Genomic DNA, 72089 nt, shown 5'->3' with positions numbered 1-72089 from the left:
GGAAGTTGAATGATGAATGCCTTGCTTTGTGGAATTTGCAAATTGTTTTTCTATTTTAACGCCTTAATTACTAGGGACTAGTAATAAGCTGGTTGGGGGGTGTGATTAGTACTTAAAAGTGCATTTTTATCAAGGTTTTATATCATCATTTTGCACTTAAAGTATCAATAACTCCTTAACTAAAGCATGTTTTATAATAACATATCTAATTATATAAGATACCTTTAATTTATGGTAAATGATGATCTTAAATGCAGGCCTATCACATAAATGAAAGAATTGATTGATGAGTTGAAGTACAGAAATTGAAAGGACAAAAAGATGGCCAAAGAGATGCTGGTGCAGTCCAAACTGGAACATAGTTCGGTAATTGGGTCATATCTGGAGCTGTAGATCTTGGATTTAGGTTCATTTTATATGGATGGAAAGCTAAGACATAGGCCTACAACTTTCATGAGGAGCCTAAGATTTAACAAGGCCGTTTTCAAGTCCAAATTGTAGCAACAAGGAAGAAGTCCGAATCTGTCCTGCAGCCGAGACACTGTTCAGTGTTCAGCCCATATCTCGAGTTCTAGAAGTCCAAATGATCTCAAATTTTTATCCTAGAAAGATGAGACAATTTCCTAGAACTTTCATGATTCAAGTTTGTTCAAATTATGACGTCATCAATGACGTTTTTGGCAGACAAGAAGATAAGAATTGTCACCAAGTCAAGATGTGGCCACCCACTCATCAATTAGTCAACAAATCAATAGTTCCGAATTTTGGCCTATAAAAGGAGGCATTTGCCATGTATTTAGGCATCTTGGTTTTTAGATCAAGATCATGCTCTTGCTTTCTCTCTTTATATTTTGTAATGCTTAAGTTTTGCTTATATTAATTTCTTGCTTATGCTTTTCATTTCCTTTCCTTGTTTATTTATGTTTCTTTCTTTCATTATGTTTAACTAAGTTTATTATGTCAAGGTGAAAAGGGTACACTAATGGTGTAAGAATAAGTATAATATAAACTTAACATGGACCTTAATGTTGGATACTAACATGCTTTATATTTGCTATCTTGTTCACTTATAATACTTTGCTTGTTAAATGGTTAATCTAGATTTATGTTGTATAACACTTGGTACAACAAATACTTGGCACTTTCATAGCCCATACTGTATGGTATAACCGACACCTGAGCTATGAAAGGAACTTGATTTGTTGTTAACATAAGTTATAATCATGAATGCCTGACAACATTTACAAGTATTAGCATTATTCGAATAAGATAACTAATGTAATCATGTTAACAATTTATAATCCGATTGGAACCTCCTTTGTGTGTGGTTTCCAGTTGAATAATAAGAGTTTATACTATACTTGTTTGATGTACCATTAGTGGATCCTCTAACCTTGACATTTGTTGTTATCATTGTTTAATCCTACGTTAATCTTCCATCTCAAAAGTTCTCATCAACTTCTTCCTCTTCTTCTTCACTATTATTATTAACACTATTATTATTGTTGTTGTTGTTGTTACTTTTGTATTATTGTTATCTATAATTTATACAATTAACCTCCCTGTGGTTCGACCCCGGTCTTGCCGGGTTATTTATTACTTCGACACTCCTGCACTTGGGAAAAGACATCAATCTTTTGGTCGTGTCATGAATCAAGGCTAATATCAAGGAAGCAATATGTCAAGGAGATAATTATGAATCATATATAATTACTGCAATATAAAATACCATATATATATATATATATATATATATATATGATTTGATTCGTGCTTGGTTATGGAAAATAATCATACCATAGATATATGATTTGATTCGTGCTGGTTATGGAAAATAATCACTGCAATATAAAATACCATATATATAGGATTTGTTGGTGCTGGTTATAGAAAACAATCTCTACAATAATTATTGTAATATTTCCTTGAATAGCACTTGTAGAGATTTTCTATATAAATAAACCTCCAGCCATAATAATGGGGGGGGGGGGAATATTGAGAATGGGGTAATTTTTCAGAAAAGAGAGAAAACACAAAGAAAAACCTAAACCTATCCTCTCTAGCAAAGAAGCCGTAGCCCTCCCCCCTTCTCATCTTTTTTAAAAAACGAAGCAGCCACCCCCCTGATTTTAAAAAGAAAACAGAGATCTCTCTCTCTGGCCGGACACTGTCCCCTCTCCCTCTCATCAACATAGACCTTTTGCCCTGCTGGTCTCCGCTCACTCTGCTCTTTTGAGGACACGGCGTCCCTGAGCCGCATCCGTAAGGCTGCAAGAATGTTTCTCACCCTGGATGAGAAGAACCAACGCTGAATTTTCGAAGGTGAAGCCTTTCTCCGCAGGATGAACAGGTTTGACTCCCAGAAACACATTGATTTTTCTCTCATAAGTCCACTTGGAGGTGGCGGTCCTGGAAGAGTGAAGAGAAAGAATCAGAAGGCTACTGCCTAGTGGATGCTTGAGGCGAGAAGGCAGAAGCTCTGTCCATCAGCTTGCACATCATCTTCTACATTTAAAACATGCCATATCAGCAGGTATGAGCCTCAGTTTTTTTTTCTTCTTTGTCGTATGTATATTTGGTGTTTGTTGTTCGTTCTTTTCAAGAACTTGTTTCTGTTTTCTTTAAAATGAGGTAGCTGCCATTTATTTCTTTAGTCTTAGTCTTTAACATACGGGGAATAGAGCATGCTGCCCAGGTTCTTCTCCTTTCGCATGGAATTAGTATGGCTGCACTGCATCAGTTTTTTTTAGCTCAAACTTTGTTGTCAGAACCTTGGCCCCCTTTGCGCATACAGAAGTATTCATTTTCCAGTTATAGCATTTTAAGTTAGTTGGCTTTTGAATGGGTTTTTATGAGTTGTTTTAAGTTTTTTTGTAAATCTTATAATATATATGATGGCTTGTTAATTTTTTTTTATCGTAATGTTTGCGTTAAATTGCGATGCTTGTGATTTGGACCGAATACAAAAAATGTTTTTTTTGTGTGTTGCATACGGCCAATACGCTAACATGTTTTGAACGCTCTTTTTATATAAAAAATATTGGAAGTTTTGAAAATGTGTTTTCGCATGGATTTCTTAAACACAACAAAAAATTATTTTCTTGCATTTCTGGATTTTACAACATGTTTGTAAAACTCCAAAGGGTATTGGCCAATATTCCAAAAAATATAAAAATCTTATTTTTAGGGGGAATTAATCTATTATTCACCGTTAATGTTTGGATAAAGAAACCCCAAAGGGATGAATATCCAAAATATTATTGGGAATAACTTGTTATTATTCACCGTTAATGTTTGGATAAAGAAACCCCAAATGGATGAATATCCAAAATATTATTGGGAATAATTTGTTATTATTCGTTGTTAATGTTTGGATAAAGAAACCCAAAGTGGTTAATATCCAAAATATTTTTCTAGGAATAATAAGTCATTACACATCCTTGAAAGAAGCCTTGATTGTAATCGAGGACATTTCAATTTTTTTTACTCCGCGGTTTACGAGCCGTAAGAGTATGAAATACTAAGGGAAAAATGAGCTTTTAAAGCACATGGAATCTCCTTGGATTTCTATCTTAGTAAATTTAGTTTGAATCAAACCTAGGAAAATTGATGGGATTAGAAAACACCAACACCATAGCAATTATAAGACAAACCAAATTAACACCAAGCAGCTTACCTTAGGTAGGACGTACTAGGGGTGCTAATACCTTCCCTTTACGCAACCAGTCCCTTGCCTTAGAATCTCTGAAAGACCAGTTAGGTTTCCTAGTGACCATAATACTAGGTGGCGACTCCCTTTATCCATAATAAACAAACAAAGATCCCGAAATCAATCGATGGTCGCCGCGATGCCGCGCTCCGCTCGCGAGGGTGCGACAGGATGGCGACTCCACTAGGGACCCTTGGACTAAGCTTGGTAATTGTTTTTTTTTATGCTATATGTTGTTGTTTTTTTTCTCTGAATGATACTTGGTTTAAAAGCTTTAGCATGCATCTTTACATTCTGTCACACATGGTATTATTCATCCATCACTTTATTATTATTTTCTTTTTGAGAGCATACATATTAAATTTTAAGTTAAGTGGGGGACTAGCAGCTTGCCTTATGACTTGAGTCAAGGTTTAAGTTTGTGTAAACCTCAACTCTTTGCTGAGTGTTTAGACTGATAGTGATTGGTACATGTACCATCCCACTATCTGCTGAACCCCCATATTGCCTTTACGAGGGTGATCACTAGGACAACAAGAGACCCTTTTTAGAGACCGAGTAGTAAACCTACCCGATGTCTCACATAAAGGAACTAGAACCTATCATTAGGATGTATGCTCCATAATATCGTTTTGCATCTAAACAAGCCTAAGCTCAAAGCATCTTGAATCTTAAGACCTTCATTCAAAAGCTAGCTAAGGGAGAGATGTTCCAGAGTTGGGAGACCTAAGAAGCTCCATAGGTGTTCAAATTTAATCAACAACGCTTGTTTGATCATGATATTGTGTTGTTTTCTTTTTTCACTTTTTTAAATCGAGGTTCCAAATGTCAATGGAATTTTATCCTTTTTTTTTAGCCAAACTTTTCCTTTTAATGAGATCATGCATTTTCAAAAGTTCATCTTTATATTTTTACTATGCATTTTCACATCACTTTCCGCTTTTAAAAACCCTAAAAGCAGATCTTCCATAACAAAACTTGCACTTCACACTGAGAATGAATGGCCGAACTTTAAAGAATACATATTAGTTGAAGAAGAAGAAGAATAAGAGAAATAACATTTGAGGATTCACAAAATTAATAAAGCAGCATGGACAAGCTTGGAAACCTGCTAGAGAGGAAACTTGAAACCATAGATGTGGGCAATGAAAATTAAGAGAAAAAACTAAGGATAGGGATTGTGATCACCCCTAAAGAAAGAGAAGAGTTGATTGCACTACTCCAAGATTATGTAGATTTTTTTTCCTAGTCCTACAAGGATATGCCTGGTTTGTATAGGGTACCACTAGTAGAAGGATGCAAATCGGTTAAGCGAAGGTTGAGAAGGACCAATCTGAATGTCTTGATCAAGGTAAAGACATAAATTGAAAAGTAGTGGAATGCTGGTTTTCTAGAAATAGTTAAGTATCCGCAATATGTGTCCAACATAGTGGTAGTACCCGAAGAGGAAGATAAAATCAGAGTTTGTGTGGACTTTAGGAACTTAAACCGAACTAGCCCTAAAGACAATTTTCCTCTATCACACCTAGATTTGCTAGTTGACAATGCAGCACGTAACTCCATATATTCCTTCATGGATGGATTTTCTGGCTACAATAAGATAAAAATGGTGCAAGAGGATAAGGAGAAGAAACCTTTGTAACACTATGGGGAACCTTTTGCTACAAGGTCATGTCATTTAGGTTAAAGAATGTCGGGGCCACCTACCAAAGGGCCATGGTGGCTCTATTTCACGACATGATGCAAAAAGAGATTAAAGTATACGTGGATGATATGATTGCTAAATCTAGAGAGGGAGCGAATCATGTCCAAATATTGAAGGAATTATTTGAAAGACTAAGGAAGTACAAGTTGAGGCTTAACCATGCAAGGTGTTCATTCGGGGTGAAATCTAGGAAGTTGTTAGGATTTATGATGAGTGACAAAGGGATAGAAGTGGACCCTGGTTAAGTAAAGGCTATTCAATCTATGCCAACTCCCAAGGTTGAGAAGGATGTAAGAAAGTTCTTGGGAAGGTTGAATTACATTGCTCGGCTTATATCCCAATTAACCATGACTTGTGACCCAATCTTCGATTGTTAAGGAAGAAGAATCTTGGAATTTGGAATAAGAGTGTGAAGAAGCTTTCGTGAAAATCAAGCAGTACCTACTGAATCCACCCTTATCTATCAAGCCAAATGGCAAGTTCTACTGGCTGAGTATGACATAGTATATATGACAAGGAAAGCCATGAATGTCATCGCCGATCACCTAGCTAACCATGCTATGGAATATTATGAGCTGTTAAACTTTGATTTTCCTGATGAAGATGTGTTTTCAGTCGAGGAAGGGAAATTAGTTTGGTGGATTATGTACTTTGATGGTGCTATGGTAACGAAGTGGGGGCAGTGCTAATCTCTCCTGATAAGAAACATTATCCGGGTTCATTTAAGTCGTAGTTTGGGTGCACTAACAACATAGGAGTATGAAGCTTGCATTCTCGTTTTAGAGGTGGCATTAAATATTAGAAAGATAGATATGTATAAAGACTCTATTTTTTATTATTTGCCAAGTGAAAGGAAAAGGGCAAACCAAGGACAAGAAGTTGAGACCTTACCAAGAACACCTGTTTGAATTGGCTAGAAAATTTGAGGAAATAAAGTTCACCCATCTAGGAAGGGAAGGAAACCATTTTGCTGATGCTTTGGTCACGCTAGCTTTTATGACTAGAATAGACTTTGGGCACAAGGTGCGGCCGGTACACATTGATACCAGAAATAACTCAGCTCATTGTTGCTCAGTTGAAAGAGGAATAGATGGAAACCCTTGGTACTATGATATCAAGAATTTCATCCAAAACCAAACATATCCCATGGGGGCATCCAAAATCAACAAGAAGACTTTGAGGAGGTTGGCAATGGATTTCTATCTTGATAGGGAAATTTTGTATAAGAAATCATCCGACAGAACTTTGTTGAGATGTTTGGATGACGTGGAGGCAAAAGGTGGTAAAGAAATTTATGGAAAGAGATTTGATCTGTCGATATGGTCCATTAGAAAATATTATAACAAATAATGTCCAAAACTTCAATAGCAAGATGATAATAGAACTCTGCGCTAAATGGAAAATCAAGCATTCCAATTCCTCGCTATATAGGCCAAAGATGAATGGTCCAGTAGAAGCTGCTAACGAAAATGTCAAGATTATGTAGAAGATGGTGGTCACCTACAAGGATTGGCATGAGATGTTGCCATTTGCCCTTCACGTGTACCACACCACAATTAAAACTTCAACAGGAGCCACCCCGTACACTTTGGTATATGAAATGGAGGCGGTGATGCCTTTAGAAGTGAAAACCCCCTCATTAAGAGTATTGGTAGACTTTGAGTTTAGAAGAGGTGGAATGGGTAAAAGTTAGATATGAATAGATGAATCTGATCGGTGAAAAGAGGATAGCTGCAATTTGTCATCATCACGAGTGGCCAAATCATATGATAAGAAGGTTTAACCTCGAGGATTCCATAAAGGAGATCTTGTACTGACAAAAAATATAGCCTTTACCAGGAGAAGATCAGAGTAAATGGGAAGCAAACAATAAAGGCCCTTACATGGTAAAGAAAGCGTTCTCGGGAGGAGTTTTATTGTTATCTAGAATGGATGGAGAAGATCTAGTTAGACCTGTGAATGCTGACTCTATAAAGAAATACTATGCTTCTCGATCCATAAAATAAAGTTCGACCATGAATTCTCTCTGTAAGGAACCTTTTCTTCATAAAACGCATGATCTCATAGCATTCAAAATCTTTTACTGTTTTTACACATGACTAAGGAGATGACTCCATCAATTCTCAAATTCGAGGGATCCAAACCAAATTTAAACCTGATAGGTATTGCACACCACACTGGGGGCAAAAAGTGCACGTAGGGGTCTATAGTGAACCAAAGCCCAAAGTGGTATCATCATAGAACTTCTAAAACACCTTTTATGAGAGTTACTTAAAACAAAATATGATGATTGCATTGAAAGTTTTAGTTTTCATGAACGAAACCAATTTTTTTGAGTTTTCCTTTTAAAAATAATTTCTCAAAAACATGGAAAAGACAATTAAAACATCGGTAAAAGTATAACACAAAGCAACGTTTAATGGAGCAAGAAAGGGCCCCATGAGGAACTGGAGATCTCTTCATCAAGCATGAAAAGGATAGGAAATATAGCGCGTGGAGCATATTCCAGTTCAAGAGAATAGGTCGAACAAACAAATGGAAACAGGAGCTCGAAGAAGTCCACAACGGAAAGGAGGGACCTATATTTCCGAAAATAGGTCAACGGAACTACGGAAAAGGATAGTAATTGTGAAGCGGCACTGCTTCATTCCTCGAGGTAAGATGATTTCTTTTGAAGTTCAAAACGGGCAGGTCACCCGATATTGAGACCATTTTTTTTTTTTGAAAAAAAAACAACGCGAGTTTTTCTAAAATTTTTGAAATAGGAAGGTCATCCGATTTTGAGACCATTCCCTAGCAAAAGAGTGGAGTTTTTTTTAATAAATATAAAAATAAAAATAAAAATAAAACGAGCAGGTCTCCAGATATTGAGACCCCTTTCTAAAATCCTTTTCTCTTACATCTAGGTAGGTCACCCATCATAATGAGACCATCATTTTCCACTTGGGTAGGTCACCCATCACAATGAGACCATTTTTTCTGGGTAGGTCACCCATTAGAATGAGACCATTCTCCATTTTTTTTTTACTTGGGTAGGTCACCCATTATAATGAGGCCATTCTTCCCCCTGGGTAGGTCACCCATAAGAATGAGACCACTCTTCCCCCTTTCCACTTTGATAGGTCACCCATCATAATGAGACCATTTTTCCTGGGTAGGTCACCCATTAGAATGAGACCATTCTCCATCTTTTTTTTACCTGGGTAGGTCACCCATTATAATGAGGCCATTCTTCCCCCTGGGTAGGTCACCCATAAGAATGAGACCACTCTTCCTCTTTTCCACCTGGGTAGGTCACCCATCACAATGAGACCATTTTTTGGGTAGGTCACCCATTAGAATGAGACCATTCTCCATCTTTTTTTACCTGGGTAGGTCACCCATAAGAATGAGACCACTCTTCCCTTCTCTCCACTTGGGTAGGTCACCCATCACAATGAGACCATCTTGTATTTGGGTAGGTCACCCGTTAAAATGAGACCATCTTGTATTTGGGTAGGTCACCTGTCATAATAAGATCATCTTTCGGTTGGGTAGGTCACCCGTCATAATAAGACCACACACACATTTTTGTATTGGTTTTGGTTAAAGGAGATCGCCAGATGGGATCTCAGGTTAACCCAACCACACACAGAGTTTAGCTTTGGTTAAAGGGAATCACCAGATGGGATTTCAGGTTGACCGAGCTACACACCGACTTTACTTCGGGGTAAAGGAGATCGCCAAATGGGATCTTAGGTTAACCCCCTCAAAAGGGCAGGTCGCCCGTGAAAATAGACCAGCGTGAGTATGTGAGTAGGTCGCCCCTGAAAATAGACCAGGTTAGAGTGTGCGTGGGCAAGTCGCCCGTAAAAATAGACCAATTTTCTTTTTTAAAAAAAAGGGGGCAGGTCACCCATGATAACGAGACCATTTTCTTTTAAAAAGTGAAGTCCTTGGTTGAGTGGATCACTCAGCAAGCAAGGAAGATTTTTTTTCTTTCTTTACAAAGCTTACTATGCAAAACATTGAGGAATTTTGCTTCGTAAGCATTGTAAAGAGGGGGCATCTGTTGCTACCCAATTTTTGACCCATATTTTGATAAATTTTCAAATAAAATAATAAATAAAAAAATAATAATAAGGGTTTACATGTGGCGATAACATAAAGCATCAAGGCTAATATCAAGGAAGCAATATGTCAAGGAGATAATTACTGAATCATATATAATTATTGCAATATAAAATACCATAGATATATGATTTGATTCGTGCTGGTTATGGAAAATAATCAATGCAATATAAAATACTATATATATGGGATTTGTTGGTGATGGTTATAGAAGACAATCTCTGCAATAATTATTGCAGTATTTCCTTAAATAACACACATGTAGAGATTTTCTATATAAATGAATCAAGGCTAATATCAAGGAAGCAATATGTCAAGGAGATAATTATGAATCATATATAATTACTGCAATATAAAATACCATATATATATATATATATATATATATGATTTGATTCGTGCTTGGTTATGGAAAATAATCATACCATAGATATATGATTTGATTTGTGCTGGTTATGGAAAATAATCACTGCAATATAAAATACCATATATATAGGATTTGTTGGTGATGGTTATAGAAAACAATCTCTGCAATAATTATTGTAATATTTCCTTGAATAGCACGTGTAGAGATTTTCTATATAAATAAACCTCCAGCCATAATAATTGGGGGGGGGGGAAATATTGAGAATGGGGTAATTTTTCAGAAAAGAGAAAAAACACAAAGAAAAACCTAAACCTATCCTCTCTAGCAAAGAAGTCGTAGCCCTCCCCCCTTCTCATCTTTTTAAAAAAACGAAGCAGCCACCCCCCTGATTTTAAAAAGAAAACAGAGATCTCTCTCTCTGGCCGGACACTGTCCCCTCTCCCTCTCATCAACATAGACCTTTTGCCCTGCTGGTCTCCGCTCACTCTGCTCTTTTGAGGACACGGCGTCCCTGAGCCGCATCCGTAAGGCTGCAAGAATGTTTCTCACCCTGGATGAGAAGAACCAACGCTGAATTTTCGAAGGTGAAGCCTTTCTCCGCAGGATGAACAGGTTTGACTCCCAGAAACACATTGATTTTTCTCTCATAAGTCCACTTGGAGGTGGCGGTCCTGGAAGAGTGAAGAGAAAGAATCAGAAGGCTACTGCCTAGTGGATGCTTGAGGCGAGAAGGCAGAAGCTCTGTCCATCAGCTTGCACATCATCTTCTACATTTAAAACATGCCATATCAGCAGGTATGAGCCTCAGTTTTTTTTTCTTCTTTGTCGTATGTATATTTGGGGTTTGTTGTTCGTTCTTTTCAAGAACTTGTTTCTGTTTTCTTTAAAACGAGGTAGCTGCCATTTATTTCTTTAGTCTTAGTCTTTAACATACGGGGAATAGAGCATGCTGCCCAGGTTCTTCTCCTTTCGCATGAAATTAGTATGGCTGCACTGCATCAGTTTTTTTTAGCTCAAACTTTGGTGTCAGAACCTTGGCCCCTTTGCGCATACAGAAGTATTCATTTTCCAGTTATAGCATTTTAAGTTAGTTGGCTTTTGAATGGGTTTTTATGAGTTGTTTTAAGTTTTTTTGTAAATCTTATAATATATATGATGGCTTGCTATTTTTTTTATCGTAATGTTTGCGTTAAATTGCGATGCTTGTGATTTGGACCGAATACAAAAAATGTTTTTTTGTGTGTTGCATACGGTCAATACTCTAATATGTTTTGAACGCTCTTTTTATATAAAAAATATTGGAAGTTTCGAAAATGTGTTTTCGCATGGATTTCTTAAACACAACAAAAAATTATTTTCTTGCATTTCTGGATTTTACAACATGTTTGTAAAACTCCAAAGGGTATTGGCCAATATTCCAAAAAATATAAAAATCTTATTTTTGGGGGGAATTAATCTATTATTCACCGTTAATGTTTGGATAAAGAAACCCCAAAGGGATGAATATCCAAAATATTATTGGGAATAACTTGTTATTATTCACCGTTAATGTTTGGATAAAGAAACCCCAAAGGGATGAATATCCAAAATATTATTGGGAATAACTTGTTATTATTCACCGTTAATGTTTGGATAAAGAAACCCCAAATGGATGAATATCCAAAATATTATTGGGAATAATTTGTTATTATTCGCTGTTAATGTTTGGATAAAGAAACCCAAAGTGGTTAATATCCAAAATATTTTTCTAGGAATAATAAGTCATTACACATCCTTGAAAGAAGCCTTGATCGTAATCGAGGACATTTCAAATTTTTTTACTCCGCGGTTTACGAGCCGTAAGAGTATGAAATACTAAGGAAAAAATGAGCTTTTAAAGCACATGGAATCTCCTTGGATTTCTATCTTAATAAATTTAGTTTGAATCAAACCTAGGAAAATTGATGGGATTAGAAAACACCAACACCATAGCAATTATAAGACAAACCAAATTAACACCAAGCAGCTTACCTCAGGTAGGATGTACTAGGGGTGCTAATACCTTCCCTTTACGCAACCAGTCCCTTGCCTTAGAATCTCTGAAAGACCAGTTAGGTTTCCTAGTGACCATAATACTAGGTGGCGACTCCCTTTATCCACAATAAACAAACAAAGATCCCGAAATCAATCGATGGTCGCCGCGATGCCGCGCTCCGCTCGCGAGGGTGCGACAAACACTATTATTATTATTGTTGTTGTTATTGTTACTTTTGTATTATTGTTATCTATAATTTATACAATTAACCTCCCTGTGGTTCGACCCCGGTCTTGCTGGGTTATTTATTACTTCGACACTCCTGCACTTGGGAAAAGACATCAATCTTTTGGTCGTGTCATACTCTTTATAAAATTTTCTTTTTTTTTAAAAGGAAAAAAAATTTCTTTTTTTTTAAATTATTTTTCAAAAAAAAAGGTTTTGGGTTGTAAACAAGCAAGAATTAATTTGCAATTGGTTTAATTAAACAAATTTGAAAAAAGGGATGGAATTTGTCATAATTGGAAGAATTGAAAGATCAAGGGTCAAAATGAAAAGATGGAAAAGTTTGAAAGTTAATTCATTCAATTAGGGTTTAGTTGCGGAGAAAAAATTAAATTAAGAGAAAATTTGGATAAATAAGCCAAAGAATAAAATGAAAGGGATAGAAAAGTTTAAAATTCCAAATAATTCAATTTTAGGTGTAGTTGAAGAAAATTGTTGAAATTTGAAGTCAATTCAACCAAAAATAAAAGAATTAAAGGTTCATGGACTAAAGTGAAAAGGTGTTGGAATAAGAAAGGCATTTTTTGTTTTAATTAGGGACTTAATTGAATAGTATTTTAGAGATAAAATGTAACTTTGGTTGAAATTACATAATTTGAGGAACTAAAGAACATCTATTAACGCTAATATACAAGGACAAATTAAGAGTGACCGAGGGCCAAATTAAAAGGGTTTCTAAAATAAAACCAATATTGGGCTGAATTGCGAGTTTCTAAAGGCAGGCTGAAATGGAAAAGAAACCAAAGTGACAGACCTAAAATAGATTAATGGAATTGATGTCATTTCAGGTAATTAAGAATCTTAATCCCAAAAACAAGTGACACGTCGTTCAGTAAGAAGAAAGCTGACACGTCATCCAGATTCTTCTCCCCTGCATCCCTAATTTTCTAGTTTGTCTCTAGCCAATAAATGCCATGTCAAGCCAACCAAAAACCCTATAAGACCTGTAAACAAGCCTTCAAAATATTACAATGTTCCAGTACCCTTTAAGCCAGATTTGTAGTAGGAAATGAGACAAGTTCTAAAGAGATGAAGGGCTAGGATGTCTTCCTGAATATCAAGGGTGTTGATATAGCTAATAAAATAAAACGTTGTGCGTGATTGGGGAAATATAAGAAATTTAAGTTTGAAGCTACAATATTAAAATATAATTTTGATCAATTATGAGAAATAAGAAGAAAAAAAGAGTTGGAGGATTTAATTTATTCAAATTAAATTGAAAATTAAATTAAGGCAAATTTTAAGTAAGGAAATAAAAATAAAGGCTAAATTATCAAGAAATACCCTGCAATTGGTTAAATTAAACATGGCAGTTGAACTTAAATATTTTTTATCTGAGTATTTTGTTTTTTTTATCTGTTAATTTTAACCACAAATGATAATTTAGAAATGCATCACCCATTGTGAAAACATGCAATTTTAAATATAAAAAAAAGGAAGGAAAAAAACCTGGAAAAAGTTGCATTAGTTGGGTACATTTACGACGAATGAATGTAGATCTGGAGTGTAAAACCTAGGTCGCTAGTATCATGATAGAAAGCCAAATCATCCTTCCCTTTAGAGTTGCCAATCTCAAGTAGACAAGCTCTTCTTTTGGTTCCAATCGAAATCTAGGTCCATTATTGTCTGTCTTTTCTCGGTGGGACCAAGGATCGATCTTCTTGGTAATGAATATTCTTGATGTGTGCAGACCAACGAGCCCACCAGGAGGGTCCTTGTCTGGTTTGGTCTCTTATTAAGTTCATGCACCTGCTAACTTTAGAAAAAAAGGTTCGGACCACCTGGTTTGGTCTACTAAGACATAAATCCAATGACGCTCCCTATCATCATAGTAAAAGATCAAAAGGTTTATTATGGCCGCTAGCTAGCTCTCTAATGGAGAGAGGAAGGAATGAAACAAAAGTTAATGATAAGTAATAAAGTACTCAATTGCAAAATAAGTTTTCAATCGATAAAAACTATATTCAATTAGCCATGTAATAGAAATTGTTTTGTTATGTTTATTATTTGCAGATATAAAAGACTTCCTATTTTATCTCATTTTATTATTATTATGTATTGTGACAGTTAGAATTATATTTAGATTATTCACAACTTGGTTTTTCATGAACAAATTAAACATGTTGAGATCGATTTGGACAAGCTAATTTACATGTGTGCTCTAACCTTATATAATCTCATACATAAGAAAATTATATTTTCTTGGTACATCATATGTTAAAGCTCCGGCTAACCATAAGTGATTTAACTCATCAATTAACAGTAAAAAACAAACAATTATATTCTCACATCAAATGTAAGGACTAGGTATGACCATATACAAGAACACGAATTCTAGTTTTATACAAATCTCTGGGGCAAATTATATATTGTTAGCATGACTAACCAACAAGAATAAAGTGTAGCAAATGATCTAAGTAGATTAAATTCATTTATACACAAGCTAATATGTATGTTCTGTGATTCCATTAAAAACTGAAGATGCATCTCATTAAATTGCTTCCAAGCTTCACCATTGAAAATGTATCTCATGACTCCATCCACCTCATCATGTGATTGGTGTCATATCATCTGCTCAATAGTTTTTGGAGACGTAAATAACCTTTGCAGTCTAGGAATGATTGAGAAGTATCTTATTTTTTTTGTATATAATAAGTGTCCTTCCTCTACCATTATTAGATTTATACTGAGCATGTTGACAAGTTTTGCACTCGATAAAAGTTGCATATTCACCATGGTACAACACTCAAAAGTTTGGATACATATTAATTTTTTGGTATCCTAGGCCAAGAGGTTTCATCATGGATTTTATAGTATAAAAGTTATCTTGCATCTTATTCCTTTTAGGTAACATGCTTTTATTCCAGAATCCTATCATAAGTAGCCTTATTCAGCCTATAATTTGACTTGATGGTAAATATTTGTGCAATGATTGACAATTTATTATGAGTTGTATATCTATCTTATAATGGTTTGTTAGAATATTTCAAAAGTTCAAAAAAATATAGATTGCATCTATATTTGTTTCTTCATCTAAAGAGATGTTAAATGAACCTTCACCTAAATAATCATAATTCATTCTCATTTCATCCATCATCATACTCTTATAATAATTACTATTATCATCCGTAAACCATATATGTTGCTAGAACTAGAAGTTGAGTTAATCATTCTTTCTAACATGGTTTTGTAAGAAACATAGGGTTGTTTGTTTGCAAGCCAACATAAGTATTTCTCAACAAACTTTTTTTTTAATTAGATGTATCATCACAATATTTTTATAGTGAAACTTTTTATTCATACACTTCACACATAGACATCTAATTTCACTTTCATTAATATTCTTTAGATTAGAAAGTAAGAAATTAATAAAACCTTCAACCCCTTTAAGATAATCTTGTCTATACAACCTTTTAGAAAAATCTCAATACATTCAAGAATGATCATCCATTACTTATAAAACCTATTTAGAATAACGATGACCAAATGAATTAATAATATAACTATCAATTCAAAATTCATCATTTAATTCAAAATAAATTCACAATCCAATAATTAATTATCATTTCTACACAAATTCAATTTTGCATCAAATTATAAACTAAACAATAAAATTAACAAGAAATAATTGGTACCCAACTAATTATCCATTATCTATAAAGTTCAATTCAAACTTATTTAACATAAATTATTACCTTTTAATTATTTTTAATTTCATAAAAAAAATCAATTTCCCTAAATTTTCAACTTGGTCCCTTTTAAATAACTCATCTTTTCTTCAATTAAAACATATCTAAGTTATAAAATAAAACTCAATTTCATCAAATGAAAAATGAAATCAATTTCTCCTAAATTTTGAACAAACCCTAACATACAAATCATACATTAAAGCTATAAAACACTTAATTATAAAAACAAACTACAAATGGTACAAAGAAAACTCAATAAATCACCCTACAACATAAATGGGTTACAAAAAAAATTGGTAGGTTTGCTGACTAGGTATAGCAAATCTTTACAAGAAATTAAACCAAAAGAAGAATGTTGACATTGTTAATAGATTTAGATCGACACCAACAACTTAGGGTGGATGAATTTGTGAAGATGGTGGCTGGATTTACGAGCAAATAGTTAGAGGGGTTGAAATGTTTTTAGATAGGAAGAATAAAAAGAAAGTCGAGGGGAATAGAGAACTATCAATAAGAAGAAAAAAGAATGTCTATCGACAATTTTGTTAGAAAATACAAACGTGTCATATTTTCAATAAAAATTTTTATTTTTATTTTTTATTTTCTCCATTCCATTGAAATTTATGTCTAAACATATTATGTCACAATTTACATATTTCTTCACAATTTACATCGCTAATTACTGACAAAAAGTTTTCATCATTATTTATATTAGAAAGTGTTGATGAAATGTTTTTCATCATCATTTCTATTGCTATTTGCTAATTTTCTGATAGTGCTACTTTACCACTTTAATAAGGTAGATTTCATCATCATATATATGTGAAGAAGAGTAAGGCTTTTGCATGAAAACAAATTAAAGTTTTTTTCGAGTTTGATGGCTTATACTATATCATACACTTTCATAATGTCGTTTTAAAATATAGTATATCATTATGTTTGAGGATAAACAACCCTTTGTGTAAGGAAAAGACTTGTCTAAGTATCTTGGGCATACCGCCCTAACTAGTCACGTAGGCAAGAAGGCTACATTAGTAGAGAAAAAAAAGGTAGGAGTGGAGTATACAAAGTGAAAACTAGATCACCTAAAAAGGCATCCTTGACTAGTAGCCCTTGTTTCAGTATGAAAAGAAAATTAGAATGCATAAAAGTGAGAAAAATCAATGCATGTAATTTTTATTTGTATGGAATGCAATTTTGCTTATATTTTCTTTATTCTTTATTATTTATTGATATGAATTGTTGTAGGGACTCCTAAACAAATTAAGGGCACAAATGTAAAATAGAAGTTGCCATTTAGTTTATGATAACTAGGAATCCTAACTGATCTTCAAATATTTTTGGGTAAGAAGGTGGTTATGCTAAAGAAAAGATTTTAGTCATCCTAAAACATTCTACCTCTAAAGTAAGTTGTATTGTTGTTTGTTTTATGATACAAGTATCTATTATACTCTTCCTAAAAACTTGGCCCAAACTGGTATATGTAGATGTTTATGTTAAAGGGTTAACCTAAGATAATGATTTAGGACCTGATCTTGACAATAAGACTCAATCTTTACTTTCAAAATACTTGCATTTGACCCGAAAAAATATGGTAAATAGTAGATTGGTCTTCACTCCCATTTTCTTTTATTATTTCTAAAATGAGCATGTAGGCCTCCATTCACAGTCAATAGGTATTGATAGGGTCAAATCAACCCAGCTCAAATCTTCTTCTCATAACAAATGAAATATTTCTAAACAAGTATTCCAATAAAATAATTACAAATAAAAACCAAATAATTATATATATATATACACACACACACACAGTAACACAAATGCATTTTTTATTTTTTTTACATATTTTATTTAATAATGTATCAACATTTAAATGGTAGAACCTTTTTTTATTATTATCATACTAGAGATTGATTGATTCTTTGATAAAAATCAAAATTCACAAAACTAATTTTTTTATGTTAAATAAAAATATTCCTACCATGTTATCAAAATTTAAAAAAAATATATTAAAAATATTCCAAACTCACATTTACACAAATTACATCCCCACATGAAAATTTAAAATCCACTCACCATAATCATATATAAAATTAAGCACAACAATACAATAAAAAAATTAAACATGTACATATGCTAAATTAAACATGACCTCAAAACAAACATTATAAACTTGTTCACACATGAAATCAAACCAATAACATACTAAATCAAACCATACATAGGCAAAACAAAACCAAACACATTATATGCCAAAAAGAATTTATTCAAGATAAAATAAAATAAAATAAAATAAAATAAAAACCTTAAAAGCTACAAAACCTAACCAAAACATGCTGAAAAATAGGAGGTAATGTTGGCATGTGGCTCACGCGTGTTGGAAATTTGTTAGCATCTAGGTCAGGTGGCATGTTAATACAAACCAGAGGTTAAACCTGGAAAAAAAAGGAGTAAAATCAGGACTTTTCTTGGTTGTGATGTCTAGTTCATTTTGGAGGGGAAAAGTTATAGTTTCTAAATGGTTTTGAGTTGGGGTTGGTTTGAAAAGGGAAAAGGTGTTGTGATTTTTTCTAGGTTTTGGGTAGAGTCAGGTTGGTTTTGGAAGAGATTTGTGGCTATAAAGAGAGGTTTTGTTCTGCTGGTGTATGAGAGAAAGAAAGGGCAGTAAAGCAAATCAAATTATGATAGCTTTCAAGTTAAAAAAAAGCTTGATAGTGTGTGAGTTTTAGGTGTTTCTTTAGATGATTAAAGCTATGATTTCTATAGAACATAAAAAGGAAAGAGAAGCTATAGGTTTTTGCGGTAGAAATTCAGGGAGGTTAGGATTTGTTTGGTCATGGTGGGATTGGTTGTTGTTATTGGCAGGAGAAGAACAATAAAAAAGAAAGCTAATTGGTAGGTTTATGTTATGGATGTGACTAGTGAAAGAGAATGGAAGACGGGTTGGTGGTCAGACTTATAAGAGGAGGAGATTGAGGGTTATGTATATTGGCAGTTTTTAGCTATTAGAGGGAGGAGGCTCGATAAACAGTAGCAGCTAGGGTTTTTTTATGAGAAAAAAAGAGATTTTTTATGGTTTTTTTCTTTGGTGTTTTCACTTTTATCACTCATGGGACTTTTTTGGTGTATGGACTGATTTCTTAATTTATAATGTTTACTTTCCATGTTAAATTTAAATTTCTTAATCCCTTCCTTATCTCATTCTATTTATTAAATTTTGGATTCCTTTTATATTTTGTTTTTTCATTTTATCTTGAATTTTCAATTCCTATATATCTTTTATCCTTTAAGTTTTAAAATTCATAAATTTTTTTTAAAGATTTCAAATTTCTTTTATTTCTCCTAATAAATTGAAAATGGGTCTAAACTTTACTTTTGTCCTTTTTTCTTTCATCCCTATTATCTTTCTCCTTTCTTTTCCTTTTTTTTAATTTTCTTTCAAATTTTTATTTTTTTAAAATATGCTAAAGAGGGTAAAAACAATTATAACAAATGCCCTCTCTTCACAATACTTATGGTACAAAAACATTAAAAATTTATTTTTCTTTGATTTTGTATAGTAAATTTATAAAGAAATTAAAGATATTATCGAAAAGCAAGATTTTCTCTCTTTTATAGAAAATAAGACATAGCATCAAATAACACCACGATCATAGCAAAAATAAATGAAATGATCAACTTGAGATCCATCTTGCTTGTGAATGGAAGGATCAGCTTGGGATCCACACAAATGAAAAATGAAAGGATTAACTTGGAATGTATGTAAATAGAGGGATTAACTTGAGATCCAAACAAATAACATGATTAACTTGGGATCTGTTCGATAAAAATAGAAGGATTAACTTGGGATCCATTTAAATGATATTATCAACTATAAATTTGTGCGATAAAAAATGAATGGATTAACTTGGGATCCATTTAAAAAGATATCAACTAAGGATCCATGCAATTAAAAATAACAGGATCAACTTGGGATCCATATAAAAAAGGATCAACTTAGGATATGTCATAATAAAATGAAAGGATCAACTTGAGATCCATGTAAAAAGGGATCAACTTGGGATTATCACAAAATAAAGGATCAAATTGGGATCCATGAAAATAAAAAAGAACTGATCAATTTAGGACCCATACAAATGAAAAATAAAAGGATCGTCTTAAGATCTACAAAAATAAAAATAAAAGGTAACCAACCTCAAAATTAAAACAACTTTTCATGAAATGTATGAACTTCCCTATGTCACCTTATACTCTTAACTTTATCAACATATCTTTTTATCATGATATCAGGCTCACTTAGTTGCTTAAGTTTGATTTCTAAGTAGATGTTCTAGTTTTGAGCTTTTTTGTCATGGTCTTTATCTCCTATCTATGAAGGCTTCATTTATGCCTAAAATTGCCCCCAAGGTTACCTTACACAATTCTATATATTTTTATCAAACCATCTAACTCTTGTTTCTTGACTATGTATCATTCTACAATTCAATCCTTTGACATAAATCCTTTTGATACCTTGACATGACTTCTTTCATTGTTAAACATTTATTTTGTCCTCAAGTCCATAATTGTTTTTTGTATCCATGTTGTTTATTAATTTTAGAAATAAAATGTATCCCTTTGTTTTTTTTTTGTTCTTTTTTATTGAATTTTTGCAATTAATATCAATATTGATTATATAGTGGACCAAAAAAATATGATTTATTTTTTTGAAAATATAAATGGTTGAGTCAAGGGAAAAGGATGAACATGACTAAATAACACTTTGATTAGAATCTTGCCAAATTTTATTTTTAATGTGTTGGAAAAACAAAATACAACTTAAAGCATAATATTTCTTCACAACATCTAAATTCAAAGGTTTTGACAAAACTACTCCATCTATATCTGATAAAATAAGGGCTCCTCCTAAAAATTCTTTATTTACTATGCAAGGACCTCAATAATTAGGCACTCATTTACTTTGATATATATTTTTCAGGAATTCACAAAATCTTTTTCAATACCTTTTTATCATAAGTCTAGCTACTCTTTTCTAATACAATTACCCATGACAAATCACGGCTAATCTTCTCATTAATCAGGTTCAACAATTGATACAAAACCTTAGCCCATTCAGACTCTTTTAGCTCTGATTTGTTTAGTACTCTTAGATAAGGTATCTCCACTTTGAGAGGTATCATCACCTTCATTACATAACTAAAGAGTAAGGGGTTGCACTTTTATATATTCTTATAGTAGTTCTTGCAACCTTTTTTTGTAAAATTTTATTTATATTTTTATTTGTCTCTTTTACAACTTTGTTCATTTTAGGTTGATAAGATAAGGAGTTAAGATGTTTTATCTTCCATTTTACTGAATAATATTTCCATTAAAGTTTTAAGAATTTTTTATCACTATTAATTCTAGCAAATTGTATTGACAAATTATGTCTTTCTCAATAAATCTCTGAACCATTTTTGAGTGACATAAGTGTTGGAAGCCATTTTAGTTCATTTTGTAAAATAGTAAATTCCTACCAAAATGAATCAATATTCATTTCTTACCCTTAGATTTATTGGGCCAATCCCATCCAATCCTCACATTACAAATGACCAAGGTATTGTCATATTATGGAGAGAAACTAACATTTCATATATCTTATCAACAAAAACTAGACATTTTCACTCATAATTATTGCAATTGTTCTCCATTATGGTCCAAAAGTATCCACTTATTTGCATTTTTCATGTCAGCATGTTCCTATTGTTGTGTGTGGCACATATGATTTCATGCATTTTTGTCATGACTTTTTTCACCTCCTTTTCATCTAAACATCTTAGTAGCATCCCATTAAATCCTTTATTGTATAGTATTTCTCCCATCTTAATAGTACTTATACTATAAATTTACTTTCTCATCCTTATTCTTTCACATCAAGCCTTTCAACTTTTCTTTCCAAAGTAGTCTCAAGCCTATGGATACATGGTTTATATTTTGTTATGTTATTGGTGCATTTAAATTGTAACCTAATCACCATAAAATATTGCTCATCAGTTGGTGAAATAAGCACTGCTCCTACATCATTACCACAAACATTTACTACTTCATCAAAGTATTATATGTGTCCATATATCTTCACTTAGTTCTTCTTCATTTTATACCACCACAATGTCTTCATCTAGAAATCTGAATCATAAGGGCTCGTTGTCATAAATTGTATTGTCTACCAAATGATTTGTTATGGCACTATCTTTCACTGACTTTTTAGTCATATAAATAATATAATATTCTACCAACATGACTTGCCACCATACAATTTTGTTAGAAAATTTAGGCTTTTTAAAGATATACTCATTTAGATCTATTTTGGATATCAATCAATTTGTATAATAAAGTATGTTCTACCTAAGTATTCATGCACTCCATACCAAACCATAATAGATCTTTTCTAGAAAGGTATATCGAGACTTGCAATTAGAAAACTTCGAGATAAAGTAATAAACGACATGTCATTTTCCCTTAGAATTATAATGTTCCAAGACACAACCCATAACAACTTATCTTACAATTAAAAAAAATGTCATTAGCCTTTTAGAAACTGGCAGGACAACAAGTGGTGGATTCTATAAATACTATTTTATTTTATCAAAAACTCATTGATAATTCCAATTCCATACTCCCAAGTTCTTTTTACGAAGCAAACAAAAGATTGGTTCGCAAGTTGTTGTTAATTGCAAGATAAATCGGGTTGTGTAGTTCATTTATCCAATTTATAAGGATTTTCTAAAGAAATTTAGAGAAGAAATGAAGAAGAGAATCTTTTAGCTATTTTTGCTCATCAATCCAACTACAATACAAGGGGAGCAATTTTGCTTCTTAAACATTTTGCTTGTTATAATGCTTTTATGTATTATTATTTTTAGATAACATACCTGGATTTTGACCTTATTGTAAGGTCTTTTAGAACAATGTTTCAGAAGACTCTTCGTAAGATTTCAGCTCAATCCAACAGTCAGATTGAAAGTTATACACGATAGCATAAAACTAATCAATAGGTAATCTTACGTCAAAATCTAGATTATCTTGTTCAATTATTGCTTAAATTATATCAGTTATTTTACTAAGTCCTTGAGACCATTTTCTTTTTACCATGCTAATTCCTTTGGATAATTTTTCGTATTTTTCCTTATTTTTTTATCCATCAAAACCCATTACCATTTTCGTCGACGTTAACAATGCCTTTACATTTATTTATAAAGATCATCCTCTACATTACACATCATATTTATTAGTATTTTCTCTTATGAAATTCTTTACCATTCTGGATAAATTTTCATACATTTTAAAACAAAGGTCTACTTTTTCTTACTTATTGATCATGTATTTAAACTCATTGTAATGTTTATTTACTTATTTTCTATTTATTATATTTTCAAGATTCTAGGGTTTATAGTTAAATTGCCTAGTAATAAGTTTTTGCACATGATAATAGGGTCATAGGGCCTATAAGATTATATGTTTACAAGGTAATTAGTGTATTAGGGGGGGCTATCACGGCTAAGTTAGGTTGTTATTACTTTTTCTGATACATTGGCATTCATCCCATTGCATAAGGCATAGTAGTTTCAACCACTCTTAGTGGAGTACTTATTGTTATAGAATCTTCTAGGACTTGCCCTCTAGGTGTATAAGTCCATAGAACTCTAAATATACTTTGTCGTAGTTCATTTGGGATTTGATTCATTTTGATCATATATGGCCTATATATAGTTCAATTGACTACTACGATATTATTGTGGCAAGTCATGTTTGTTGTGTTCTCCATCTTTGTCTGAATGACCCTCATATCAACATTAGAGAGATTTAAATGTGGAAGAAAGACACTCCTTAAAAAACAATTATGATTATCTAGCTGGCACTTGTTATAGCTGCTGGTTATGACCACCTTATACTGCCATCTAACTCGTAGAAGGGATATGCGTATGGTTATGCTTGAGGAATAGATATACCTAAATGTTTTGTTGTTGCTGTGATCAATGAATACCGAGCTCAAGGCCGAGGGGGCCTGACGAAGATCAGCAGAGGGGTTGATGCTCTTGGCTTTCGTGTGTCACTGATTTAGCTTTCGATTGGTTTATGTTTGTGGTGATTACATGGTTAGAGGAAATAAAAATGTGAGTGATTAAATAGGGACAATATGGTTATATAAATATGCAGTTCTATATTATACAAGTGAGTTACATAATAAAGATCCTTCTTGTGTCACGTTTGACACTGGTTGATCCGTAAGAGGTGATGAAGGAATATTAGGTTCTTCACGACCAAGAAATCAGGTCCTCTCTATTGCTTGTATTAATTGTTCATCAAGTGCAGCAGCAACAAGTTTACTTGTATTCTTCTTTGGTGGCATATTTACTAGTAAATGAAACAAATATTGAATTTATCACATCTAGCATGCTAATTTGTTCATTTGGTGCAACAGTAACAAGTTTACTTTTTTCTTTTAACAATGAGAAACTATAGCTAAAAACTTAATTATAGATGGAGACATGTAACAACCTCACAAAATAAAATGAAATTGTGGATACTAGACCTCGAATCTAGAAAAAAAAATCAACCTCACAAAATCAAATGAAATTGTGAATACCAGACCCAAATCTTTAAAAAATATATTTTTTCTATCTACTACTATGCATAAAAGAAAATGAGTGTAGAAGAAGAGAAAGTAAAAGATGTTGGAATTGAAAGAAAGCAAGTAAATAAAGCTTGTAAAAGAAAGAAAGTAAAAAAAAAAAGTAAACGAGTTTTTATCTGAAACTTTGCATTCATAGGAAAAAAAAATTATTATATTAGTTAATAAGTTAAGTTGATAAAAAATTAGAATGTGTGGCTCATTGAGAAACGAAAAGGATGTTTTTATAGAAATCAGAGGAGTAAAACTGGAATATCTGGTAAACCATAACAAGAATGTTGTACTTTGCTACCATGTTAGTGTGTTTGGTATTGTGATAACTTTTGTGGTTGTGGTTTGAAAAAAGTTATTTTATAAATGGTACTTTTAGTTGAGGTTGATTTGTTAAAATATATGTTTAGTTAAAACTGTGGTTAAAATTGAGGTTGAACAAAAGTTGTTTAATGTGTTTAATTAAGAATGTTTTTAAAATTGAGGTTATAAAATAACTAAAAATGATATATATTAATATTGATGGTTTTTAATTTTAATATTGTAAACTTAATTACTGCTATTATATTATGAAATAAACAATATTTTATATAAAATATTTTTTATTGTTCCATTAAATTATATGTAATTCCATCACATACGAAATCCATATGACAAGGACCACAGTTTCTATGGCTTCCTGAACATGCAACATTAGGTAAAATATCATCAGAACAAAATTAGGATTGCAATCAAATTTTGCAAATGCTACGTCATCATGCGATCTTCTTTTAATGTAATTATGTAGTGTCATTGATTAATGTTAAACACTAGTTTTTTTAATAAAACACAATATCTGAGAATTGTTTTTTGGATTTTTTTTATTTTACTGAGTCGGACCGGTCCAACACATTTAGGTTTGGGTCAAACCAAGTCCAGCCATGAATAGTAGAGACACTCTCCACTGTTCACTTTGTAGAACAGTGGAGAGCAGCCCAAACAAAGGGGAAGGGGAAGGGGAAGAGCAGTGCGACAGTAATGGATTGAGGGACAGTGGAAACGCTAGAGGCTGGTCACTCTCCACTATTCACTTTGCAGAACAGTGGAGAGCAGCCCAAACAAAAGAGAAGGAGAAGGGAAAGGGGAAGAGTAGCGCGGCGGTGATGGACTGAAGGACGGTGGAAAAGCCAGAGGCTGGTCACTCTTCACTATTCACATTGCAAAATAGTGGAGAATGCAGAAGACAGACAAAGGAGAAGGAGAAGGGAAAGAGTAGCGCGGCAGGGGGGACGACGGAGTCTAGTGGTGAAAGGGAGCTGCTCTCCACTGATGGACGGTGATCCTTCTTTTTTTCCTCTGTTTTTGCATTTCTCCTTCGCTCTTTCTTAAGGCCTCCTGTCTACAAAAATAAACTAAGTAGAAACATAACATTGCGAAAAGCATGTAGAAATAACTTCTACAAAACTGAGTTTTGAATGCATTTTATGATGGGGGCCCCGCATGAAAATTATGTTATGTTTTGTAACCAAATAAGATAAAATCACAGTTACATAAAAAAGCCACCACAAACGCATAGCCAAACAGGGATGGCAACTCTGATGCTGGTAGTTTTACAATTTGCTTGGATTTTTATTTTATTTTTTTTATCTATAATGAAAATATTTTATGTAGTGAAAATAAATAGATTTGGATTTTTATTTTATTTTTTAAATTGAAAAATATTTAATGATATTGTTAATGAAAAGTATCCTTATTGCTCTAAAAAAAATTATGATAAATTGTTTCTCAAAAGAAATTTTAATTTTCCTCCTTTACATGCCCCTTCCAAATTTTAACTTTTCAGTCGAGTTTTTGGGGGGATTTACAATGCTAAAAGAATTAAAATTACCCAATCAAATTGAAAAAAGAAAAACCCATTCTGCTAACCAAATACCATGCAATTGCTTTCGCTACAAACCAATAGCTCAGAGAAAATGCTCAGTTTTATTAAACATTTTGTAAATGATCAAGTTACAGAATTATTGGCATTGCTAACTGTGGTTCCAAATACCAAGACTACCCCTAAATATGGTGCTACGAACTGTTAATTTACGATTACTAACATCAGATCAGTCCTAAATCTTTTTACAAAATGTGCAGGCATATACTGTAATCTGCTACAAGCAGGTTCATCTCATGCAGTTCACATAATTTGGACATTCAAGGTTCCACCATGTCATGGTAAGCTGGAGCACAAAACTGAACTTCAAAAGATTTACCAACGGCGGTGCATAGAGATCTGGAGCTACACAAGTCTACAATTACAACTGAATGAACAGCTCACGCTACGGACTCACCATCCTGCCTGAGTAACTCCTATAAAAGATCAACTCGTATAAGCATCAATCCAATACTTAAGTCTAGCATCACGGACAAATGGATGTGCACATATGGCAAATTGAAAAACAAAAACCTTTCTCGGTTTTGAGAGTCTCTTCTAGTTGCTATGGTGATTTTCATCACCAGAGGACCAAAATACCCTAAGTAACTTCCGAAAAAACAAGTCACCTCTTGAATGGATAATGCCTATTTCTTTAGAGGCCCCGGGATTAGAAATGTCATAGTCAAATTGATGCTATTCCCTCTTATGTTATGTCCAAGGAAAAGTATTTTAGCTGTTATGCATGGATTACATATTTTTATAACCTCCCTGAGCTCTGGAATTGAACATAGAAATTGCAGAAATGAAATAATTTCAAGACTAAAATTACCGATTTAGTGGCAGCGATGAATGCTCGCTGCCTTCCCTTCTTTTCTCGTGTGCACTCTCCACACCAACTCGAGAAATCTTTTTGATATTTCCTGATCTCTCTGAAGACCGAACTGTATAGAGACAACACAGTGCATTTTGAGGATATAAAATGCCTTATGATTGCAAGTAAAAGTAAAGTTCAATGTGAGAAGCCTATTACTCCTTCAATCTCTCATATTGAAGTGTAACCAAGTTATTTTTTTTCCTGATGTCATGCGATATAAGATTTACATGCAAAAAAAGGAAATACCTTCTGCACCACAGGAGTAAATTGATCCTATGACCAGATGTTGTGGCCCTAACACCATGCCTATGACGACCAAGATGAAGCACAGCTCCACCAGGAACATGAGAATAATAAAAAATTTCCTGCTTCCAATGAAAATGCTCCATAAAAAATACAGAAAAATATAGAACTCCGAAGAAAAATTAGAGCTATTAACAATACAGAATTGCACAAATTCTGCACTAAGAAACCATCTAGCCTGGTCGTGAATAATAGAAAGGCAAATACTGGTTTTTAAGGGATCAGAATATAAATACCAGATGACACATTCTAATTTCAAAATTCAAGTGCATGTTAGCAATTTAATTAGCTTAGCCATCTGCATGCCAAATGATTCTAAATGATCAAGTGAAATAGAAGTGTCCACAAATCTAGTTTTCAATTTTCCAGATGAAAAGAAGTTAGATAAAATGGAAGGCACATCTTTTTCCATCTTCCTGACAAATTGCAATAGAGAGTTTCCGGGTGCATAAAGATTCAAAATTATCCCCCCACCCAACAAGAATAAAAATTGGAGGGGGCGAGGGAAAAATAAATTCAAAATGGGAAAACCCTGTTCAGCAATCTCAGCTGACTCTATCCTAGGTCTTTCAAGTTGGCTAGCATACAAATTCGAAAGATTAAACATAATAAAAAAACTCTTCGGTGTAACTGAGAAATATGACATCATATATCATTCAAAAGTGACATCAACCAATTTGACATGCTGTGTACCAAACTGATAGTATCTACTTTTCTCATCCTGATTAGAAATCAAAGTCTTGATGTAGAGAAGTCATAATGATGATGATGATGATGATGATGATGATAGGCATGAATGACAAGAGCTACAATCTGGAACAGCTGCAAATCTTTCAACAATCTGCTGATTAAGGAATAGTCTTATGATTGACAACTTATACATGCAAACAAACAAAAGTATTTAGAAGGAACAGCGTACAAACATGGAGAATTAAAAACAGAATCCAATGGCTGTCTGGTTGCAAGCATAAATCTAAGGAAAGTTTTCCTTCTAAAGATAGATATGTTCAAGTCTTAGCTTTGTATTGTGCCAACCCACTTAAAACAGTATTCCACATTAAAGACTAGCATACCTCTGGCTGACTTCCAGTATTTACATGTTTATCACATCGTGTGCCCCGGAAAAACAATTCTCCTCCAGAAAATTGCTTGCCCAAGCAAACATTCAAAGTTACTTCAGAGTCATCCACGTGAAAGCCTACAAATATAAAATTATACAGAGTTTGACAGGTTGTGCAATCAAATACAAGTGCATCTATGTTGTCTTTTCTAATTTTTCCTTTCTTTGTGTGTGTCTGCGTGTATAATTACTCATCAATGAAGTTAATATAGAGACTTTGACAAGAAGGATATATCTATCTACGTGAAGCTATGAATAAAAGAATACAGAAAAAGTGAACTTAAGAAAACTCAAACACCTAATTTACCAGGCTGGTGACAGTCGTAAACTTCATGGTTGGTGGACTTAAGAAAATTAAACAACAAAATACAATCACTTTCTAAATTATTCAACACCAACAAGGAGAGTGGTATGACAATCTTTATGCCAACCAATGTCTAACACACAAGTGCAAATGCATCAGCTAAGATATAAGCACCTTTACAACACAAACCAAATGGCCACGAATGACCACAGCATGGTTCACAGATGGACTAGATGAAGACAATACAAGCACATTATTAATAAAAAAAAATATACAGGCATACATGGTACACCTATTGATGCAAACACATTCGCAGATTCAAGAACAGATTCTGACTAGACCACGTAGTAGAATACAGATTGCAACTAATATAGCTACACTACAGCCCACAGTCAAGCATGTTTAGAGTCACAATTGTCAGAAAATGTTTGACTAACCTACAAGCCACAAACCAATTGGTGATGCATCGTGCAAAAAAAAATCTAAAAAGAAAGCAATAGAAAACCTTCACAAATATTAGTTGACAAAGGAATACAGCGAATAAGGCACACACCTAAGTCAACATCCCAATCTTTGCCATATTCAACAACAAAACCATGATGAGAATCCAAAGTTGCCCCACCAACTTCACGAAAAAAAACTGCACAAGAGACGGAGGCAGGGAAAATGATCATATAATCTGTTATTTTGACGAATTAGAATACAGAAAAAGATTAAACTTCCAGAAAACATATGATGCAGCTTATCTGGTATCAGAACATACGCATCACCTTTAGATATAGGACGGATAAAACCATCCATAAGCTTGTCAAGCATTGTTTCAAGGCCAAAATCATCAAGAACAGCTCCATATTTGTTCATCGTATTTGGTCGCATGACTCGAAATTTTGTATCATTAACCCATGCCTCAAAATTTTCAACCTGGAAAATCACATTAAATAAGAGAATGCAAGAGAGTAGATGGCAAACAAGGCATTTTTCTTCCCTTTTTTTTTTTTTGGCGGGGGGGGGGGGGGGGGGGGGGGATTTCAAGTGTGCAATTACATGCTGTGCTATTCACCTCTGCTACTAGTAATTCGCAAAAGCGTGGCTGAAGCATCTCAAATGTGAGCACGCCAGGAGAGGCTTCTGATATGATGCTTCTAAGGCTTTCTTCTGTGTTATCATTGATTGCTTTCATAAAGGACGGGACAAAGAAAGTTACAGGGTGCATTGAGTATAACTCTCTTTTCAAAGGCTGCACAAATATGACAGAGGATATAAGGCAGACAGAGTTTTACTTGATGGCAGCATTCATGAAGTATAAACATAAAAATCAACTCCTAGGTCCCCAACTTCATTTCTTCAAAAGGCTCAGAATTTGCATCTTAGACAGAGAACAAAAAGATTGTATATACAATACAAAATATCTCAGTCTATTCACCTCACTACCATCTTCAGATAGACCTAACCTCTCACTCTCAGCATTTTCTCGCTCTTTGACCACTTTCAAGAGATGAATGCTCTGAAAAATGCCTTTTTCCCTATGTTATATAATCTTCATAACAAGCAAACTACAAATTGTCAAGAGATAGTCGCAAAACAATTCATATCAGTTATTAAAAAGAAAAGAATCACAAGAATCGGTATTGCCGATAACCAGTAGCATTCTACATGGCAGAGAGGGCTAATTTGAGTAAGCAGAAATCTCAATTTTCATAAGAAAGGCTTCTCTTATTTTCCTAGAAAGGAGATGGACAACGCGGCAAGTTATAAAAGGGGTATACCACATGATGACCATTTAAAAACTTCTTGCAGCTCTGCCTCCAGCCAATGAGCACATAACTTCAGTGAGGAGAAACAGGGGAAAACAAACTTAAAATCCTACAGTCCTCCACCTCCACACTAGTAGAGTATGAAAAGGTAAACAAGTGCTATCATGTCTCATACCTTATAATGTGATATTATCTTCTGCCTGTATTCTCTATGTTTCTGTGCCTGATAAAGACATCAGAATAAGAAAAAAAAAGTTATCTGGTATTTCATAAGCAGTTATTTACCTCATCTTTATAAAATATAACTACAGTGGACCACAACCAGAAATATCAAGCCATAAAAATGCATAATGCAATCTTCCCACATCAATGCCCCAGAAGAGAGGAACCCTTCCCAGCCTTGGAGTAAAAGATATTCTCAAACACTCATCCCAATCCCCAAGGAATTCTGGAATTATAAACACTAATCCCAAGTATCAGCATTATTTTTTAAAATAAGTATAGAGTCCTATTATTAGGTTACTTTCAGTTACTGCTCAGCCAATGTTTGAACCTAACAAATTTTCCTTAGTTCCAGTAACTAGGAGTATTTTGAAATTTTCCAAAATCTGATAGAAATCATATGCAGAACATGTCTACATTTCTTAGGTTGGCTTTATATATGTTTCCCTGGTTTATTTTGAAACACAGAGGAGCATCCAGAGGGTACAGGCTTTGAGCTAATTGCAGGAGAAAAAAATGAAAAACTTCCATTGCCACTTTAGCATGCCAAGAATAATAGCAAAGGTGAACAAAAAAAGTAAAAGAAGGGTGACATGAACTGATTTGAAATGCACAACAAGAGCACATTCAGCAGCATTGACTATGTTGAATTGGTAAAAGATAATTTAGCAACAAAACGACTCAAAGTTCAGCCCCAAACAGAATAGAATGAAAATGCAGCCAAACCCAACTAATTTTTCTTTCTGAACTGAAACTCAAACAGTTTGGAATTGGGATTTGATTGATTCATTACTTGATCCCATCATGTTATCAGTATTCCTAATTTGGAGGTTTTTTTACTTACAAGACAAATTTAATCTTCTATACGTAATCTCTGTAATTCCAGAGTGAAAATTAGTCTCAGAAATTACAAAAGTTTCTTCCTCTGGAATCTAAGGGCATTATAGTCATTTTCCAAAGCCATATGCCCGTTAGAAAATTGAAAATTGAAATGAAGAGAAAGCAAAACCCTAGCAATGCAGTTTCACTTTCCTTTATCTTCCCAAGGAAAGAGAAATCAAACAGGATTTTCAAAAAAGAATAAAATCAGAAAATCAAACTACTTGAAGCTGTGTTAATTCGAACATTACTCTGGTTCGCTCTCCATGAGGCAAATACTTCAATAGAATATCTCTCATGAACTTCACTTTCTCTTCTCTGCTATCACTAAGCATATTAGGCGGCAAGTATTTCTCCAGCGACCTAAAAACCGAAGGACTGAAGTCCAGTTGTAGATCTTCATAGCTCTCTGGCGTATGATCCTTGTTAGGGTGTAATCTCAGCCTCTGACTCGGCACCATCACTGGAGCTGTTTTTTTATCCTGTAACACCACTCCGTTTCCTCCTCCGGTAACCGGAGGCGATTCCCGGCTATCTCCTGACATGCTGAAGGTCAGACTGTGGAGGTTTGGAGAGGGTTAGCGCTTTGCTTCACTGCATGGAGGGTGAAACGGTAATTTCGAAGATAAACGGTGTTTGTTTGGTGGTGCCGGTTATGAACGTGAAATGAGAGTTTTTGTTGTTGCTGTTAGGGTTTGGTAAGGGGGTTACTGTATTTTTATGATTTTGAGAGCACTGATACGCGCTATTCTCGGAGCGTAAATTGAACGAAATTGGGTTGGGGGCAAGGATGTCAAAATCGCGAGTTTACAGTTGACACCGATTTTACGAGTTTTGATGCTATAGAGACCTGCTCTCTTTGATTTGCTTGCTTGCTTGATTGCTTGCCAGCTGTTTCTTTTGATGCTTTCTAATCCCAATAAAACATTCTGCCCCTCTGACAGTGTGACCAGAGGGTCTGTGCTGATTCTTCAGCTTTGCTTTATAATCCTTCGGGGGCCACCTATTTCATTTGTTTTTATACCTTTTTTTTTTTTCTTCCTCTTAATTTCTCTTCATGCTTCTTTTATTCTCCTGATGTTGCAAAATATTTAATGTTCCGAATTATGTGTTTGTTTTTCTAAAATATTATTTTTATTCTACATTTTTCATTTTTTAAAGAGTTGTAAAATTTTATTATTTAATGGAAAAAAAATATATATATATATATACACACATAGAGAGAGAGAGAGAGAAATAGAGAGTTAATTGCTTATAATCTTTAAGAAATATCATTATTTAACTATTCATCTACATTATCTCATTATTATTGTTTAGGGATTTTTAAGTTAAATTATATATAAACTTTTATTTGAATTATATATTTTAAGATATTTGAATTTTTGTATTATTTATTTTACTTTTATCTTAATTATGTTATATTTTAATTTATAATTTGGTTGAAATTGTCTATATAATTAGTTAAAACAATTACTTATAATTTTATGATTTTACAATCTAATTTTACGATATGAATTTACGTTGTATTTTCCATGTCATATTAAAAAAGTATTTTTGACAACCTTGGTCGGCATTACTTATCCTCCATCATCCCTATCATAACCCATTTTTAGATTCCTCCCAAATTTACCTTTTTCCTTCTAAAAATAAAATAATAATAATAACAACAACAAAGATTAGCAACTTAGAAAAAGCAGGTTGAGAATGATTTCAAATGTATAGAGAAATCAAACTGGAGTTTTGGACATAAATGGAAGCCCAATCGTAACCCATTGTACTCAAGACTAAAGAGACGATCTAGATTCAATGTCAAATTAAATGATTATTGGATGAATCTGCATAAAAATTAAGTTAATGGAATTAGTTAGACAATTAATAGCCGAATTTGATTTAATCATTGGCCAAATTAAAGCTTTAATTATGTTTAAAAATTAATTTGGGTCAAATTAAAAGATTTAATTAGATGCAAGGACGTAATTATATTTTTAATGGACCAAATTAATTTTATTAAGGATTTAATTGGTAAAAAATTAAGTTCGGAAGCCCAAATTGAGCTTAATCGAGAAGATTGGAATTTTAGAGAACTAAACTTAATTTTTACGAAGTCAATTGATTGAAATCAATGATAAAATTATAAGAAAATCAAAGTTTATGGTTAATTAAAGGTCAAATTCAAGACATTCACAACCAAGAACCTTTTTGAAAAAAATGTTAAACTTCGAGGACTCAATTTGGTTGCAAACATGGGTGAAATCGAAGCAAATTAAAAGTTAAATGGTCAGTTGAAGATCAATTTGCATAAATTCAAAACCAATAATCAAAATGAAAAGGCATTGAACTTTAGGGTTGATATTTGAGTTTGGTAAAAGTAAATTTGCATAAAATTAAAAACTTGAAGTCAATTAGGGATGTAATTAAAAGAAATCAAAATACAAAGGACTAAATTGAGTTTTAGTCAAATCCCAAATTAAAACCTTAAGGATGTTAAAACGGTGTTATTTCATTTAAATAAAACAGTGCGTTTTGACCCAAATAGTTTGTTTCGGTACAAAACGACGTCGTTTTGACCAACATAAAAAACAAGGGGAGTGCCAAACAACCTGTCGTCTAACCATTGTTCATCATCTTCAACCTTTTATACCCGAAAAAAATGTTTGGGTGGCTACTTTTCAAAGACATTTAATGTTTCATCTCTCCACCAAACAAGACAAACAAAACATTACTCTCATGGCCTGACACCGTTCTACACCCCCAGTGTGATTCTTATTGGTTGGTCGCCTCCGTAGCTTCCATGATACCGCCTTAAAAAGGCTGGTTTGATTAGCCTTTGTAGCCCAAATTTGCAGTTTGTGATGACGACTTTTAGCCAATGATTGAGATCCCTCATGTTTGAATCAAAAGCCAGGATTTATCCACAAAAAAGATTATATGTATCTCTTTCGATCCTTATAAATAGGGGTGAATTTCATACAAAAAAGAAGGAGAAATCCGAAGGGAAAGTAAGCTAAAAATTAGCCTTTTCACACCTTTTTTTAGATGCCTAACCAGCCACCTTTCTCTTTATTGTACCCTCTTGGCGAGAGCGCAATGTCGTGACGACAATTCAAGGGTGGTGTCTTTCATTTATATTTTTTATCCTTATATTAAAAGTAAATAATATTTCTTTCCAAAAATAATAATAAAATATTTTTTAAATATAGACCATAGTCCTTTGAAATTTTACAAACTTGTTGTAAATCCAATGAAATATTTTTAAAAAACAATGCCAAAGATGATTTAATTTTCTTTAAAAAAAAGGATGCTCGAAATTTAGGATTTTTGGCTATATGTAAAATTACAAAAATATATTTTTATATATAATTTTTTTAGGCTTTGTTTGGTTAAAGAAGAAATTGTAACATAACATAACAAAATAAACCTAAAGGGTGTTTTACCAAACACAACCTTAAGCCATAAGACCTTTTGTCAAAAAAGTGGCAAAAACCAAACAGGGTATAAAACCCTTTTTTTTTACCTGACCGGGTTGACTCACTTCGGTTTACCCAAAATCTTTGATTCGACCATAAACCAAACAAAATAATTCTAGTTAGACTAAAAAACAGACCAAAAATGAAACCAAAGAAAAAAAATGGATTAAACTTGCCCAAAAAAAAAACTTAAACAAAACGGATCAAATACATAAAAAAATGAAGAAAAACGAAGAACAATATCAGGAGCCGAACAAAACCCAACAATATAGACTCGAATTCAAACCAGATTTGGTCATATAAAAAGCACATACTTGTTGAAAATCATTCAAAGAACAAGAATCTAACATTCAATCTTTTCGATTTTCACTAAAAATGCACGCTTTTAGCGAAATAAGTTTTGGTTCAAAATCGAAACCCAAGGTTTAAAATCTATTTTAAACATGTTACTTATGCAAATAAACATTAGATTGCTTGTTAATAATGCCCAACAAAGTGTTATGAGAAAAGAAAATGACCAAAACTTGTCTAAATCATGTAACTAAAGCAATGTTCGTGGGGAGAACATAAAGAAACCCAAAAACTAAAACCCAACAACCGAGATTTTCAAATCAGACCCAAAATGGACAAACCAAAGACATATACATGTTGGAAATCATGCAAAATTCAATAATCAAGCGTCCATTTACTTTAATTTTCAATGAATCAACACGGTTTGGCAAAAAAAAAATGTCAGTACCAAAACCAAGCTAACATATTTATACATAATTAAAACATGTTAGTGGTGCGAATGTATTATAGATTATTGCCTACTTAAGTCCAAAGAATAGTTCTGGGCAAAGAAATGAAATGAAATTGGTCCAAATCATGCAGCTAAGACAATGTTCTTCGTAAGAACATGAAGAACATTGTCAACCAAAACTCAATCACGTGTCAAAAATAGAACAACTGACAAGCCTTTAAAATTGATATTTTTGGCTTCTAAAACATGTTTTATTTATCCAAACAAGTCACACTAACATGCACAAACATATTTGAACAAAAAACAATAACAAAAAATATCAAGCTTGAGGTACCAAATCCAAAACAACAATAACTTAACACAATCTATATGTTCATGCAATATGGATTCAAAATCAGCTTTTTTGAACCCATTTTGTGCATAAACATGCATAACAAAGCTATTGTAAACACCTTTGCATCAACATGCATAAGCTAGGTCAAAACACAAACAAAAACAATATTATGTACCAAAACAAACTTAAAACAACAACAAATATGAATAAAAACATAAGAAACTTCAAAAATAACAATATTAAAATGAACATTACAACAACAAAGAGGTGAACAGAACATTATTTGTTAAGCATTCCAAACCTTTTTGCTATGCTTTCTAAACATAAATATATAACAAAAACAAATTAAAAACAATTAAAGCAGGCCACAAGGGCATGCTTTTAGATTGGAAAGATAACTAGAATATCTATTTTCCTTTATTTTTTAGCCCCTATCCTATTTTAGGAGGGTATTTATAGGGTTTTTAGAAGAATTTTGAATCTATTATTGACCCTTGATAAGAACCTATGAGAAGCCTTTGAGTATGAACATAAGAAAAGAAAGCTGGTTTTTTTACATAATTAGGTTTGAACTCTGGATGATTGAGTTGCTCACTATCAAGACTTCGTCGGAGAAATTCTGATGTCATTGTCACACGAGACTACTTGTAGTTGATAGAGGGGACGAACTTATTTCATTTGAATCCAACCTTGCTCCATTTGAAAGTCTGTACCTTCACATTCATTCGTTTGAGGTTGCCAACTTGACCAGCCAAAACTGTCAAAGCTGACTAAATTGTCCAATTGTAAGGCTTTTTTTTAAAAGAAATTATGATGTCATTGTTACCTTTTCTCCCACCTGATATTGCAACGACCTTTAAAAATTTCATATGAAAAGAACAAATATCTGATTTCTTGTTCTTATAGGGAAAGGTCTTATTTAAAAAATCATCACCTAGTATTATGGTCACTATGAACCCTAACTGGTCAACAGAGATTATATGGTTCTAGATTGGTTACGCAAAAAAGAAGATATTCTCATCCCTTAAGCGTTCTACCTAAGGTAGACTGCATTATTGGTTTTGTCTTGAATTGATTAGGATTTGTTGTATTATGCTTTTAATGGTTTACTTATAATATTCATAACTTTGACGTCAGTAAATATTTAATTACAAATATTTCCAACTCTAGCGTTAATAAATATTACGTGAAAGAAAAAAAATGGTGTTGCTGACTTTGATGTCCATGAACATTGGGGATCTGAATAATTCTCAATTCTAGTGTTGATATTCGTAACTCTGACATTAGTAAATACAGAGAATATTTCTAATTTTGACATTAATAAATATGAATATTCATGACTCTGGTACCAATAAATAAACTAGTAAAATTTGAATATCAATGAGCCTGGCACTACTACAACATTAATATGCTAATTTAATTGTTTTTTCATTTCATTTCATTTTATAATTAATTGCCTTTCCATATTGATGGGTCTTATAACTATGGATTTGTACTAGTACTTGTTTCAAAAAAATTTCACACTTTTTCCATTATTCGTTGCCTACAGTTCCTCTTTCAAATCAGATTGTGTACATTATTCTTATTCTTCTTAGGGCTGCTTAAAGAAACTCTTTGAAGCTTAAAAGAGTCTAAATCGTGATGAGGCATTGCAAAGATCAATATATAGTGGATAATCCATCTGTAGATTACCACCAGCAAAACTAGATCTTTTAGGAGCTACAGAATTGAACATTCAAGTTTACATGTGAATACTTAAGCTGAGCGTCCTCTACAGAGACACAACGAAAAGCTTCCTATCAACCTGCTTATACCATCTCAAAAAAGCTTGAAAATTGAGCTCGCAAGTTACATTTAGTACTAGGTTTTACAATTTACACAAACATAAACTGCCGCAAAGATTGCCATCCAAGTTGATATAATCTCAATAATAGAATAATCTATTCAGCATCACACCTGATGCAATATGCAAATTAAATACGATGATCTATTTAGATCAAAAGTCAGGAAAGCTAGATGCAGGGGACAAAAAAGACTAAAAAAATCTCCAAATAAAGTATCCCAAAACAAATCAAATGTCAACCAACGAAATTCTTTAACCATAACTCATCACTAAGATTGTTCCTGAGGAAAATTAAAAACAAAAGGAAAAACAGCCCCATTCCTAAGAGGCTCAAACCACAAATTCATGACAGCCTAGCGACTAAACACGGATAGCCTAACACATTTCATCTTCAATTTCAATCTACCTGACAGTAACAATGTCGTCGATCTTCAATAACATCCGGACACACTCTGTTGCCAGTGTCATGGCACTTGTACTGACAAGCAGAGGCTGCACCACGTTCTCCTCCAAAATATTCGTGATCTGCCCCTTCCTCACATTGATTCCTGTATTGATCTCTCCTTGAGCATGCCTATTCCTCAGTTCAGTCACAATAGTAATTGGGTTCAATCCTGCATTCTCTGCTAAAGTATATGGAATGACCTCAAGTGCCTCTGCAAATGACTTCACACAGTATCCTTCCATCCCGTGAAGCACCTTTGACCATGCCCCAAGCTGCCGTGACAGCTCAATCTCCGGAGCCCCACCACCAGCAATCAAAAAACGCTTACTCACCAAACACCTAACGACACACAATGCATCGTGCAAACTCCGCTCTGCCTCATCAAGAACCAAATGATTAGACCCACGTACAAGTACCGTGGTAGTCCTTCCCATATCCTTAATCCCAGTAATCTTCACAATCTTTCCATCTCCAAGTGAAACCTCCTCAACAAGATTGGCATAACCCAGCTTTTCCACTTTGAAATGCTCAATATTTGCAATAGGCAAACAGTTCAAAGTCTTAGTAATGAACTCAATCTCATCCCTCTCCACATCCTTGATCACCAGAATCTTCGCTTTTGCCAAATAATGCAAAGACAAATCTGTCACCGCATCCCTCAAAATACTCTTCTGAATCAACAACACATTACACCCAGTAGCCTTAATCTTCTTAATCATACCCAATATATAATTCCTCTCTTCCTTCAGAATCCTGTCCATTTGTGCATAATCAGAAACCACAATACTCTGCTCAATATCAGTCTTTGGTGGGGAAATCTGAAACTGGATAACTGCAATCTTCGCATTCTCAACACGTGTAGGCCCACCTGCAGCATGACTCACTTTCTTATCAAAAACCAAACCCCTAACCATCTCCGTATCATCCACGGTTCCACCAAGCTTTTTCACTATCTTAATATCCCTAAGATCAACTAAATCAGGCTTCGCAGGATCCACAACAGACAAAACAGCTTCAACGGCTAAGGGAGCTAGCAATGATGAATACTGACTAACTACTTTACTGTTTAATGACGTACTAGCGGATTTAATTAACGAGTCACGGTCCGTTAACTCTAACGGCACAGCCATTGCAGTTAAAACATCGACAGCTTTAATTGAAGCTTTATGCAATGAATCGGAGATAACAGTTGGGTGGATACCAGAGGAGAGGAGAGTAAGGCACTGCTTAAGCAACGATCCGGCGATGACAACGACGGTGGTGGTGCCGTCACCAGCAGCGGTGTCTTGAGATTTAGATAGTTCAACGAGCATCTTCGCAGCAGGTTGAAGAACCTCCATCTTGTTAACAATGGTGGCGCCGTCGTTGGTGATGATGACTTCGCCGCTCGCCGTTGAAATCATTTTGTCCATTCCTTTAGGACCAAGACTGGTTCTGATGGCGTCAGCCACCGCGCACGCCGCCTTGATGTTGGCATGGCGGATGTCTTCTTTCCGCTTGTTGTCGATGTAGGACTCAGTTTTGGAAGATCTAGGAGCGGAGACAGCTGCCATTGAATGGTTTGTTTGAAACCCTAACCCTAATTCAGTGGTGTGAGAGTGTAAAATAAGTAGGCAGGTAGGGGTAAAAGTGGGAGAGATCAAACCTAGGGAGTGAGGGAGAGAGTGGTTCTGTGGTAAAATGAAATGAAAAGTTGGGGTTTTGAGATGGCCAAGCGAGTAATCGACGGTTTTTTTTTAAAAAGAAAATGGAGAAATGTTTTTTCCTTTTCTTTTTTAATGAAACGGTGGTGTTTTGTTTTACGGATGGACTTCAAGTCATTTTAATTTTAATTTTTTTTATTGAAAATTAAGTAAAATGTTTTTTTTTGTTTTTATAAAATAAAAAATTACAAAATGATAAATATTAAAGAAAATAAATGATAAAAAAACTAAGAATGTACATTAATCACTGGATCATAGCATTAAAGTGAGATTCATGTTGCAGGACTCACTAATCCAAGATTTACATGTATTTTTAGACCTTTCTTATGGTATATTTTTAATATTTAATATTATTTAAAAAATATTAGAGAAACATTATAGTTTTAAATATAGCGATGGTTTACTTAACTCACTTACAAGTAGAAGAATTATTTACTTGGAGATATTATAATTAAATTGCCTTTAAACTTATGGCATGATAAAATAAAGTTTAGATTATTTAAAAATAATTTTTTTTATAATTTGAATGATATTTTTTTCTTCTTCAATGAACAAGTATTTTTTTTTTATTGAAAATATACAAAATAACTTTTTTAGGATTCATTGAATGATTATACTTGACAATTTGAAATCACTTATATTTAAAAGGTGATAATATATCTTTTGAGCAACGATTTGTTGCCATATTAGTAACTAGCATAATTATGATGTAATTCGTTAAGTTACATAGCAGTAAGATTAGATATGTTGTACACGCGTTATCACGAGCCAAACAATTGTTTTTTAATATAAAAGAAATAATGGGTTAAAAAAATTTAAATTCTAAGTCATTGGTTAAATTAATAATTTAAATATTTATGAAAAAAACACACAATAGTAAATAAACTAAAAAAAAAATGAAAAGAAATGAAGAATCACATCCGAGCCTCTTCGGATTATTAAACAACTCAATACTAATCTAATTGAAGGAGAATCGGGAAAAAAATATAAAAGAAATAATGGGTTAAAAAAATTTAAATTCTAAGTCATTGGTTAAATTAACAATTTAAATATTTATGAAAAAAACACACAATAGTAAATAAACTAAAAAAAACAATGAAAAGAAATGAAGAATCGCATCCGAGCCTCTTCGGATTATTAAACAACTTAATACTAATCTAATTGAAGGAAAATCGGGAAAAAAAAAGTCAAACTACAAAAAAAAACCAACTTAAAAAGGGAAAAAAAACCAAGCAAATCTAGACAAACCTCCTAAACTTGGTTCAGTCTAAAAAATTACAACTTGTTAAATTATAAACTCGAGTTCAATCAAGAAGTTTAAATGTCATCCAATTTAATTTTGATGGATGAAATCATTTAAAAAACTATTAATAAAAAAAACTTACAAAAGAAAACGAACAACAAAAAAAATAAAGCTAAAATCTAATAGGAAAAAACCCAATGAGGATGAAATCCAATAAAAAAACATTATCACAAAGAAAAAAAAATGTAATTAAAAGAATTAGGACCAAACCTGAAAGATTAAAAAATCATAAGGGTGAAATTAAAAATCATTTGTAATATGTAGATTATTTATAAATTAAAAAAATGATGGGGGTGAAATAAAAAAGTAATTGTTGAGGGCTAACCCAATAGAATCAAACAAAAAAACAAAAAGAAAACAAAAGTTAAAAAAAAGGATAACAAATAAGACAACAACAATTTAGAAAAAAAAACAGGGCAAACCTCTTAAACCTGGTCTAATCTTTAAATGTCGCATCCCGTGAATTTTTTTTATCCATATTCAATCAGAAAACATAATTCTCAACCAATTTAATTTTGAATGATGAGATTGTTTGAAAGGTATTAATTAAAAAAACCCTGCAATAACAAAAAAAAATAAGAGGATAAAATTTAATAGGAAAAACCTAAGGAGGATGCAATTTAATGAAAAAAATAAAAAATAATCCCAAATAAAATAAATATCAATTAAAAAAATAATGACCAAATTCTAAAAATTAAAAAAAATCATAAAGGATGGAATTGAAAACATTCGTAAAAAGCAAGTAAACCCAAACAAACATCGTAAACATGACTAAATCTTAAAAAACTCATAATCTATGAAACCCTGGAATGGGGTCCTATCAAGAAGTTTATTATAAGTTAATTTAAAAATATAAATTTAAAAAACTTGTGAAAAAAAAAGATAACAAAAAAAACCTTGAGCGAACTTGACAGCCAACCTAGATCAACAAATCAAACACATGACCTACGACATGTAATTGGAATGTCCTTATAAATAGGAAAACAAAAAAAAACACTAGCAAAAAAAATATTATAAAAATGCTTTAAAAAAAACAGAAGTTGACTCGAGCTAAACCTTTAGATCTATTACTTAAGTCATGATATTGGGGTGACCTCCAATAAAGGCAAACCTAAAAAAAAAATAAAGAAGCAAGATTCTTAATCAAGCAAATATTGAGGGATGAAATTGAGAAAAAAAATCAATAAAAAAAACAATGGAAAAAATAGAAATTAAAAGAATTAGGACTAAATTTAACATAAAAATTAAATATCTTAGGACAAATTAAATAAAATTCCATGTTCAAGGATGAAATTGTACAAAACAAATCCATTAAGAAAATGATTAAAAAATAACTATTAAAAGAATTATGACCAAATTTGACATAAAAATTAAATGAAATAAATGCCTAGGGGTGAAATTGAAAAAAAAACAAATTCATCAAAAAAATGATTTAAAATAAAACAAATAGAAATTAAAAGAATAAAGACCAAATTTATAAACAAATAAAAAAATCAAATGAGTAGGGATGATATTGAAAATAAAATCCAATTAGAAACAATCAATATAAATAAAACAATTGCAAATAAGAGAAGAGGGTCTGAATCAAAAGAAAAAAATAAATTGATGGGCTAGTATGAATTTTTGGATGGCCAACACATAATCCAAGGAAGAAATAGAAGGAAAAGAAAGAAAGAAAAGAAAAATAATTTGAGGTCAAACCATGCTGAATCTCCATACATGCGTCAATCATAGAGAAAGTGGATGTCGAGACGAATCAAATGATGCGGCGGAATCACGGTTATAACTGTTGGAGCTAGTTGCATGTGGCGGCCTAGCGGCTAACACATACGAGACACGTGTCATCAGCTTTTTCCTCTTTTTTTTTTGTGAGCAAAAACCAAAAATTCTCTTAAGACTAAACAATATCAACAAACAAAATCTTAGTAAAATTACAACCAAGCCCTTGAATTCAAGGATAATAAATTTGAATTGTAACGGTAATGTAATTATTCATTTGTTCTATAAAAATTGAAAATATGAAAACACCCTTGTGCAGAAGGCATTAGATTATTTTATTAAAGGGTTACATTAATAATTTTACCATGCATTTAAAAATCCAATTACCAAAATAACCCTATACAATCCTTAAAAGACATTTATATCATGGTAAAAAGATCATCCTACCCCCAAAACCAAGACAAAAGACAAAATAATCAAGGGATAAAAAAGTCATGACACTATTGTAATAAATAGTGTTTTGTGTATTGGGACACATAAAAAACCCTAAGAGAATTAGTGTTTTGGATAATAAACTATAATGATATAATAAATAAAAGTATTTGATAATATTATAACTTGAAGACACTATAATTACAATGATTTTAAATATTATTAATAGTATAGTTAGTTTACCATTTTTTTTCCAACTAAACTCAAGGCATCGATAGTTCAGATTTCATCAAAAGATAAAACTTATTTTATTTAAAGAAAAAAAAAATAAGAGATTAAGATTTTGTTAATTGATTTAAGTTATTTTTTAACTTTTAACTCATAGAAAAATAATAAATAAATTTGGTTAGAAATAAATTTTAACTTAAATAAAAAATTTGTTATAAAATTTTTTATTTAATGAAATGTTCAAACTTTCAACTTTTCATGTATAAATTCTAACTAACAAATGAGAGGCTCACAAGTGTTAAGCAACTTAGCCTTATTAGCCTTTGTAATGTCTTTTGCAAACTCATTACAAAAGTGCTAGTGAATAGGTTGCGACCACACTTAGATGAACTAATTGGCCTTTTATAGAGCAGTTTTATTCCTAGACGCAGTAATACTCATAATACATTGGTGGTTCAAGAAGTGATGCACTATATGCATTAGTCCAAAAGCAAGTTTGGTACCTTAGCTGTGAAAATTGACTTAGAGAAGGTTTATGATAGGGTGAATTGGGATTTCTTGCAGACCACTTTAGAGGACTTCGGTTTCCCTATCGATACTATGACTCTGATCATGTTTTGTGTTCGTTCCTCCTTTTTAACTCTCCTTTGAAATGGATCTAAGCTTCCCTCATTTTCTCTGACATATCGTCTTAAGGAAGGGGATTTAATTTCTTTACACTTTGTTTGTGCTTTGTATGGAGAAATTGGCTTGTTTAATAACAAAGAAAGTCTCGGAAAAGACTTGGCAACTAATTCATATTTTGAGAGGAGGTCCAAGTATCTCTTATTTTTTGTGGATGATCTCATGTTATTTTCTAAAGCCAATACAACTTAGATGCAGACTATGACTAGTGTGCTAGCATATTTTTGTAATGCTTCTGGTCTAAAGGCTAACCTTGAGAAGTTGAGGGTGATGTGTTCAAAAAATATCTGGAGACAAGTAAAACATGAGATCTTCCAATTATCAACAATTAAATTTGCAAGCAAACTAGTAAGTATCTCGGATTTCCATTAATCTAGAAGAGAGTTAAATGGTCTGATTTTAGTTTCATTTTGGACAGGATTCGATAGAAGTTTTTGGATTGGAATAGAAGGTTGCTAAACAAGGCGGGGAGAGTTATCTTAGCTAGAGTAGTATTATCATTTATCTCCACTTATGTTATACAGATTTTTTAGCTCCCTCAATCTATATGTAATGGTATTAATAGGCTAATTAAGAGGTTTATTTGAGGAAGAACAAATGGAGATAAAGGTGTACACCTGGTTAAATGGGAGTCTGTATCATGCCCAAGGAAATTTAATGGCCTGGGAATTAGAGAGACAATAACTACTAGCATTGCTCTATTAGGAAACAAGCTTATAATGTTTTTTTTTTTATTGTAGGAATAAAGTGTGGGTTAATATTTATTGTCATAAAAAATTTATTTAAGGAAAATGCTTCCCCAAATTCTTCCTTTATGTGGTAATCCATTCTTAAAGCCTTCTCCCACATGCATGAAGGCTTCATTTATAACCTGACCAAAGAGGACCTTTTGATTTGGTATGAGTTGTGGCTTGAAGATTTGGTATGAGTTGTGGCTTGAAGAAAGGCCATTATGAAACTTAATTGATTATATGAATGTGATGGATGGTGATCTTAAAGTTAAAGATCTTTGGTTCAATCGAACTTGAGACTTTAGTAAGGTGGTCACACATATTCTCGAGCTTATCAAGCAATGCATTATGGCAATCCCCATCCTTTTATTTTATGTTATTGATGAAATAAAACAATTGTTCTCATAAGCTGAGATATAAGGATACCTTGAACTAATATGTAGGTACTTGTCATAAGACATGTACATTGAACTGGCCCGTATGAAAATTCTATATGGAAAGATCACCTATTTTTATGGAAAGGCTCACGTGACAATTGTGTAAGTGATTTTTAGACTTGAGATCATTAAGTTATTTTATATAGAGAATATTATGCTTTGATTATGTTACATATTATCTTAATCGAGGTAATGAAAGAGCAAACATTAGGTATAACATGAACTATATGAAGGTACTTGAGTGATCAAGGGAGCATTCATCACCCTAGGTGAATTAGAAAAAAAATATTACATATGTTCTTAAATAATATTGACTGAGAAATCCTTAGATAAGGTGGAATGAGTTTTGAAAAGAATTTCAAATCTTATTTAAACGATCAATGACTATTATGTAGAAAACAAACATGATTTAACATGGAAGACATACTTCATGCTTTAGTGTTAAATTGAAACATTATTGACATAATGATATTAATTACACTAAGAAAACGGTCATCGAGAGGTTAAGTCAAATTACTAATGACTTTTTTAATATTTAAAGGATCATGAAACGTTGCTAGACTTGATCTTCAAATATAAATTAATCAACTATTGAATTGATAATAAATTAAATTGTTTAATTTATTTAATTATATTTAACTAGAATTATAATTTATATTTGAGCCATCATATTATGAACCTAATGGGTCACACACATTAAGAATCATTAGTCAGAAATTAAACTAGGATGATTTAATTAAGTATAACTTGATTAAAATATATTTTAAAAATTAAGAAGTAGAATATAATTAATACAAAGATTATATTTCTAGACCTAGAAAAATCAAGCAAGGAATTGATTGAGTTAATTTCTAAAATTATCTTGAATTAATATATGTATATTATTCAAGAGGAAAATTGATATTTTGCCAATTTATAAGGTTTTTTAGATTTTTCTATAAATAATAAGTCATGCCTTTTATTTTTTAGTTGTTGTATGTTAGAAAAAAAAACTACATAAGTCATAAAATAGAGAGCTATGACTCTAGACATAACAACTCCTCTCTTTTAAATAGGGATTTAAGAAATTTCTCACTAGTAATTCGTGTGAATTATTGTTCGAAACCATACAATTAAATAACTTGTGATTTGCGACAACCTAACTTTTAAAAAATTAATCAAAGTCGATAAAAATCAGATCTTCAAATAATAAATTTCTATATAACTCTAGATCTCTAGATTTATCTAAAAAAATTTTAAATACTCTTTAATAATTTTATTTTATTATTTCTGCAGCGTAATGTAATATTGAGTAACCCACCACAAACCACAAAGATCTCATCTATCCTTATATATTGCAGAATTAATTGAAGGGCCACTGTCACTCTTCTTCAGACTACTGTCAGAAGGACATAATCATTCTTAACAAAAGAAGAGCAACTGAGGATTCGTTTGTAAACAAAAAATGTACACTAAATTCATCCATCTATTTTCCCTCGATGTTTGGTAACTGATGTCATAGATGGTAGAGCTTCAGCAGCAGAACCTTCGCCCACCTTTTGGCATTGGATGGTGTGGTCAGCTTTCACAGCTTCGGAGACGGAAAGCTGTGCTGTGAGATCTTATGAGTTTCTCAGAATAGTTGCAGAGTCTTGTAGGTAAACATAATTCTCATCCATTGTTCAACAAACCATATTGATTAAGATATAAATGATATCTATTCTTTGGTCCTTGATATAAAAGGTATTTCCAAGCATGACTTTATTTTCCTTTATATATATATATATTTATTTTATTTCTGATCGAGTTAAATACATGTTGCTAGGATTGGATATCATGATATTGTGATTTTCATTTCACAGTTTAATTTATAAAAAATGTGGAATATATTAAATTAACAATTCAATGTTAATGGTAACCAAATTGATGACTAATTAAAATTGAATATTTTATTTTCGGGGATAAAATTGCTTCTTTCAAATTAAAATGAAGAGAATGGCATGGTTTTTTTCATGGATTGTCATTAATTTTAAAATGTAAAATCAAGCTAAGTAGCTGTCACGTTGAACACCTGATAATGAATGTAATTAATCAAAGCAACTACTCGTAGCTATTAAATGACAACTAGCCAACGAACACGGTAGACAAAGCATGCTAAGCCCGCCCTCGTGTATGTCACTATGTCCTATACCTGGTTCCTATCTAGGCTGTACTGGAAGTCTTAACATTCTTGTCTGCTAGAATTTTTATGTAATGACAGTTGCTACCATATATAATAGCCTAGCAGCTCTTCTTGGCATGAGCTCACTAGGTACCAAGTGCAGTCTAGAGTTTTCTTCTCCAAATGGTTCGACCTCGAACAATCTCTTCACTTTCCTTATCTCCTGTAATCTGTAGAAGATGGGTGTATGCTTTGAATGATTTGCTGTGTTTACCATCCTGAAATAAAACTGACGCTAGTGAATCTCCATTGTCAACATTTCTGTCTTGATGTCTTTCTTCAAAACTCTCTTCTTCAGGTTTGCACAGTGATTCAACCACGTCTGAACTGCTGCATTCCCTTCTATACTCCAGAGTCATCCTGGTTAGCTGATAGTTCTCCAAAAACTTGTGTGGGATGGTCTGTATAGAAAGCGAGGATTAGAATTCTCATGTTCGGCTATCCAGATTTTGTAATGAGATTGGTTTGCCAGGATGATTATGTCTTTACCTCCAGCATCCAATTAACGTACTTAACATTGTTCACATGGTGATTCATATCCAAGTCACTTCTCTTGGGCTACATAGACAGCAGGCAACTTATCAGCATATTCCTGAGCCTAGAATCTAGATTGAGGGCAAAAGCAGGATCGCTTCGTTGTTTGATTGTGCTTATATTAATGTTTTCTAGACCGAGAAAATTGTATGGCTATGATGTCCGAAGTCTATTTTTGATATTGAAGGTAATATACTAGATCACCTTCAAGTTGCTGTTTGTAAATTTGGCATTCGTATCCAGCTTGTATATTTTTTCAGGAATTTCTTCTTCAAATGCTTTATTTTCTATAAACCAAGGTGAAATCTCAGCTCTGACTACTTCTGGCATCTTTGAAAGCCGTCTAGTTTGTTGGTTCATCATCACCCAAGTACTGTTTCAGATTTGCAACGCCTTAGTAGAGAAAACCAAGGGAACCTTGAAAGAAAGAATGAGGATGTTCAGAGTCATATATACCTTGTAGCCCGAACTAAGACTTCTCCGGTGACATCACTTCTGATAAGCCAATCTCGCCGCATTCCATTTTTCCCTGATGCCCCGACCCATGTGTCAACCTCCATTACTTCACCCCTGCAAAAAACAGTTAGCTTCTCAAGTATCCACGTTTTTAACTCACCAAAATGTGACTAGAACTATGCGAGTCAATGCATCAATAATCTTCTTCCGTACAAGTGACGGCTTACCAGATGGGATATTCATCAACTTGAACTTGCATCCTTGTTACAACCCATATGAGGTTATTCCTTGCCATGCCATGTGTGGCACCAAATCCATCACCTAGTAGTCCAGATACCCACACATGGTTCAAAGCTGTTTCCTGCATACTCACGAGAATTTCAAAGTGAAATGTTTTAGAATGCTCTCAGTAATCTTCACAAAGACACAAAATGTTTCTGTCAAGTAGTTAACCTGAAGAAGGTTGAGAATGCTTTCCAATGTTGCAGTTTTATCAGCACCGACTTCATATGACCTTATAACAACAGTCTGTCTGTACCGAACACCCCCTTCAGTGATGATCCCTTGACGAAATGGATCAACCAACTGTTTCTCGGTTGGGATATTTTGTCGACATTTAGTTTCACTGACACGAGTCAATTCTGTAACAGATGCAGCTGAGACAATTCTTCTTTGCTTGCCAGTTACAGAACTTGCTCTGGACAATGCCTTTCCCTTGAAAGCCACTGTTGCAGTCCCATTCACTTCAGTTTTCCACTTTGTGTTATGTTTTGGAGTGCTATGAGAGCATGAAGTCGGACATAGAGCTAGATTATAGAGGGCATTCATTTCTTTCTTTCTTTCTTTTGTTTCTTTCTTGATTTGGACTACGTTCAACGGCTTTTATAGCTAGAGCTGGAAGAAAGTAACAAAGAGATGCACCTAGTATTTTGGAATGTTTGGTTTTTTCTTATGCCTTTTGCTGTCCTAAAGCAAAATTGCGTGCATGCTTACAGGTAGAATAAATTAGAGATGTGGATTTCCTAGCACAAATTAAGAATCTTTTTACGGGCTGTACGTACATTGTGGTTGGTAGTTGAGAAGGAAATGCTTACATTCATATTAGTTCTGTGATTTTGAAGTAAGTAATCTTTGAATCGATCGATAAAGAGAGTGGCAACATTGCGGCTTCGGGAATTTGGAACCATTCTATGAGAGATACGAGAATTTTCTTGCGTGTTTTTGAGGAATCGAGATAGGATGGTATTGTTAGCTGCAAAGGTAGCAATCGACAAAAGTTGTTGGGTTTGGATCTGTGGTAAGGGCCAAACTATGTGATGTTTGCATGTCTTGACCTTTTCCATGTTGGATACTACGTCTCGAGGAGGAAAATAACACAAGAAGAAAGAATATGCTTGCGTTTCTATAATTGCCAAATAATTAAATTATGATATGATGTTTTAACCTTGACGATATTGATATTGACATTTAAAGTAATTTTTTTAAAAAATATATTAAAATAACTTTTTTTATATTTTAAATTTATTATTAACATTACTTAATTGAAAAACATTAAAAAAATTCAAAATTTTTCAGATGCGGCTTTTGACCACACTTCCAGATACATTAAGTTATATCCTAAAAATATTGTGGTGGGTAGAGTTGATAACAACTTAGTTTTAAAACACAATATGATGGAAGACCTGCGTAATAGATTAAGAAGTTTGGCTTGTATTATCGGAGTTAATTTTAAAAATAATTTTTTTTAAATAATAAAAAAAATATGATTTTGATAATTTTTTTTAAATCAATGGGTTGATGAAGGTTTTAATAGATTCAATCAATTTTTTTTTTAAACCTAGATTACGGTCTAAAATTAATCAATTCTAAATCAACTGGTGGAGCCAATCCGGATTCTAAGACAACGGATGACAGCATGGGCTGATTCCAAACTAGTACGAGGGGCAAAACATGTACACCTTTGGCGTTAGAATTCCTGATTTCATATTTTTCTATTTTTTTTGGTATATGGCAGTATGGTTACGGTTATTTTTTAAATAATTTTTATGTTAAAATACATGTTAATAATATTTTTTTATTTTTAAAAAATTATTTTTAATATCAGCCCATTAAAACGATCCAAAACATATTAAATTTTAGTAAAAAAAATTTTTGAATTTTTTAGAAACTCAGTTTGCACCACTTTTCCAAACAGTTTCTTCAATTCTACCACTACTAGATTCAGTAGTGTAGTTAAAAAAAAATAATTCACATGGTCTTAAAGTATTCACGTATTAAAAAAAATTAAATTCAAAATAAAATATAAATACAAAAGTATAATGTATTAATTCAGCAGTGGCTTTATAATAATATGTACGTAAATATTGTGTGCGTAAATCATGCAATAATATACATAATTTTCATTATGAAAAAACAAAATGATTTAATTACTTTAGTTTTACTCTAATGTTACTCCCAATTTAGTATTGATTTCGATGTTTGAAAATTAAAAAACTTTATAAGACACTGCAAGTATTTATTGAAATACAAATTAGATAATGTATATAATATAATTTAAATTTATAATAGGGAGTCCAACACACACGAGTGTTAAATTCATAATTAGACATAATGAGTATCTATTCATTATTTAACAAACATATATTTTCTTGATGATTTTATGAATTCATTAATTATTATTTATTTATTTTTAAAATTGTTATTCAACTTTCAACCTTTTATTTTTTCTTTACAAATTTATTATTTATTTTTTGTTTAAAGGATTGTTAAGTTTTTCTCTAATCCATTTATTATAATTTATTAAACATACTTGGAGTTAATACTAGATATGTGTGATCGCAAGTGGTGGTCAATGCAATTATAGTTAATGCTAAATGTGCACCCGCGCTATGCAGTGAGATTAGATTATTATTATTCTTTGCTCTAAAACTAATGTTAATGTATCACATGCTTGTTTTAAAGATAGAAGAAAAATTTGATGCTCATGTTGTTGATTTTATTTTAATTAAAAAATCAAAAATAAATAATGATAATAAATAAATCAAATAAAAAATAATAACAATAAATTGAATTTTTTTCCAAAAAAACAATATAACTCATTCCAAAAAGTGATCACAAAAAAAATAAAATTGAATAAAAAAAGAAAAAAAACTCGGCTTGAGTCAATTCGAATTAACATGACAAACCTTGATTCTTAACAAACCAACTATAGAAGTATGAAATTGAAAAACAAATCAACAAACAAAATTAACTTAAAAAAATTTAAAACCAGGTAAGACAAAACTCGCGATCTAAATTATGCAAATCGAATAACCCAACAAAAGCCAAAACATAAAAAATGATGAAGATTAATTAAAAAAAAACCAATTCCTTTTCTTAAAAATTGACTCCATAAAAAGAGCTGAGCCAACCTATGTTATCCTGCCAAAATTGTAACCCAAGTCATAAGATGGGATAACCCGATTGAAAAGAAAATAAATAAAATCGCAAAGTCTATTTTTTTTTTAAAAAAAACCAATGTGGAATGATGATGAAATCATAAAAGAAAATAAATAAATAAAATGATGTCAACCCGTGTTAATTTTTCAAATTCGTGACTTGGGTTATTATGTTGGAAGCATCCTATTTGAAAAAACCATAAAGTCCAATTCCCAATTAATCAAATATTAAAGAATGAAAGTGAAAAAAAATTCAACTATACAAAAGGATTGAAAACAAAAAAATATCAATTAAAGAAATGAGGATCAAAACTGAAATAAAAACAAAATTAGAGGAAAACTATAAAAAATTTATTGAATGGTTAAATTAAAAAATGATAAAAAAAAAACAAGGACCGAATTGAAAAATAAAAAGGATGAAATTGAAAACAAATTAAAATTTCACAAAAAGACCAAGAACAAAAATTAAAATAAAAAAATAAGAACCGAAGTTGAAATCTCAATAAATAAGAGAACAACTTTGAAATTTTGAATGGTCAACACAATTTTTGAGGGGCGGAGAGAGAAAAGAAAGAAAGAAAGCACCATTGGGGACAAACCACCCCACCACTGACACCATACACATCCCTAACAGGAAGAAGATGCCATGATAGTTCTAATGACATACTGGAAGGAAAATTTTTATGCGGGAGATTCTGCAAGTGTCGCTAGAAGATCACGAGCATCTCTCACACATTGGCACGGTACTGTATGACATGATCAAATGATTGATGTCTTCTTCTAAGTGTAGGGGTGTCAAAGTAATAAATAACCTAACAAAGTTGAGGTCAATCCACATGGATGTTAATTATACAAAACCATAAATAATAAAAGAAATAGAGTTAAAGAGAACATTAAGATGTGATATTAATGTAAAGATTAAACGAAGATAAAACAATTGCTAAGGTTAGAGGATTCACTAATGGTATTTCAAATAAGTACAATCTAAACTCTTTTTATCATTAATGACTCATTTTAATTTATTAACATGATCATATTAATTACCTTATTTGAGTAGCGTCAATGCTTGTAAATTTTATCAAGTATTCATAATACTAACTTATGTTAACAACAAATCAAGTTCCTTTCACAGCATAAGTGTCGATTATCCATACAGTAGGCTATGAAAGAATCAAGTATTTGTTGTGCCAAAGGTTGTACATCATGAATCTAGACTCATCACTTAACAAGTAAGGTATTAAGAATGAGGAAAATAATAATTATAAAACATGTTAATAGCAAACTTTCTTGAATATAAACATTAAAGTTCATATTAAGTTTGTATTATACTTATTCTTACACAATTAGTGTAATATTTTCACCTTGACAAAAATAAACTTAACTAAACATAATGAAGAAGAAAAACATAAATAAACAAGATAAGAACATAGCTATGATAGAAACTAACTAAGTATTGTAAAAGAAATGATAAATATAAATAAGAGATTAATGAGAATATAACATTAAATAAAATTTAAACATTACAAAAATATAAAGAAAGAAAGCAAGAGCAAGATCTTGATCTGAAAACCAAAATGCCTAAATGTATGACAAATGCCTCCTTTATAAGCTAAAATTTAGAACTATTGATTTGGTAGTTAACTATTGTTTTGGTGGCTAACTATTGATTTAATGGTTGAACAACACATCATTAATAACAATGAAATTTGAACAGATGGTCTTCATGAAAGTTGTGAGTATTTGTCTTAGTTTCCCAAAAACAAAAAGGCTTATTTTGACTTCTATAACTTGAGATATGAGTTGAACATCGAATATTGTTTGGGTTGCATGATAAATTTAGATTTCTGTTGTATTTATTAAGATTGGAACTTCAAAACGATAGTGTTAAATTTTAGACTCTTCATGAATGTTTTAGGCCTATGTCTTAGATTTTTATCAATCTAAACCACACCTAAATCTAAGCTAACTCTAGTTATGATTTAAAAATCGAATGGTGTTCCAGTTTGAATTAAATCAGCCAAACTATAATTTCTTCTTTAAGCTTAACTCTGTCTTTGTCTCCTCAATTTTAATAGTTAAACACATTAAACAATTCTCTAAATTGTGAGATATGTTTATTTTCAAAACTTGCATTTAAAATAAATATTTACCATAAATTAAAGATATATTATATTATCAGACTTGTTAGTGCAAAACATGCTTAAGTTAAGAAATTTAATGATATTTCAAGTGCAATATAATGATATAAAACCTTAATAAAAATGCACTTTTAAGTACTTATCACAGCACGCCCCATACATATTTTTTATATTTTATATTTATTAAAATATCAAGTTACCCCTAGTGAACTTGATTATAACTAAAAAAAACTAGGCTGAAAGTACAAAAAAGCTTTTGTATGCTAATTTTAATTTTTTTTCTTTTGTAGGTAATTTACTATGCTTTAGAGATGTAAAAAAACATAGTTTTCCTTAATTAATCTAATAATGACTAATAAATCTTGTGAAAAGATCGAATTACCTCTAATATCTAGTTCAAGGATTTTTTTATGTGAATGACAAAATCATCATTACTATTGGGTTTCCTGAAGCACATAAACGTAGTGGAAACGATATATTTAAAACTTTTTTTGGCAATCCCAAGCTCTCATTTGACATATCTAGAGTTGCTTAAAATTTATACAAAGATTACTTAAATATAAGTGTTCAATTTCTAACAATAATCCACACAAACTACTAGTGAAAAATATTTTAAACCCTTTAAGGAGAAAGGGATTGCTATGCCTTTGAGTACTAGCTTTTTTTCTTTTGTGTTTTTTAAGTGTTCTGTACTGTTTTGTGTGTTGTCTGTAAATTAGAGACATACGACTCTATTTATAGGGAAACCTGAAAACCTATAAACAACAAAATATCAATTTACCCTCTGAATAATATCACATATATTATTTTAGAAAAATTATATAAATTTATTCAATCAAGTCCCTACTTGATTTTTCTGGGTTTAGAATTATAATTCTCTGTATAAATTACATTTCAGTCCTTAATTTTTAAAACTTATTTATAATCAAGTCACAATTGATTAATCATCCCAGTTTAATTTTTGACCAATGATTCTTATATGTGTAACCTTTGGTTCTATAATAAGTTTCCTCAAATATAAAGCACAATCCTAAATAAAATAAGATTAAATAAATTTATTTATTATCAATTCAATAATTGATTGATTTATATTTGAATATCATGTATAATTTCTAGCAACTTGTCATGATTTCTTATATACTTGCAAAGTTATAAATGATTTGAATTAAAATTTTAGTCACTATTTTCTCAGTGTAATTATTATAATTTTAGTAACAATATTTTGATTTAGACATTATAGCATGAAGTGTTGTCTACCTTATCAAATCATGTTTGTTCTCAACATCATAGTCTGATTGTTTGAATAAAATTTGAAATTCTTTTTAAATTTTATTCCACCTTGTGCAAGGATTTACAATTAATACAATTTATGTACAGATGAAATATTTTCTTTAATTCACTTAGGGTGATGAACCTCTCTTAATTACTCAAATATATTCATATAGTTCATGTTATACTCAATATCTGACCGCTTGTTACTTTTAATTAGGATAACCTGTAGCAGGATCAAAGCATAATATTTTTTATATAAGATAACTTAGTGATTTCAAGTTTAATGATCAATTACACAACCGTCATATGAGCTTTTCCATAGATATATATTATATCTCCTTGTGAAATTCTCATGCAGGTTAGTTCAATGTACATATTAGTTTTAGGCATTTTTTATACCTCAACTTATAAGAACATTTGCTTGATTTCATAAAAGAAAGAACAAAATATGCATAAGTCTTAACAACTCTAATTAATATTCAGTCTTAATAGAATATTGACGAGGAACATTTAGAAAAAATACTTTAATGTAATAAAAATATCATAATTATAACAACTTTATAATTTTATTTGCAAAATATTTTTATTTTTAAGTCTCTATTTTTACTTTAAATTCATTAATTAAATATTTGATGAATATTAAATATAAATAAATATTTATTAATAAATTAAATATATTTATATAAAAAATTCTAAGAGATATGTAACCAATCAATTTATTCCAAGACATATATTCGCACACTAACAATTACACTGTTCAGTAAACATAAACTTTCTCAGGATGAGGTGTTTTTTTTTTTTTCAAGTATAACTAGTTTTTGTTATTCTAAGGCAATCGCTATAATTTACAATCCAACTTTACATTGGTTTGACCTTTGATTGCCTTTTTCTCACTTTCATTTTGTATGCGCGTGAGAGGGGTTGGGGTAGGTGTTCATCTTTTCAGAGTTTGATAACCAACCACATGCATATATAGGAGTTTATTCACCTATCGCCCAAAGGGCTATTAATTGCCCATCAATTAAAGATGTTTTAGGTGCAATTGACCATCATTCTCCAATCCCCATGTCTCATAATCCTCCTCAATCTTGCTAATGCCTGAGTGGATTTTACCACCTTCTTTTTGCACAACAAGAGCCCGGCTTGCGGGGATGCTGTAATGCCATGATGACTGATGATTAAGCAACCCAAACTGTCTGTAAGATTAATCATTCTAATCTTGGAGACTTTATGTTACGAAATGCGTCTTGGTATGTATGTATATCCTTGAGGACAGCTAACTAAAATATGCTTCAGGTCAACATGGCCGTGGAGGAGCTGTGTCTTTATTCCATGCCAAGTTGTCTATACAAAGTCTCCCTCTTGAATTCCTTGCTGTCATTTTCTTCATTTGCTTGGTAAGAGCAGTTACTTGTAAACGAATGAGGATTGTGTAACACCAACAACCAGCATGATCGATTTCGTGGGATTTATCAGTGGGGTTTTAAAATGATTGTAGGCCTTCTGAAGATAGACTAATTCAAAATTAATCTCATAATTGTTTTTTAATCCTATAACAGTAATGGTTACTAGCCAGAGCAGGTCTACTGAAATTACGATATCATTGCCGAATGCGTGTCACAATATTTATCTGTGGGCCAAAATCCTGGATGTCCCGCAATGATAACCCAGGTGTCGAAGGTTTTGCTTTAAGAATAAAATTGAAAATTGTGGTGATGAGGCAAAGAAAATATCATGAGAAAAATCGTAGTGTATTCACTGATGCAAAAGCTCCAAGGCTTTTACCAAAGTGGGTCTAAACCTATTCACATCTATCGTTACATTTTGCTTCTGTAAATATATTAACTGAAATGCAAGCCAACCCTGTTTCCCAATTACAGAGGGATCCCTCAAAACTGCATGGTCAGCTGGGTATTGCTGTATCAAAGTGCTCTCTTCTACCCTGATTTTATAGTCCAAGTACCTTATGTTCATGTCCTTTGCAGGCTCTTCAAAGAAAGTTCTTGAAAGCCATTCTGCTCCTCCAAAGGGAATTACTTGGATTAAGACAGCCTTTTCAGGAAGGAAAACAACGTTGGTTAGCCCAGCACCATGAACTCCCATCACCACATCACAGGAATTAATGATCTGAGAAAATCCTGATACATCCATGCCAGGTTCTGCAACAACTACTCTGAAACCCAATCTCTCAGCCATGTTAACAATTTCACCAACATTTGTAAATGCTCGTGATCTTTTTCTTGAAATGATTAGAAGCCTCGGCCTTTTCTTCGCCCCATTCCTGATTTTAATTGCCCTTGTTTTCTTTAAAGAATAGGAACTTCTCAGGAACTGCCTGAAGTCTTTGATTGAGTATGGGGACTTTGAAGGATCAATACTGAGCTCTTTGTAGGATGGACGTTTAAGGCCGACTGTCATGCTACCAAAGCAATGTATATCTTTTCTATTATCAATATTGATGAGCTCATATCTAGACAGTGCTTTCAGTATTGTTTTGAACTTTGCGATCCAAGCAGACCAACCGTTAGTGATAAGAAACTGTACTTCTCCATTATAGGGTCGAGCAGTCGAGAATAGGGGAACAATTATGTCAGTGAAGGCATGAAAATGGTTTCCCGCATATCCACCAGCCGAAAAAAGGATCCCCGGAACACTATGATTCTGAGTGCATTGAGGGATATCTGAACCACCAGCCACAAGTTTTAGTGTCCATTCCCTAACCGCGCCCATTGCCGTCTGGTCACCTTTTCGCGCATAAGGTCTAATCCTCCATGAAGTATTCTCTGCTGCCAGGATATCAGTCTCAGATGAAACAATAAAGACAGTGTAGGAACTTCCATCAATCCTGATGTCCCCTTTTATCTCGCAGAAATCTGATCTACCCATGATAGTGCATAGGGGCTCCATTTTGTTGTTCTTTGTTACAGCATCTGCATCTTCAAAACAAGTAATCATGGTTATCAGACTTAAGCCAGAGATTCATGAACTTTCATCATCATGCGATGTTCACTCTCTTCACATCCTCAATTGTTCAATTTTTTAGACTAATCAGTAATGATTTCTAAGAAATGAACTTGAGCACTCACCTGTTGCTTTTGGAAGAGAGATGTTTGTATTGTTGACCATGAAATCATCCTTGCTTGTAATTTCTGCAACATCAATTGACTTATGTCACAATAAACCAACATTCTTGAACTCATCATTGCACAGCTAACCATGCTGCATTGACATAATTATCAGTGTCACTTTTCTTTTTTCTTCTCTTTGAAGTAAACATTTATGAAAACTTGCCTTTGACTTTTTGTGGAGAGCTACTAATTGTATCATTGGTCTTCACATTCTGTGTAACACTTTCTGCATTAAAATCAAGAATAAATTATTCTAAGTTGGATTCCTTAAGAGATTAAACACAAGCTGAACTATAGAAATGATGCTTTACCGGCTGATTTTATATATATAAAGAAAAACTTACCCCTAAATACCTCTTGAGAGTTGCTCGTACCATTGACAATTGAAGAAATATTCATTATACTTTCTGCAACTTCAACAATCAATTAAATTGATTTTATGTTAGACAAGTATTCTACAAACCAATAATAATAAAAATAATTAAACAAGTACAGATACTGAACACATTATTTGGCATAATTTGTGTGTGTGTGTAGATGATTTTCTTAAAAGAAAATACATAAATGTTGAATTTACCACTACTTTCTGCTTCTTCATGAGTTCTATCTGTATCATTGACAACTAATGCCCCACTCATAATTTCTGCTTCTTCTTGGGAGCTTCTTTTATCATTGACAATCAAAGTACTGTCTATAGTTTCTGCATCATCAGAAATCAACAATATATGGATATAAGCTAAGATATAACAAAAAACTATCAAAACAAGAAAGTTAGATCGATATATATACACTAAAAATATCATATGGATATAATATAATATCATATGGATATAGAGTCCATATATAGCTCTCGACACATTTTTGTTGATCAAAACTTACCTTCTTTGGCTATCAGCCAGGAGCTGGTTGTATCATTATAAAGATGAAGTTTCTCGTCTTCTCCCATTGATAACCTTAAATTCACTGAAAAACCAATTGGAGTTAAGATGGCGAACTCCGCGAATAGCATACTGAATAAATCTAAAACTTTCAACTAAATGTGGAGAAATTGATATTCTAAGCTTCGACTGCAGAAGTGCAAGAATAATGGAGGACTTACAAACTTGTAGAGGGCCCAAGTAAGGTTTAAAGATGGTGAAGAAACTCAACACAATGAACAAGCAAGCAATCAATGCCCAGTATCCCAACCTCTTTTGCTCATGCTTGCTGAAGCTTCTAGCAAGCACGGTATCATAAATCATCCTCACCAGCCGAAGCAAAACCCTACACAGTATGATCTCTCGCACAACTAAAACATTGTTCTGTTATGGCTAAGAACAGGCTTTAAAATCTTTGTTCAGAGAAGAAGCTGCGCATATTAAGCTTCTAATCTAGTTGTTAAGCACTCTATGTTCAATAATAGGTGTGGTAAAGCAAAATCCCGAGGCCATTAAGTATCTCAATAAGAGGACGTTGAGGTTTATTATTATTATTATTGGAAAACTATTCCAACCTCACGTATATTCTGTTAGCTCTAGGAAGATTGTCCAAATGAATGAAATTATGGGCACTTGAAAGGGACATTGTGGTTGACTGTAATGACAAACATCTCCTATCATGATTATAATTAAGTGGTTAGGTATTATATTTCTTGCATATTCTGAAAATAATTTGAATGCCGTTCTTGGATTCCAGCTTTTGAAAGGTATAAACCAAATAAACAATATATTAAAGCCTTCGCTGTAGTTAATTAGTCTGCCTCAAGAAATATTTTTCTATATAATCGTGGTACCTAGAGCTTGCACAACACGAACACGACTTAAAAGGTGAAGTGCATTCAATGCTATATATTGGATTTACTGTAATAAATTTATGCTTTTATTGCTGTTTTTTTTTGCTTTAGTGATGAATTCTACTGCTAAAAACAAATACAACGACAAAATCAAACATACACTTAGCTAGTTTACGAGCAATGCCAATGTAGTCTAAGACGTCTTAACCTGCAAGGTTTGTTTATAACAAATAAGCTCATTCTTCGACCGACAATGTGAGTCAACTCACTGCGTTAATTTGAACTAGAGGGTGAAGGTTAAGACATCCAAGTTAAGAACAAGTTTGGTAGATTAGACTAAGACATGTTAACAATCTACATTTCTCAATATGCATGGTGGGTTGCATTATGATAAGGCAAGTTCTTGTCTGCTTCGATGGAATACGTGTGCCCCATATATATATATATATATATATATATATAGAAACACACACACACGATTAATTAACTAATCAGTCTTCTCAAATCAAATGAATTAAATAAATAAAAATAATGTAGTTAGCTTCCCACGATAATACAACCACCCTTGGCTCTATATCACCCTAGATATAGCTAGCTCTTCCATTACACGAGTAGAAATGTACATGATACCTAATTATATATAAAAGATTATATATATAGTTATTTAAATCAGTGGTTTTCTTAATCACTTTATCTAATGAGTAAACCAAAACGATTAATGGATTATTTGTAAATTAACCATCTTCATCAAAGTTTTTTTTTTCTTTTCTGGGAGCAAAAGGTGAAATAATTAAAAGTCCAAAGAAACTAACTCCCATTTTATCAGTTGATATAATTTGATTGTACGAAATAGGGAATTTTTTTTTAATATTATCATTGATTTGCATAAAGAAACTTTAGGATTCTTTTCCACGTTATGCAGTGCATTACTCAATTCAATTTTTAAGATGCCGATTTTCAAGAAAGTTGACAAATATAAAAGCCTAATATATATGAGCAATTACCTCCTTAATTCTGTAATATTATCATGGTAGAAACACAGCCTAAACCTCCATTGCTACTGTATACTGTTTAATTTGTCGAATGGATTATTTTTCCACATTAGATCAATGTGAATGATAAGATTAAAGTGTTTGGATGAGAGGTAGCTTGTATTTTTTTTAAGTAAAAAACATATTTTAATAGCTTTTGAAGGTGTGATTAAATATGATTTGTGCTTAAAATGTATTGTATCTTTGAAAACAAATCACCATACCTCCAAGCTAAACATCCTTTTCTGCTTTTTACCTTTTATTATTCAAATTATTTCTTTAATTTTTAATTATTATTTATTTTTCAAATTAATTCCACATGTCGCAATGACAACATGAAATATAATTGTCTTATATTACATAAATAAATACTCATGAAAAAAAAAATTCTAAATTAATCTAACAAATACATGTAATTATCTAATCAATCCGTGAAAACCAAGGTTCCAATTGATGTTATTCAATAACTTCAAACCAAGAAAAAAATGCAGAAACTTTATGATATGTACTTGATTCTTTATATTAACTTTTCTTTGATTAATACTTACATGTTATTATTATTCTTTTTTTTTTACTTTTTTTTTATTATATTGTGAATATCAGCATGTAATTTTCATGTGTTATCTATTTCATATATCTTTTACTTGAATATTCAATTATATAAAAAATAACCCATAAATATAAATAAGAAAAAGTAGTTAGTAAGAAATAAATAAAAATTAAAGAAATAATTTCAACAATGAAAAGTGAATCATGTGTTATATATAAAGAATGGGAAAATTATACTAGTAATTAGCTTGATTTAATTGTCATTAATTTGATGCAGTGAATGTTAACATGTGTGGAATTAGGTAGTTTATGTGCTTATTATTTTTACTCGTCCAATAATTAGGTGTCACGGGATAAAATCACAATATAAAACAAAACCACGTTACTTCCACACTATTGTCAATCAGACAAAATATATATATATATATATATAAAAGTTCTGGCTATGAGGAACTCTTTTATATTGTTATTAAACCAAGTTTAATGGGTCAAATTTGAAAACTTCAGACTTGATTATGTGTTTTTTAAAACTATATTTTATGTAATAATAAAAAATAAGTACTTATAAAACCAAGATCAACATAAAATCAGGACGGTTTATAAAATATAAGAGTCATTTCCTAAGAAAAAATTCATTATGATATTAAAATAAAATTTAAAAAATCACGATATTTTGTATATTTGAAGAAAAATTATTGATAAATGAGATAAAATTATATTAAAATATATTAAAAAATCTTAAAAACACATATTAATAGGAAAAAAACAAAGTTAAAATTTCCATACAAACCTATAATATTATTTGTGAAAGATAAAATATTTTTTTATAGTGCATTAAAATCTAAATTCATAAAATACTAAAAAGAAAAAAAATCTAAATAAAAAAGCCAGGCACGGGCTTGGCCTAGGTGGCCCAACGTATTTGAGCCTCTAAAAAACAAAGCCTAGGCATCTTATCTTAGAACCACACTTAGGCTTTATTTTTTTAATAAGGGGTGGATGACCCACCCTTTATTTTAAAAAAAAACAAATAGGGAGATTATAAGTAATTATTTATCATATTTTTTTTCATAATTCAAACATTAAAGAGGTGACTGAAAAATTAAAAAACATAATTTGTGGATCCAAAAATCTATTTTTCAACTATTTTAATTTAAAAACACTTAAAAGACACCATGAAAACTTAATGATCCATACATGTATTACTAATAAATTTACTCAGTTTGCTAAACAAGTAGGTAATATCAAGTCTTATATAGTTTATAATATATATTAGACTTCTAATTATTTGAGAATATTACAATTAGTTTATCCTTTTACCTTTTAGACAAATGTACACTTATGATTTGATATATTTCAGGCTTTTTAATAGTTATAATGACTATTAAGTTTATATGAAAGTTATTCTTGATACAAGTGATTATCTATCAAAATAATCCACACCTTCTTGTTGTCTGAATTCTTTCACAACAAGTCTACCTTTATATTTGTCAATATTGCTATCAAATCTCATCCTTTGTTTTTTTGAAGATCCATTTATAGCCTAATGGTTTATTTATGAGAGGAAGATTTACTAGTTTCCATGTATGATTATTTTTAATGGATTCTATTTTATTATTGACAACCTTCTTCCAATAAAATGTTTCAGGACATGACATTGCCTCATAATATGTCTAAGGTTCATTTTCTAGCAGGTATATTAGATAATTAGAATCAAATGTTTTGGTCAATTTTTCCTTTCAACTCCTTTTTGGCTCAACTTCATTATCTTCTGATTGATAATGACTACTTGAATTAACCTCAATCATTCTTTTAAGTGAACAATTTTTTTGTGTTAATGAAAACACATCTTTGAAGAATATAGCATTTCTTAATTCCATAATAGTATTAGGATGAATGTTCTCAATACTTGATTTATGTACAAGAAATCAATATGCACTACTATTGTAAGTATATTCCATAAATACGCAATCCATAGTTTTAACTCATATCTTGACCTTTTTAGAATCAGGTACTCCTATTTTTGCAAGACAACCTCATACTTTGAAGTATTTGTAGGAAAGTATTCTATCTTTTAATCATTCATATGATATCTTTTCTAACTTTTTATAGGGTACATTATTAAGTATATAATTAACAGTTAGAATTGTATTCTCCTATAAGTTCTGAAGTACTCTTAAACTTATCAACATGATATTCATTATTTTTTTAAAAGTTTGATTCTTACATTCTGCAATGCTACTTTGTTAAGGAGAATAAAGAGTGATAGTTTGGTGGATAATATCATTTTAGAAACACAATTCACCAAATGCTTCGTATTCTTTAAACTTATCACTTCTTATTACTTTTATTTTCTTATTAAGTTAATTTTCAACTTCATTTTTGAAATGCTTAAATATTTCAAAAGCCTCATCTTTGCTTATAAAGAAATAGGTATAGTAGTACCTTTTGTAATCATTTATAAAAGTAATGTAATAAGTGAAAAGAATTGTAAAGCCACAGTTTTCTGTGCTGGGAGAGTTTGTATTTATAGAAGCTGTGCAGGTATAGTTACAATAGGAAACAATAACTGAATTACGTAAGTTTATCTAGCTATATTATCTCCTACAATCATGGAGAGTTACGTGCTGTATTACATCCCTTATCATCCCTCCGCAAGTTGAGTGTGGGATTAATATGAACACGAAGCTTGGAGCGAAAGAATGTGAACAGTGGTTGAGACAGGCTCTTTGTAAAAATGTTAGCAATTTGCATGTTGGATGGCATAAATTTAGGTTGGATGGTCCTTGATGCTGCTAGCTCACGAATGAAGTGATAGTCAAGTGAGGTGTGTTTCAACCTTTTATGTGATACTGGATTGAGAGTAAGAAACAATGCACTTTTGTTATCACATAGTAGTAATGGCTAGTGTGATGAGGAAAAATTGAGATCACGTAGCAGATGAGTTAGCTAGACAACTTCAAAAGCCGTGTGAGCCAAGGCATGATATTCTGATTCACAACTTGAACAAGAAACAGTGGGTTGTTTCTTAGCACTCCATGATATGAGATTGTCACCTAGAAAGATTGCATAGCCGGAGGTGGAGCGACGAGTGTTGTTAAATATTGCAGAGCACCCACCATGGAATGAAACAACGTGGGATCATGAAAGGCATCACCAACGCTGGACAATTGTTATGAGACAACCATGGGAGTTGGTATTGGCTTGCATTCTAGAAGTTGTGCACGGGTTAGAATATCATTTGCATATTTTGTTTGACTCAAGAAGAGGTCGTTTTCAGAGGAGGAAACCTCCAAGCCCAGGAAATAATTCAATGTGCCTAAGTCCTTCGTGGCAAACTCACGATGAAGTTGTTGAATGAAATGCTGGAGGAAGGGGATATTGTTGCCAGTAACTACAATGTCATCAACGTAGAGCAGGAAGTAAAGCATGATGTTGGAGCGAGCATAGATAAAAAGAGAGGGGTCTGCAGTGCTGCATGTGAAACCAATTTGAAGCAGAAACATATTGAACTGTTGAAACCAAGCCCGAAGGGCTTGCTTCAAGCCATATAGTGCCCGTTTTAACTTATAGACATGATGAGGAAATCATGGATCATGATAGCTTTGGGGCTGCTCCATATAGACATTTTCATTCAGCAAACCATTTAGGAAGGCGTTTTTGACATCTAGCTGGTGGAGAGGCCAGTGAGAAGAGACTGTAAGTGAGAGTACAAGGTGCACAGTAGAGGCCTTAATGAAAGGGCTGAAGGTGTCATGAAATCCAAACTTGGAAGTTGGGAATAGCCTTTGGTAATAAGACGTGCTTTGAGACGATCAACAGTGTCGTCAACTAGATATTTGACATGGAAAATCCACTTTGAACCAACAATGTTTGTATGAAATGGATGAGGAACCAAGTCCCATGTGTCATTAGAGAAAAGGGCATCCAGTTCTTCATTCATAGTAGCAACCCAACCGGTGTGTTTAGAGGTAGATGAATAACTGTGTGGTTCCTGTGTAGTAATCAAAGCATGTACCAATGATGAAGGCATCAAGGTTGTAACATATGAAGGATGTTTGGGCTTGAAGACACCAGCCTTAGCTCTAGTGATCATCGAATGAAGATTAGTAGAAGCTCTAGAGGGAAGTGCAGGTTGGTCTGATGGTAGAGAAGCAACAGAAATGGCTTCTGTTATAGCAGGGGGAATAGCCTTTTCATCTGGAGAGACACTTATGGCAGTCGGTTCAGAGGATAAATGCTGCACAAAATCATCGGCAAGATCAGTGGTACAAGGAACACAAGATGATATAGAAGGTGCAAGAGAAGATGGAGAATTTTGTCGTTTTGCAGTGGGAATAGCTGTGATAGCAAGTTCATTAAAAGATGAAGTAATGAGGGACGTGGGATCACATGAAGAGGATGTATTAGTAAATGGAAAATTAAGCTCATCAAATCGGGCATGACGGGTGATGTAAATGCGTTGTGTAGAAGGATCAAGACATTTAAATCCTCTGTGAGACATGTTATATCCAAGAAAAATACAAACAGTGCTACGTGGAGCAAATTTATGAGGTGCGTAATCTCGTAAGCAAGGAAACACACGACAACTAAAAGGATGGAATTCAACATACATAGGTGGCTTACCAAATAAAGTATCATAGGGAGAAAGACTGTCAAGGATAGGTGAGGGCAACTGATTGATGGTAAAGACAGCAGTACTGAATGCATCAACCCAATGTGATAAAGGAACCTGAAAATGGAATAACAATGCTAGATCAGTTTCAGTGATGTGACGATGTTTACGTTCAGCACAACCATTTTGGGAAGGAGTGTATGGACAAGACATTTGGTGATGAATGTCGGAAGTATGGAGATGAGATTGGAATTGATTGCTTATAAATTCAGATCCCCTATCGGTTTGAAATGTTTTGATTTTGCAAGAGAACTGAACCTTAACAAGAGTTTGAAATTGCTTAAAAATCATAAAAGCTTGAGATTTTAATGTCATGGTATAAAACCAGGTGAACCGCGAGTGATCATCAACAAATATAATGTAATAACAAAAATTTGATGAAGATGTAACAGGAGCAGGGCCCCATATATCGCAATGAATGAGATTTAAAACATGAGAGGCACGTTGATCATTGACATTAAAAGGTAGTATGTGACTTTTAGCATTTTGACAAGCAACTCACAGTTTGGGAGAAGGTAGTAGAGAAGTAATAGAAAGATAACCTTTTTTATTTAATAAGGAAATAATAGAATGTGAAACATGATCTAAACGTGCATGCCAGACATCGTAAGAGGCACGCAGAGAATTATTTTTAAGGCAAGAAATAAATGCTGATTGATTATGTTCTAGCATATAAAGACTATCTTTATGATGAAGACCGGTTGCCACCACCTTTCCTGTATTGCGATTCTATATGAGAAACGATGTGTCAATGAATGTAATAGAAGTTAATTTGCTAATGGATAACAAATTTTTGGTGAGCTGGGGAACAACTAAAACATCCGAAAAATTAATATTTGGAGTAGGGGAAAGAGTACCAACATGAGTAATTGGCAAAAAAGCTCTATTACGTACTATTACACAATCCTTACCATTATATGGTTCAACCTTGTCCAGTTGAGAGGAGTCTGGAGTCATATGTGCAGCAGCTCCAGTGTTAGTATACCAATCGGCTACAATATAAGGTGACAATCAGGACAATTTGCAGCTGTATGACCAATAGTGCGACAGATCTGACAACGTGGTGAATAAGAGTTTCCATGTCCCTTGCCATGTCCAAGATAGAAGGATCCTCCTCCTCTGCCACGAAACTTACGAAAACCTCCATTGCGTTGCTGATTGAAATGGCCTTTAGTGACAACAAAGGCAGCAGATGGGAGAATAAGTGTTTCAAGTGATTTTTGAAAAATTTCAGAACTTTCAGCCTTTGAGACAAGATCACGGAAGGAAGGTAGAGGAGAAATAGATAGTTGGATGGTTTAGAAGTTCGCAAACTTAGAGCCTAGGCCACAAAGAAACCAATGAATTTTATCTGTGTCATCAGTAGGAGAGCCCATGGCAGCAAATTGATCACAAAGTGCTTTAAAGGAACGGGAGTACTCAGTAACACTGCGAGATCCTCGTTTTAGATGTTACAGTTCATCTTTAAGATGAATTTCATGAATTTTGGATCTATGACTAAAGGATGATTCAAGTGCAGTCCATACTGTATGAGAAGTAGAGAGACCAAGAACTTCAGCCATGGCTTCCTCAATTAGGGATGAAAGAAGGAGTATAAGTAGGTGCTGGTCTTCTGATTTCCAGATAGCATGTTTGCAGTTGAGAATACTGATTGATTCAGAGAGGATGGATTCTAGAGGCTTATACAGGGATCCATCTATATAGCCAAGTAAATTTTGGGAGTTAAGGAGTTGCAGAATCTGATTTCACCAGAGAAGATAGTTGGTAGAAGAAAGTTTAATGGTGATCATATGAAACATTGTTTGAAGAGAAAGGGAAGAATTGAGAGCAGTTGAAGCCATTGGATCGGTGGACGTTAATCCTATACTGCTCTGATACCATGAAAGGAATTGTAAAGCCACAGTTTTCTGTGCTGGGAGAGTTTGTATTTATAGAAGTTATGCAGGTATAGTTACAATAGGGAACAATAATTGAATTACATAAGTCTATCTAGCTACATTATCTCCTACAATCATGGAGAGTTACGTGTTGTATTACATCCCTTATCAATAAGTAAGAAGAATACACATTATTGTTATTCTTCTTTTCATCTATGATTACAATAGTCATCACATTCATTTTGAAGAGGCCATCACTCATATAATCATTTCTTATTAACACTCTATTTTTTAAAAGTATAAGTTTTTCACTCTCAAATACCAATTTAAAATTATTTTTGCTTAACAATGATCCAAACATTAAGTTCATCCTAATATCAACAACATAAAACACATTTTTGAGGGTTAAAATTTTTTAAGAAGTCATATTTACAATGACTTTTTTAACACCAAGTACCTTGGAGGTTAATGAATCTCCCATGTAAAACTATTCACTATCAACTTCTTTGTAAGCAAAGAACATCCTTTTCTCAATACATACAAATCTAGTTGCATCAGTGTCAACTCACCACTATTCAAGATTTTTAATCAGGTTGACTTGATAAACAACAAAAAACATATTTATTTCTAAAACTTTATTAGCGAGGTGATCAACTTCGATGATATTGACTTTAATAATTATTCATTTTCTTGGGTTACTTTGTTGAGCTCTATTTCTACAACCCTTGGTTGCGCCTCTTATCTTGTTGCATATAAAATATTTTCCATTAAATTGTTTCATAATACTTTTCCCTTTCTCAATAAGCTTTATTTATTGGTTTTTATTGTGGAACATTGCCACTTATTCTATAAAGTTTTCTTTAAAGGCTATACTAGAGAAGTTAGGTCTTCTTTAAGATAATTTATTGTTCTCCTATTCCTTTAGACTCAAGATGATATCTTCAACTTTTATTTGCTTGTTTTTATGCTAAAGGTAGTTTGTAAATTCATTTCAAGACGGTGATAATTTTTCAATAATTACAGCCACTTAGAAGGATTCATTTATAAACATATTTTTAGTGTAAATATCATACAAGGTGAGTTGAAACTGTTGAACTTAATTTATAACTATTCCTTTACACCATCTTGAAATCCAAAAAAAATTCGACTATTAACTTTTCCATATCAGCAACTTCAACCTTAAACTTGTTGTCCAAAACTTTCCAACAAGAATTTTTTCAAGTTGAAGTTGGTCACATAAAACACCATTTTATGTAGCCACCTCTTAAAATTGAATCTATTGAACTTTTCAGGTTTCTCACTGTTTACTACAAAAAATGATGGTGGAATCTTCACTATCAAATTAATACTTGCCGAAGTAATATAGGTTGAAACAACCAATTTTTGAGTTAAAGTCATGATAAAATAATTTTTTGGTAACACAAAAGCCAAAATATTTATATAATCAAAATTGGTTTCCCAATAAGTATATATAAATATATATTTGAGGCAAAAAAAATTTTTATTTTAAAAACTAAATTTTAATAAAAAATCATTACAACAATAAAATCTAAAGAAATAAATAATTCAACAAAGAAAGATCATAAAAAACAATTATATAGTTTTAGATCTTTTTAACATGTATCATGCCAATATGAGTTTGTTTAAATAAAATTAAACAAAAATACCATACAAAATTGCAAAAATGCATGTATAAACTAAACAAAGTCTAAATAATTAAAGCTTTAAGATTGTTGTCCAAATGGCCACATGAAACTAGATATGTGAGCATACATTATTTAGTTTATAATCATGCAAAATTATAAGTTTATTGTAAACTTACAATCATAAAATAAGACTAGTATGCATACAAAATAAATATTAGATCATACATAATACATAAGAGATTAAAACTAACGAGCTAGTATGCATACTAAAATATATATTGAAATAATACTTAAATTAAAGTAAAAGCATATTAACTATTTCTTTTTAAAATTAATTCCACATGTGGTAAATATAAATGGTCTTATTTTACACAAATAAATATTCATGAAAAAAAAATAAATTCTTCAATCCATCAAATACATGTAATTATCTAATCAATCGTAAAAAACCGAGGTTCCAATTAATGTTGTTCAATAACTTCAAAGCCAGAAAAAAATGCAGAAACTTTATGATATGTACTTGAGTCTTTATATTCACTTTTCTTTTCTTTGAGAAAAGAAATAAATATTCATGAAAAAAAAAAAAATTCTTCAATCCATCAAATACATGTAATTATCTAATCAATCGTAAAAAACCGAGGTTCCAATTAATGTTGCTCAATAACTTCAAAGCCAGAAAAAAATGCAGAAACTTTATGATATGTACTTGAGTCTTTATATTCACTTTTCTTTTCTTTGAGACTTGATTAGGATTTACTTGTTATTATAGTTTTTTTATATATAATTATGAGATTATATGTGAATATGATCATATAACATTCATGTGTCATCTATTTTATATATCTTTTGCTAGAATATCCAATTAAAAAAACAACGCATAAATATAAATAAGAAAAATAGTTAATAATAAATTAAAAAATTAAAAAGATAATTTCAACAATGAAAAGTTAATTTGTGTCATAAAGAATAATATTAGTAGCTAGCTTGATTTGATTGTCATTAATTTTATTGTCATAAGGAATAATATTAGTTCTTAGGGTGTAGTGTGATGCCAAAGAGTTTGAAATCTGAACAGTAAATCTCGAGTTCAAGTCAGGACATGCATTTCTTGTAAAAACCTGGAACAGTCGGGGTTTTACTCGCTCACTTGAGCTCATAAAATACGATTTCTGGAAAGTTTCTTCAAATTCAATAAAAAAATATTAGTAGTTAAAATATAATTAGAAGTGGGTATTATACTTGTGGTGGGCAGGATGGACCAACTTTGACATCGATCGGTACACTAGAATCAAATTCAGCCTAAAATATAATTATTAATTAATACACAAGTTTGTGGAATAATACATATCTATGAGAGAGAGAGCTCTTCATTTAATAATAAATTGAAAAATCTGCCTCTCTGACATGTTG

General features: G+C 32.2%; 4 protein-coding genes across 7 annotated transcripts; all 4 read right to left on the bottom strand.

Moving 5' to 3' along the window:
• Positions 1 to 26484: 26484 nt before the first annotated feature.
• Positions 26485 to 32849, bottom strand: LOC133678694 (2-oxoglutarate and iron-dependent oxygenase domain-containing protein CP2-like). Of its 2 annotated transcripts, none has more exons than XM_062101144.1 (9): positions 32149 to 32849; positions 30972 to 31019; positions 30103 to 30279; positions 29813 to 29963; positions 29596 to 29682; positions 28692 to 28816; positions 27562 to 27680; positions 27271 to 27382; positions 26485 to 26864 (listed from the first exon to the last, which is right to left on the bottom strand). In XM_062101144.1, the coding sequence occupies exons 1-9, from the start codon at positions 32440 to 32442 to the stop codon at positions 26853 to 26855; spliced, it is 1125 nt and encodes a 374-aa protein (XP_061957128.1). In that variant the 5' UTR covers positions 32443 to 32849; the 3' UTR covers positions 26485 to 26852. The 2 variants fall into 2 exon arrangements, with proteins under 2 accessions (XP_061957128.1, XP_061957127.1); XM_062101143.1 differs by having other exon boundaries at positions 26485 to 26875; positions 32149 to 32847.
• Positions 32850 to 38516: 5667 nt separating this feature from the next.
• On the bottom strand, positions 38517 to 40430 carry LOC133678717 (T-complex protein 1 subunit delta-like). Its single transcript, XM_062101181.1, has one exon. The coding sequence runs from the start codon at positions 40279 to 40281 to the stop codon at positions 38686 to 38688; it is 1596 nt and encodes a 531-aa protein (XP_061957165.1). The 5' UTR covers positions 40282 to 40430; the 3' UTR covers positions 38517 to 38685.
• Positions 40431 to 48079: 7649 nt separating this feature from the next.
• LOC133678827 (palmitoyl-acyl carrier protein thioesterase, chloroplastic-like) lies at positions 48080 to 49983 on the bottom strand. The gene is made up of 6 exons (XM_062101343.1): positions 49609 to 49983; positions 49383 to 49516; positions 49156 to 49269; positions 48904 to 49072; positions 48655 to 48723; positions 48080 to 48566 (listed from the first exon to the last, which is right to left on the bottom strand). The coding sequence occupies exons 1-6, from the start codon at positions 49981 to 49983 to the stop codon at positions 48270 to 48272; spliced, it is 1158 nt and encodes a 385-aa protein (XP_061957327.1). The 3' UTR covers positions 48080 to 48269.
• Positions 49984 to 57732: 7749 nt separating this feature from the next.
• Positions 57733 to 60603, bottom strand: LOC133678194 (beta-1,2-xylosyltransferase XYXT1-like). Of its 3 annotated transcripts, none has more exons than XM_062100429.1 (7): positions 60230 to 60603; positions 60010 to 60093; positions 59708 to 59830; positions 59475 to 59537; positions 59294 to 59356; positions 59089 to 59151; positions 57733 to 58938 (listed from the first exon to the last, which is right to left on the bottom strand). In XM_062100429.1, the coding sequence occupies exons 1-7, from the start codon at positions 60369 to 60371 to the stop codon at positions 57758 to 57760; spliced, it is 1719 nt and encodes a 572-aa protein (XP_061956413.1). In that variant the 5' UTR covers positions 60372 to 60603; the 3' UTR covers positions 57733 to 57757. The 3 variants fall into 3 exon arrangements, with proteins under 3 accessions (XP_061956413.1, XP_061956412.1, XP_061956411.1); XM_062100428.1 differs by having other exon boundaries at positions 57733 to 58932; positions 59475 to 59543; positions 60230 to 60602; XM_062100427.1 differs by having other exon boundaries at positions 59475 to 59543; positions 60230 to 60601.
• Positions 60604 to 72089: the final 11486 nt, after the last annotated feature.

The sequence above is a fragment of the Populus nigra genome, chromosome 18 (genome assembly GCF_951802175.1).
Source record: "Populus nigra chromosome 18, ddPopNigr1.1, whole genome shotgun sequence".
Lineage (NCBI taxonomy): Eukaryota > Viridiplantae > Streptophyta > Magnoliopsida > Malpighiales > Salicaceae > Populus > Populus nigra.
Note: the sequence above shows the minus strand (reverse complement) of the source record. Positions and strands in the feature narration are given on the sequence as shown.

What these genes read in the sequence shown, in the direction of transcription:
- LOC133678694 (XM_062101143.1), bottom strand. Translation starts at nt 32,442, where the DNA reads ATGTCAGGAGATAGCCGGGAATCGCCTCCGGTTACCGGAGGAGGAAAC. An exon ending in AGATTGGGATGTTGACTTAG is followed by an intron (nt 28,817 to 29,595) that starts GTGTGTGCCTTA and finishes TTATATTTGTAG; the next exon opens with GCTTTCACGTGGATGACTCT. An exon ending in TCATCGCTGCCACTAAATCG is followed by an intron (nt 26,876 to 27,270) that starts GTAATTTTAGTC and finishes GATCTTTTATAG; the next exon opens with GAGTTACTCAGGCAGGATGG.
- LOC133678717 (XM_062101181.1), bottom strand. Translation starts at nt 40,281, where the DNA reads ATGGCAGCTGTCTCCGCTCCTAGATCTTCCAAAACTGAGTCCTACATC.
- LOC133678827 (XM_062101343.1), bottom strand. Translation starts at nt 49,983, where the DNA reads ATGAATGCCCTCTATAATCTAGCTCTATGTCCGACTTCATGCTCTCAT. An exon ending in TTACAAACAGCAACTTGAAG is followed by an intron (nt 48,724 to 48,903) that starts GTGATCTAGTAT and finishes CTGTCTATGTAG; the next exon opens with CCCAAGAGAAGTGACTTGGA. An exon ending in ACGTTAATTGGATGCTGGAG is followed by an intron (nt 48,567 to 48,654) that starts GTAAAGACATAA and finishes CTTTCTATACAG; the next exon opens with ACCATCCCACACAAGTTTTT.
- LOC133678194 (XM_062100427.1), bottom strand. Translation starts at nt 60,371, where the DNA reads ATGATTTATGATACCGTGCTTGCTAGAAGCTTCAGCAAGCATGAGCAA. An exon ending in TGAAGAAGCAGAAAGTAGTG is followed by an intron (nt 59,544 to 59,707) that starts GTAAATTCAACA and finishes TGATTGTTGAAG; the next exon opens with TTGCAGAAAGTATAATGAAT. An exon ending in CTCTCTTCCAAAAGCAACAG is followed by an intron (nt 58,939 to 59,088) that starts GTGAGTGCTCAA and finishes CTTGTTTTGAAG; the next exon opens with ATGCAGATGCTGTAACAAAG.